The 72,089-nt window shown below is 39.2% G+C and overlaps 3 protein-coding genes across 4 annotated transcripts in view; 2 read left to right on the top strand and 1 right to left on the bottom strand.

Moving 5' to 3' along the window:
• The first annotated feature begins 22,260 nt into the window (after positions 1–22,260).
• Positions 22,261–26,833, top strand: LOC121375989 (carbohydrate sulfotransferase 11-like). Of its 2 annotated transcripts, XM_041503739.1 has the most exons (3): positions 22,261–22,396; positions 24,427–24,470; positions 25,974–26,833. In XM_041503739.1, the coding sequence occupies exons 1-3, from the start codon at positions 22,276–22,278 to the stop codon at positions 26,814–26,816; spliced, it is 1,008 nt and encodes a 335-aa protein (XP_041359673.1). In that variant the 5' UTR covers positions 22,261–22,275; the 3' UTR covers positions 26,817–26,833. The 2 variants fall into 2 exon arrangements, with proteins under 2 accessions (XP_041359673.1, XP_041359674.1); XM_041503740.1 differs by lacking the exon at positions 24,427–24,470 and having other exon boundaries at positions 22,356–22,396.
• A 1,048-nt stretch (positions 26,834–27,881) lies between these two features.
• On the bottom strand, positions 27,882–57,197 carry LOC121374667 (probable glycosyltransferase STELLO1). The gene is made up of 5 exons (XM_041501777.1): positions 57,181–57,197; positions 35,229–35,290; positions 34,152–34,341; positions 30,560–32,485; positions 27,882–28,065 (listed from the first exon to the last, which is right to left on the bottom strand). Exons 1-5 carry the CDS (start codon positions 57,195–57,197, stop codon positions 27,882–27,884), a joined length of 2,379 nt encoding a protein of 792 aa, XP_041357711.1.
• A 6,639-nt stretch (positions 57,198–63,836) lies between these two features.
• The window catches only part of LOC121374666 (sushi domain-containing protein 2-like), a 50,887-nt gene continuing 42,634 nt past the window's right edge, over positions 63,837–72,089 (top strand). Inside the window, exon 1 of the mRNA XM_041501776.1 lies at positions 63,837–63,975. Within this exon, the coding sequence (XP_041357710.1) occupies positions 63,837–63,975 (139 nt within the window). The remainder of the gene's footprint in view (positions 63,976–72,089) is intronic.

The following is a 72,089-nucleotide window of genomic DNA, read 5'->3' as shown; positions in this document are numbered from 1 at the left end:
CGTCTCGGAACAGCCATTGGCAAAATTGGATGTGGGCTCCATCACCTTGAAAGATAACTTGACGGAATCCACAGGTCTGCTCACATGGTGTTTTCACGTATTGCTTTTTCTTGTCCCGTTGGCTACAAGAGGGACATCTTGACCCACAACCACTGCATTTGGTTTCTTCTGTGACTGACAAGTGTTTACACATTTCACAGGCTGTCTGTGCCACCAGGTAGTTCGGGACGTGTTGTTGTTTCCCACACCATGATTGTTGACAATGTTGACAGCGAGATCGATGACGACAGTTGTCTCCTGGGCAGATAGGACAGACTCCACAGGGCAGGTAACCGTCCAACGTAGCTGTTGCAACAAGGACATTTCCATTCCCCACAAGTGTGGAGTTTATGATCCCTCTCACTTCTGTCAAGCATTGTTTTGCAAGTCGTACACTTCCAGAAACTCTTTTTTGTTGCTTGTGTCGCCAAAAGCAATCCAGCGATCGACAGGTCACGTGACAGTGAAGACAAGACATCTGCACGTCGGTTTCGGGGCAGTTTTGGTTGTGGCACACGATGCAGGTTAATGCGCAGGAATGATGTTTCTTGTCGTTGTACGGTTTCAAGCAATGCTGACAGAAATAAGAAGCCGTAAAGAAGCCTGTGATTCTGACAATGGCGTGGAAATGCGGTTGGTGGTATTATACAAAGTACAGGAACAGTCTGGGTACCTGTGGCGTCTTATCGCCCACTCGCAAAAATTTGTTGCCTGATTCTGCACTGATTACAAGAATCTGACAGTTTAGTATCTTCTCAAAGGCAGGGATGTCGTTTAAAGAAACATCAAGACACCCCAATAGAAAAAGAAAACGTGCCAATCTATCTGACTCGGAAGAGACGAGGGGTAAGCATTCATCGTTCACTTATTTAACGTGCTACATTCAATTGTTTGCTGCCGATACCATTTCAAATATCTTTATGGATGTAAAAAATTACAAGTACGTGAAAAAACTATTAAATTGGAGTGGTTTTGTCATTTAGTTTGCTTGTACACTGATTATTTTATTAACACCATCTAGTATCAGCCAAAGTTTACAAGAGATTAATATTGAAAAGGGGTCTTGATTTTAAAGTAACTTTTTTCATGTTTTTCCTAGAAATAATCATATTTTAAATTTATTTTACAGGAAGAAACGAAATCAACACAGGAGTCACCACTGCTAAAAAAACAGCACTCCTTGGAGATCATTTGTAAGTATTCTATCAATTATAGCATTAAAAAATAATTAAAAAAATAAAAATAATAATCACACTTCTTTTAACTGGACTATTTTTTTTTTACTCAATAAATTGTTTACTTAATAATATTGTAAATGTACTTTCTTTTTTATGCAATAAAATATATGCATGATATTATATTTTGAAAAAACCCCGATAATGTCAACAATTTTCTTTTTTCTCTCTACAGAAATGAACGAATGGTCTTCCAGCCAGTCACAACTGTGACTGGTATATCATTAAAAACTGAACTAAAGAGAGTTAAAAAAAGACTGTGAAGAGTTAAGGGATCGGTTAAACGAAATCATAAAAAATATTCCATGTTAAAATAAAATTAAAAAAAAACAAAAAAAACTCTCATATTTGTATGATGTTCAGCAATATTAATACACTGAACACATTCAGATGTGATAGTTTTTTCATACTTCGCCTAGACACTGTCATCAAAAGAACTCAAGTATGAAAACAAACATATTAGGTAAGTATAACTTATTCAATTTATATAGCATATCTTTATTGACAGCCCTACTGAACTGTTTTTTAATTTTCATCTGTATTTTAATATGCTCAACCGCACAGCGCCTACGTACGGTTCACTTCTTTTTTCTTTAAACGGACGACTTTTCCCTCCAGTATGTTCAAATAAACATTCTGTCGAGCGGAGAAGTAAGGTTTTGCCGCCAAAATGCTTTACGATCTTCTTGTATAATACGGTCTACGATTAAACGTGCCACGTGGCTTAATCAAAACACTACTCCTGAAATTCTGGTGGCTAACTGTGTCACGTAAGGGACGGTCCATAAATGTCAATGGTTTTCATAATCCTAACAATGTTAGGATTGGGTTTGACCCCCTCCCCCCCTCCCCTAATCCTAACATACAAACGTTGATATAATGTGTACGAAACATTGACCTTCGATGGACCGATGTTTTATCTGAAAAGCAATCCGAACATGGCTTTTACCCACTCCCCCCCTTCCGAACATTGTTCGGATTGTGAAGCACATCGATATTTATGGACCGTCTCTAATGATCTACTTGCATAAAGTAATTGATTCTTGTTCCGCGTTTTTGACAACGAAGCATTTTCCAACGCACTGAGCAACAGCTGTTATAAATTCTTCGAAATCTTTTTCCGCCTGTACTTGTGCTTGATGACCAGAACCGTTGGAGTTAGCACGCGTAAACTTATATTTTATGAACTCCTGTGTCTTGGATTCCACCGAGTATTCCACCGAAATTTGAATACTAAAAAAAGTATAACAACTTACTGTTTTCTTGACGAAGACTTGGTTTCTAAGGGGTATGTTGACACATTGTTTCCTCCACAGTAATTTCTTTCCCTGGGGAAGTCTTGGGTTGTTGAGTAACGTTTTTTTCCCCACAGTGAAACAGAATGTAGATCTCGTTTGTATACTTATATTTGACGAGCAAATGAAGATACTAAAACAATACTCTATTTATACTCTAAATTAGCAGTCCAAGTTCAGTCCAAGGACGTCAGAACCTGACCAAGGCCAGCCCCAAGGACGTCAGTAATGGCCCAAGTATGCCAAAGCTAAAATATGAGTCACAGCTGCTTACCTGCATCAGGTATGCCAGTCACTGCCCTCTAGATAGGTCCAGGCTAGGTGATGAGTCACACACCAAGTACGTCAAGGCTATGACTTACACCAAGGCCAGACACCTGACAAGTGTGCCAAGGTTGGTCTATGACACACACCTCTCAAGTATGCCAAGGCCAGACTATGACTCACGTCAAGGCCAGACACCTACTAAGTCCACCAAGGTCAAGGTCACGGAAAGTAGGTCATGACGCTGTACAGGCCCCCATACTACTGTCATCGTCATTAATTTCTAGACCGTCATGACTCATATTGGGATTGTGACATGTCCCTTTTCTCATACACTTACAGTATGATGTACAAGAGACACCATTTGTTTTACAGCTGCATGCATTTCTAGAACAGGTCTTGTCAGAAGAACATACACATGCAACAACTTTGAGATGTTCCATTGATTCCATTACTGATAATGATTCGCTATCCATAGTCTGTTATATCAAGGTCAGGTGGACCTTTCTCCTTAGCATACTTCCACAAACAACACTGGTAATGAGCACGTAGGATATGTTGTGCTACAACTGGATTAATTGGGGGAAGTGTTTTCATCTTTGGGCTATCCATTTTCTTTATAAATATTAATATTGGTGTCGAAGGTCATTAGGAGTAACGTCACCCTTAGTGGATCCATATAAGACACTTAGCAAATGTCTGCCAGCATTGGTGACTTGCTCTTTGTCTGCCTCGGGGTTTCCAATGCATTCTAAATTTAGACCATCCTATAAAGCATCGTCTTTATAACAGATATGGTGCTCTTTCCAAAGTTGTAACTTGTTGAATCGCAACCCGTGAGTGCATAAGCCGCAAGAAGATCATTGCACTTGTCACCTAGTATTTTGGCAGAAGCACTAATATCGACCACAATATCATTTGACTTTTTCATAGAAATATATACATTTGAAAATGACCATTTCCAAGTGAAATACACCAGCAAGGAAAATATGTCGTTGTCATCAGCACAAACCTGGATGTGTTGGGCTATTTCTCGTTCCATCAAGTGCTCCACAACTGGTGTAACAAATGCCATGGTATATGCGATTCTGTCTCTTTCTGTAAATGACCACTACTAATAAAGCTCTGTTGATAAAACTATGCCTTGGAGTATGGTTACACGACAATTTGTCCTTCTCATATATATTTAGTAGTTCTGGAAATCTCTCCGATTTCAACCTGAACTTTTGTTGAAATTGTCAACAGATGCGGTATTTTATACCAAACAAATCAACTTACTTACCTGAATTATATGTTAGTACAACTATTTACACCGTTTTAAATTAACTTTAGATTTTTTATATTAATATAATTTGTTTTGTTTTTTTTTTTCTTTTTTTTCTTCTCCATATACACACCTTTAACACCCAATAGCCGATCTGTATTATTTTTGTATTAGGGTTTTGTTAAACATTCCCCTCTACAGTCTTTATTTCGACTGCATGCAAAAAATTATGACACTGTAAAACATAACTACCTGCAACCAGAAGGGTGCTTATTTCCTCCTACTACCACTATGTTCCATCCATGTAGTGGACTAAAAGGTGTGACGTCACAACTTGAAGAATGTGGAGGAATAAACACAACAATCCAACGTCCTATAAAGGGTTGTCTGAAAAACAAAGGTAACAACTTTACCAAAGAGTCTATGAAAGAATCAGTACTTAAAGATTGGCTAAGTGCATATTTTAAATAACATCAAACAAGCGCTTTACCACTGGGCTACGTCCCGCCCATGAGGACACAATTAATTTAATATTTATTTTATGCATGACAAACATGACAAACGAACTCAACACATTTTAATTAAGGTTATATGGTTATCGGAGAGAGAGAGAGAGAGAGAGAGAGAGAGAGAGAGAGAGAGAGAGAGAGAGAGAGAGAGAGAGAGAGAGAGAGAGAGAGAGAGAGAGAGAGAGAGAATTAGAGATTATACTCATTAGCGCCACTCAGTGGGCTAATCTTTTCGATTAGCATCAAGGGATTCTTTATATGCACTATTCCAGTGACAGGACAGTACACACCACAACATTTGTTACACCAGTGGTGGAACTCTGGCTTGAACAAAAAATAGCACAACACCGACGGGGATTGATTCTAGACCGCGCTTCAGTCCCCCCCCCCTCCCCCCACTTCAATAAGAAGCATTTTCAGAACTGGTCAAATGCCGTGGTATTTGCTATCCTGTCTGTGGGAAAGTGCATTGTTTAATACCTCTAGAGCACATTGATGAATTAATCATCAGCTATTGGATGTCAAACATTTGGCAATTCTGACACGCAGTCATCAGTGGAGACCCGCTATATTTTTCCAAATGGAGCAGGGGATCTTTTATATGCACTTTCCCCACTGACAGGAAAGCACACACCACGGCCTTTGACCAGTTGTGGTGCACTGGTTGGAACGAGAAAACCCCAATCAGTTGAATGGATCCACCGATGTGGTTCGATCCTGCGACGCAAGCACCCCAAGCGAGCACTCAACCGACTGAGCAAAATCCTGCCCCTAGTTTAAATAAAGTTTATTTTGTGGCTGTGTTGCCTACCTTCACCCCTTTGACATCAATTTAACTGATTTTGAAAATGTATTTAATAATAAATAAATTTATCCTCCTTCACCCCACCCCCTCCCCCCCCCCGAAAAAAAAGAAAGAAAAAAAAAAGAAAGAAAAAGAAAGACGACTAATATAATGACATTTTATATTCACGATAGCTATTATTTAAAATATTATTTTCCTACATCTTGCACCTATCCAACTTTCAAGCTGTTGGTCGTATTGTTTAATATCAATTCATTAATAAAATTGTCCTCAGTCTGGACCCAGGGCTGCTAACTAATACCACGTGTCGTAGCGTGGGTTGCCAGCGCTCGGGACAAGACAAGTATTGCGCCCACTAACCAGTGGACCGTTAACACTCCCCGAGTCCCTTCCACCAGTCCAGAATTTTGCGCCCAGGGAAACTGCCACAGTGGCCCCGCCCACGATACACCACTGCTAATAACTACTTTGACGCCGATATACCGCAATCAGTAATTCGTCATCACAACTACAAGTGCTCTCAAATAACTTGTTTGCAACACAAAATGAGCTTTTTAAGAACTGTTATTGCAAAGGACGTCTGTTATTGACCATGCAGGTATTTGTGTGAATGCAATATCTTCTTGAACAAGGTGAGGATGCACGTTTCTATTCCTATCTTAGCATTTTCAAAAGACATTGTTAAAATGTTTAATATAGAATTTGTTTAAAAAAATCATAACTATAATATTACCGGTATAGATTCGTAAGTTTAGCATCAGTCCACGTGCAAAAGTACATTCCGTTATTATTGACTGAAGTTAACGGATCATCATTATAAATATAATTAACCTAAATGCACAAAAGAAACTGAATACAGTAGTCATCGTGAAAATATAGCGTTACAAATTATTTCTTTTTTAATTCTACAAATGTAACATATCTACCAGCTACATAATTGTTTTGTTGTGGTGGTAGTGTTTTTATTTTAATTTTTATTACTTACTACTACTACTACTACTACTACTACTACTACTACTACTACTACTACTACTACTACTACTACCACTACTACTTTGGCATTATATACATCTACAAAATTCATCTGATATTTACTTCAGTAATATGACACAATATTATTGTGTTCTGTTCTTAAAACCACTGACCCGAGTTAGCAAACAGCGTAAAATATGTTCAGCTATTTTCAGCTTTGTGTTTACGGTTAACATACCTTAATTATCATGTCTTGCTTAAAAATTCTTGTCCTGGTGTTTACAATATTTTAAATGTATTTTATGCCAAACATAGAAGGTAGGTACCTTGGGAATTAGTGTCGGTGATTTTAAATCACGTATTTTAGAATAAAATGGAATTCATTCTATATTGTTCACTATTAGAGCCGTTTATGATATAACTGAAATCAAACACTACTTAGATTTTATTTTTTAGATTATCCATTTCCGTACAAAAGAAATGTTTCTGGTTTTTAATACAACAAAATGCATTTTTCATATTTTTAAAAACGCACGTACTATTGGTCATCGGTGTCCACTTGCACACCGTTTATCTGTTTTTAAAACTCTAAAAGTTTGTTAAAGTTTGTTTTGTTTAACGACACTGTTATATTCCCGTTCCAACCTATACTATGGTTGTGGCAAATCGTCATACCCAGAACGCAGAAGTAACCTACCATGAACAATAAAGCACACACTAATGACAATTCACACAAACAAATAACAAGTGATAAATTTAGATATCTTTAATAAAAAATTATTAATTATATAAATTTCCCATGTATGAAATTACAATTTAACTAAATGGCATTTATGTGTATATTAATATTAATATTTACCAAATGACTGTCCAAAACATAACGAATTCCCAAATCCGGATACGATGACGTCAATATTCATGGCACTAGAACAGTTCATCTTGCCCGTTCATTCCTGTTGTTGTTGACCACCTGGCTTGCCTCCGACCTGTCACCGTATTCTAAACCACAGGTCAGGTCAGGTCATAGGGTTTTACATGCACATTCAGAACAAGCTGTTGTAGCGCACGCCTGTCGTGGGTACAAGAGCCGGCCTTGGCCATGACAGGAAAGGTGGGGGGGGGGGGGAGGGGAGATGAGGGACCGCCTGCACTGGCAGGTGCAAGGGAGCACCAGCAGCCCGATCAAATCGTTAGCAGGCGGGTGGGGGTGGTGGTGGTGCTATGGAATTTTGAATGGAGCAGTTAATGCCAAGAGAAAAGGGTGCGCAATTTTGATTGAGGAAATTTGGCGCAATTTTGAACGGTCGGTCGAAAGGTAAATGGCTGAGCTAATATAGGTTTTTGTATTATTGAATCGAGAGTAGCTCGTTAATTATAGACCTCTACGATGCTGTGGTGTCTCCCTAGGTTGCCCATAGGGCCCTTATAAAGGGCCTGACCGCTTCTGGTCGTGGCATGACAACCCAGTGTCACCAAGTACAAGTTATCACCAGCAGCAAGTATTGGGGGTTTGAGTGGGGGAGGCCGATATTCTTTTGTTCAGCTTCCCCCGAGTGCATTGCAATTGTGTACTCGGAACCGGTATTCTTTTGTCCGGTTTCTTATTAGAGCACGTGCTGGGCCATTAAATGGGGGCGGGTGCATTGTTATCATTAGTCAATGCACCCTGTGTAGTCTCTGTGTGAATCCTAGTTTTGTGTTAAGGTTGTGCCTATTGTCTTAAGTCCCTATTCTAGTGAGTTCAACGGTCATTCATGACCACCCATCCCCCTCCGTCTTTGTATAGCATTGCATACAATGACGGAGGGGGAGTTAAACTAGCCTAGCTATCTAATTTGAAGGGTTAAACCCTTATAGTGTAGGTAATGGTTTAAAAAGCCTCGTGCTTGGCATACTTAACTTTATTACTAATGCAGTGAAGTGAAATTAGTAGTGGCAAGTAGCAATTGTATACCTATACGCACCAAATAGATACTTAGTTTGAAGAATTTTGATTCCCGCCCCCTAAATATAATATATTAGTAGGCTTACTTGGTTTGTCTTCAGGCTATCTGGTTTTCCTGCTTGTCTTTTCTTCTGGAACCCTAGTTGACTTACCTTAGTCAGCTAGGATTAATGCATCAGTAATAAAGAACATGGTGCGAGTGCAAAGACAAATTCGTGCAATTTATTTACGGTTAGGTTCTTGATCCGTGATTGACTGGATTGGACCAATGAGAGTGCTGCAAAAAATAGGCGATAATTAGTGCTGTCCTATGTTGGTTGATTGTCTAACGATGTTGACTGGCTGATTAATTAACCAATTGGGTTACTGCAATTTCGATCCTGTCTTAGTAAAAACAAAAAAACAAACAAAAAAGAAACAACAAAAACAAAACAAAAAACAACAACAACAACAACAAAAAACAAAACAGAAAACAAACTAATGTGTCGCTAACGGAGGTGGTGTATACCAACTGCCAATCACGACTTTCAGAACATGAATATATATTTACAGTAAAATAATACAGTTATCGTGGTTGGGTCTGGTTGGCATTGGCATATCTGGCGGTTATTAATCATTCGCTACCATCCCGCCGTTGATCCCTAGGTTGGAGTGCTTGTTTGGTCGAGTGCTTAAGGTCGCTCTTCCATCCAAGGGATGTACAGGCGGGTGGTTTTGAGTAATTGTTAATTTATATTGCTAATTTATGCCAGCTAATTTGATTGAGTATATGCTTTTACTTTTGTCATTTTACCGTTCTCCCCCCGGGTTGGAATACGTGGTCTGTTCGAGTGCGTAAGGTCGATGTTCCACCAAGGGGGTCACAGGTGTCACGATTCAAGCATTGTCATATCTAGCGGTTATTAAATCATTCGCTACCGTCCCGCTGTTGATCCCCGGGTTGGAGTGCTTGCTTGGTCGAGTGCTTAAGGTCGCTCTTCCATCCAAGGGATGTACAGGTGGGTGGTTTTGAGTAATTGCTAATTTATATTGTTAAATTTATGCCTATTTAACGGTTATTAAATCATTCGCTACCGTCCCGCCGTTGATCCCCCGGTTGGAGTGCTTTTTTGGTCGAGTGCTTAAGGTCGCTCTTCCATCCAAGAGATGTACAGGCGGGTGGTTTTGAGTAATTGTTAATTTATTGCTAAATTTGTGCCAGCTAATTTGGCTAGGCATATGCTTTTACTTTTGTCGTTTCACCGTTCTCTCCCCGGGTTGGAATACGTGGTCTGTTCGAGTGCGTAAGGTCGATGTTCCACCAAAGGGGTCACAGGTGTCACGAGTTAAGCAGCATATTGATTATTTATCTTAATTATAGATCGCCACCTTCCCTCCGTTGGTCCCCCGGATTGGAGTGCATGTCGGTCGAGTGCATAAGGTCGCTCTTCCCTCCGGGAGACGTACAGGCGGATGGTTTGTGATCATTTTCTAGTTTTAGTTTTTAAATTTATGACTGTCAGGAGCCCAGTGGGTGTGCTACGGTTTCCCATCCTGCCTGCGATTAGTCGGGTTGGGGGTCCGCATCGACTGAACGCTGGCAAGGCGGGCAGTACGTGACACTTATAGTTTTGGTTTGGTGGACTGGACGAATTGATATACTGCTTTGAAGGTTTTATGTTTTAGATATTTATCAGGATTGAGTAGAAAGTTAGGTGTAATTGGTTTGTTGTGGTTGGCTTCGGTTATTGATTCTATCATTAGTTTTGTCTGACTGTTGTGTAGCGTGCAATCCAGGAGATAGTGTTTCATGTCTTCCCGGGTGCAACACTCACAGTCAGGGTTTGTTTTGGTGAAAGAGCAGCTGTTGAGCTGTGAAGATTTACCTATGCGCAATTTAGTAATTATTTTATCCACATAAGTGTTTAGGTGTTTAGGTCGGATAGAGTTGACTAGTGGTTTGATGTTATAGTGCCATGTATTGGCTGTTAGGTCCCAGTTGGCCTGCCATTGATTAATGTAGTGTTTTCTTGCTTTTGACATGAGTTCTGAAATTCCTAAAGGTAGTCTTGTAATTTTACTAGTGATTGAAAATGCAGTTTTGGCTCCATAGTCAGCTATTTCATTGCCAATTATCCCTACGTGAGCTGGGACCCATTCGAATACTACTGTTAAATTGAGATGGTTTAATTCATGAAGTTTATTGTGGATAACTGCGAGTATGTCTGGTCTGGTAGATTTATTAGTTTGAAGTGATTGGATAGAGCTAAGACTGTCTGAGAAAAGAACGCTTTTTGAGTATTTTTGGGTTTTGATCCAGATTAGAGCTTCATGGATGGCTGTCAGTTCTGCTGTATAGACTGATAGATTATCTGACAGCCTGGAGTATTTAACTAATTTAGAGTGTTTGGATATTTTTTCTTCAACTACTGTGAAGCCAACCCTACCGTTACCTGGATTTTTTTAGCCATCCATGTAGATATGGATGAGCTCAGGGTAATTTTCGTTGGCTTTCGGCTTCGAACAGGATTTTCTTAAATGGTGGAAATGGAGTTGAATCCGTAGCTTGTTTAATTAGATATGGTGTGTGGCACTCGACTGGCTGATTGATATGGTATAGTGCCACTGGCGTGTTATCTATACCTACTTCTATTTCTATTTTACTAGCTTTAGTGGCGAAAGAATCATTAAGATTTTGATTGGTTTTGAATACTAGTCCTGGTTTAGCTATGATTGAGTGAGTTCCTGAACTGGGTGATCTAGTTTAAGAGAGTGGATTTTTAGATGATAATTAAGATGTTGAAGATTACGACGATATTTCAGTGGCATAATGTTAAACTCAACTTCTAAGCTCTGTCCGCTGGTATTTGATGGAACTTTAGCTATGATTCTAAGAGCTTGGTTTTGAATAACATCTAATATATGTCACAGTTTGGGGGCGGCACAACTGTAGGCTTGGGCTCCATAATCTATTCTGTAGAGTATGCATGCTTTGTAAACCATAAGCATTGCCTCTGTTTGCGCTCCCCAACTGGTACCTGAGATGGCTCTTAACAAGTTTAGAGTATTTTTTGAGTTCCTGACTAAGTCATTGATATGGTCACTAAAGGTTAGTTTTGAGTCAAAAGTTACACCTTGAAATTTAAATTTTTTGACTCTTGGAATTATTTTATCACCTGATTTAAGTTGGTGATTATCTGATTTATTGACTTTATTAAAAAGCATATAGACAGTTTTAGTTTCTGATAGTTTAATGCCCCAGTCCAAGGCCCATTTGTTAAGTCTATTCATATCAGCTTGCATTAGGTGAAATAAATTAGTGGTTGTGTTGCCTGTGCGCCAGATGGCGCAATCATCGGCAAATAGTGCTGTGTTTAATGGCGTGGTCGTTTTTGTTTTTCCTTTAGCATCAAATGCTTTAGTTATGTCATTAATAAAAATGTTGAATAAGGTTGGTGAGAGGACCGAACCTTGTGGTATGCCATTAATTATTTCAGTTCTATCTGAATAGTGACCGTTCACTTTAACTGAGATTGATCTATTATGGATGAAATTGTTGATAAAATTAAACATATTACCTTTAATACCATTACTCTGTAATTTATTTAGTAGACCTTGACGCCATACCATATCAAAAGCTTTTTCAGTATCTATGAATATTGTTAAAACCTTATGAGATTTTCGAAATGCATCATTAATACTATTTTGTAATCTAACTATTTGATCTATTGTTGAATGTTTAGTTCTAAATCGGCTCTGTACATTAGTTATTAGGTTATTTTCGAGTAGGTAATTGTTGAGTCGTTTATTAATAATAGTTTCTAAGGTTTTGCACATGTGGGACGTGAGTGTTATCGGTCTATAACTCCCTGGGAGGGAATGGTCTTTTCCCACTTTAGGGAGACTAAAGCATTCTGCATGTTTCCATTTGACCCTCCCTCCAAAATTCGGTTAAAGAGCGATAACACTACCTTTAGGGCTACGTCCGGCATGTGCTTGAGTAATGTGTAACTTATTTGATCAGGCCCGGTGGTAGTCCTTTCTTTTTTAGCTTTAAGAGCTGTTTTTAATTCTAACATTGTTATCGGTTTATTAAATTCTAAATTATCAGTAGTTGGGTGATTTGCTGTTTTAGTATCATTAGTTGCTAGAGAGCTATCTTTCTTAAGTTTCTCAAAAAATTGTTTAGGAAACTTTTCGTTGCTACTGTTTTTACTGAAAGTTTTACTAGTAGTTGCTGTTTTATGTTTTTGAAGGACTGTGGAATTAGCGCGTTGTCCTTGAATAGTCTTAATTTTTTTCCACATTTCTCTAATAGATGTTCTATTGTTAATTTCACCGCAAAATTTATGCCAGCTGGCTTGTTTAGCATTGATGATAAGCTTACCTACTTCGTTTTTGGCTATTTTATATTTAGTGTGATAGTCTTGTTTCCCTGGGTTTTTTTTTTATAAAGTTTAGCATCCTGTTCCTAAAGCCGCATTTGGATTTAATTTCGTCCGTCCACCAGTTAACTGGTCTATTTTTATTGAAGGGTTTAGTTTTAGGAATGTTCTTTTCAGCTATTTCTATTATTTTATTAGTAAGTTTATTAGTGGCGTCGTCAATGTTTACGCTATTTTCTAACTTAATTTTGCTACAGTCACTTGTAAAGCCAGCCCAGTTAGCTTTATTAAATTTAAATTTAGGTATAAATTTTTCTTCTTCTGTATAAGTAGTATTACATTTATAGCTGGTTAGAATAGGGAGGTGGTCGCTATTGAGAGCTTCTAACACCTCCCATTGGGCGTTTGCACCTATATTGTTAGAGGTGATGGTTAGGTCGATGACGGATGTGCCCAGATAATCGTGGATAAAAGTAGTACTGCCATCGTTGAGACATACTAGATTGTGTGTATTGATGAATTCCTCTAGTATGTCTCCCTGTGCATCGGAGTGCAGACCTCCCCACAGTGTGCTATGACAATTATAATCTCCTACAAGAATTAAGTTATTGTTTGAGTTTATGAGTTTATTGTAATCTCTTAATGTTAGTTGATTATGGGCTGTTCCCGGTGGGCTATAAACATTGATGACGTCAATAGGCATTTTATCGTTTTGTATAGTAAGTCCTAGGACTTCTAAGTTTGTATTAATAGAATCGTATTTAATTTCAGTATGAGGTATGGTATTTTTAATTAATGTGGCTATTCCACCTCTGGTGCTGTTGTCTCTAGTTTTATAATAACTTGTATATCCTGGAATTTTAAATACTTTAGTGTTTTTTTTTAGGGTTTTTTAGTGCCGATTCCTAGCCATGTTTCTTGTAGGCAAATTATATCTGGCTTGATATTACTAGTGCTAATGAGTTGAATGAGTTCAGCACCATGTCCCATTGAATGGAGGCCTTTAGCGTTCCATTGGAGAACGCTAAGGCCCTTATTTCCTGTGTTTGAATTAATAGCGGGGGCTTATGGAGACTTGTCTCCCATAGCGCGGTCCCGTAATTAATTTTAGTTTGACTGAAGTTTGTTTAATTTTTAGAAAGTCCTAGATTATTTTTAATATGTGAGATTTCTTGAACTAATGTTTCAATGAGCGATTTGAGTTCCTTAACTTGGTTTTGTTCTGTAGATCTGAGTTTATCTGCATAGGTTATGTTTGGAGTGACCGTGGTTGGATTGTAGTTTGTTTGATTAGGTTTGTTAATTTGATTTTCCTGATTTTTTTATTATTTAGTTGCCGAAGCGCTTTTTGGTAGTAATGGCATCTGGTGTCATGTGCCATATGTTTGCTCAAGCAGTTTGGGCATTGGATTGGTTTTGTACATGGAGAGTTGCGAGAACTTCTCGCGTGCTTTTGGCCGCAACGATGGCATGTGGGCGGGTCTCTATGATTACGGCATTTGGCAGCACCGTGCCCCCACTGTTGGCAGTGGTGGCACTTACTGGGCTTCCGTTCAAATAGAAGTAGGGGGTACCGGCGACCTTGTATGATGATGTGGTCGTCGTTGATATTGGTACTAACACATAGCCGTTAGACCAGGTGGTGACGTCTTTAAGTATCAGTCGGGGGTTGTTGGCTTTTAGTGTGGCCAGTGAAGTGGCTTGAGCTGGGAGGGGATGTAGTTTTGCCAGCCATTTGTTGGTAGGGGGGAGGGGAACAGTGCGTGTCCTTGGTTGAAGAGGTAGTGGAGGGGTTAGGTGGTGTTTGGCTATGGATTTGTGGCTGTTTGTTCAGGCAGCTAGCGATTTTGGCGGGTACTTCAATATAGAATGGTCCCGGGGTTTTGGGGGTGGGTGTAGCAGAGGGAACAGTGTTAGGAGTAGAATTGATGGTAGTGAGAGTAGAGGGGGTAGTGAGAGAAGAGTGGGTAGCAGTGGTGAGTGGGAGGGTAAAGGTAGATGAAGGAGCAGAAGTAGGGGTGTAGGTAGCGGAGGTACGGGTGTGCGAAGTGACAGTGGGAGCAGGAGGGAGGTGGGTGGGTGAAGCGATGAGGGGAAGATCAGTGGAGGCTGAAGGAATGGCGGTAGGAATGGGGGAGGTGACAGCGGTAGCGGGGGGGGGGGGGTGCTGGTGGAAGAGAGCTTGAAAGTAGAAGAAGAAGTACTGGCAGTGGTATTGGAACGTTTCAGTATATTGGGTGTTTCAGCAGATTTTTTGTCTGGTTTAGCTTTCTTAGTTGGCTGTGCTATCTTTTTTGTTTTATTCTTGATAAAGGTTGCTGCTGTTGGATATTTGATAGTTTTGGTGGAGCTCCAGACGTTCCTTTTATTTGCACGTTTGTTAACTACTGCTTTAAAGGGGGTTATGGCGGCTGTCTTGTTGATAGTATCAGTGCGGGGTCCTAGACTAAGTTTGTTACCTGGCTTGTTAAGACTTTTTGCACTTATCAAGTTAACCATATTTGGTGTTTGGCTGTCAGATTTGACAGTCGGCTTTGCGGCGGACGTCGTGGCTTTGATGGGATCCTCCACGGTCATCTGATTATGAATCTTGACAGATGACATCGCAGCGGACGTCGTGCCTTCAGTTGGATCCGCCGAAATCAGCTGTTCGCTAACATTGACAGGTGTCTTTGTACCGGGCGTCGTGCCTTAAGTTAGGTCCGCCTGTTTTCCTGTGTTTACTGGTGCATTGTTATCCGTTTGTACGGCCTGATCTGAGAATGCAAGCTGTTTTTGATAGGGCCTTACTGGAGTTACTGCTGGTAGTTTGGCTTTAATGGCGGTATGGAGAAGTTTACTGTCATCCGTAGTTTGTTTGAATGTGCTGGCATTGGGTGCAACCTTAGCCGGGGTGACGTTTAGTTCTGCCAGCACTTTCAACACTCCTGGGTGTATCGTGACCGGTAAGACCTGTACTATGGATGGCTGATTAGAGTTTGGGTCGGCGTTGAGTTGAAACAACCTATCTAAAGATTTGAGAGTTTCTTCCTGGCCTTTGATGAAGGTCTCGCCGTTGGCGAGCCGGGTATGAAAAATTACCTCAGTGACCCGTTTGTTGTTTTCTTGTTTAGAATGTTGGCTATAACATGCTGCCAGTAAATATACTGGTAGAATGTTGGATTTTCCCCGTCAAACGTAACCTGTTGGAGACCTGTGATGTTAGTCGACTTGGGCATTTGGGATTTAGCTTTTTTGTGGGCTCTACCAGGTGTGGTTAGGACGTGGAATTTATTACTAAGTTCCACTGCTGAACCACATTCGTGTCCCGTTTATATACTATCCCGGTGCGTGACATTTAACCTTGAATCTCTCCATAATCAATCACGAGATTTGATCTATACACCAATCAAATCATTTCCAATATATAATTCACACTAAACTGGAGCTTTTTACAAATCAGCGGAAACCACCAACACAGAAATACCTAAGAGTTATTTCCAGTGTCCGAGTACTCCACGTTGTCGGTTCCTCGTGCACGGGGTCGGCCATATTGCTTATTCAGATAAGTATTATCAGTTTAGGTAAGTCACTTGTTATAATTCGTATATTTTTAAACATCCTTTCTTCATTTCTAAACCCCTGCAAGTACTGTAACCTCATCGTGGTGCAGGGGTGTAACATTCTCTATGAGAATGGCTAATACAGTACAACTCGCCTTTTGGGGCACCTTGTTGGCCGTGAGGTGCATCTCGTAATGCTGGATGAAGGGATCCTGGTGGTTGAGTTGCGAACATATCTACGGATATGTTTTCTGGCAACACATCACTTTGGCCTGGAGTTCAGCCAGACGGGTGGTCAGGGAGGCCCCACCTGATCAATCGGCTGGTCATGCCAAGCTCCAGAGCAAACAACCGTTGTTTCATTAATTTTGTCAAGAACAAACATTGTGTATATATCATTTGTATTTGTTGCTCTTGGGGGCGGTGGCTAGGGTCAATTGGGTGATTTATTGTTTGTTTATTGCCCAAGCATATCAATCATGTATCCCTGGCATGGGTGTCTGCTGGTTATCCGCAGCACCATATTCCCTTGTTGGACTCCGTGGTGGGTGGGGGCATGGTTGATGAATTGCTATGACTTTAATATGGGTAAACACAAATCCAAAAATGTTGATGGCACCCTGAAAAGGGTGCACACCGAGGTTTCGGACTCTTCGTCATCAGACGAAGAGCCCAAGTCTATTCATATTTTAAAAAAAACAAAGGTAAATGTATTGCAGACATGGCCAAGGTTCCTTGTCATTGGATCGTCTGATGATGAGGCCTTGCACAGACTGTCTCCATTTGCCATACAAAAGGGGCTGGAAGGCTTGGCTGGAGAGCCCAAAAATGTTAAGAAGATGCGGAATGGGTCTTTATTAGTAGAATGTGCTACTCAAAGTCATTCCAGAAACCTTCTAAAATCTACAGTTTTGTGTAACATTCCAATACATATCATACCACACACTTCACTTAACTCGTCTAAGGGAGTCATACGATCAAAGGACCTGGAGGGAGTACCTGAGGATGAGATTTGAGAAAATCTCTCCTCACAAGGTGTCGTTTCCGTCAAGAGAATAAAGGTTCGTCGAAATTTTGAACTTGTTTCCACGAATACTTTGATTCTTACATTTAATGACCCTTTGCTCCCTTCATCAGTTAAGGCGGGTTATTTGAATATATCTGTTATGCCGTACATTCCCTTGCGGTGTTTCAAATGTCAGAAGTTTGGACACGGACAAAATGCATGTCGTGGCAGGCTGACCTGTGCCCGTTGTGGTCAATTTGACCATGACAGCAAGGCATGTCAGAATGACACAATATGTACCAATTGTAATGGAAAACACTTTGCGTACTCGCGAGAGTGCCCAAGGTGGAAGTTTGAAAAGCAAGTTCAGCAGATAAAAGTTGACAAGCATCTGTCTTTTACTGAGGCCAGACAAGTTGTAGAGAAACTGACTCCTATGGCAGTAGGTAAATCCTATGCCTCTGCCGTAAAAGTCTCTACAAACAATGTTTCAGTCCAGACAGATCTGACATGGCCAAATTGTGAAGAAAAATTTAAGAAGGTTTCTGACATTGAAAAGGCTCAACGTCAAGCAACAAAAACTTCTCACCAACAACAAATGACTCAAACAACCCAGGTGTCTTTGGGTTCAAAGAACCCGCCAAGAGTTATCAATGCTGGGAATCCAGGTCCTAGCAAAACTCAGCCAGTAAAAGACACAACATTTCTTAATAAGGACCGCTCTTCTGGGCACTTAAAGAAAGATTCAGCAATGCTCAGTCTGAGTAAACAATCCATTTGATCATCTGTATGTGGATGCTATGAATATGGATGATTATACTCAAACCAGTATATCTTCACCAAAATCCAAACCACATCCAAAGAAAAAGTTAAAAAGAACTCCTGTACTTCCCCCTGATGACTAATTCAGTCATTCAGTGGAACTGCCGTGGGCTTAGGCCCAATTTTGATGAATTAAGTCTTTTAATTCAAAAACATAATCCTCTTGCAGTGTGTCTTCAGGAAACTTTCTTGAAGGACACTGATTATATTACCATGAGAGGATTTAACCTCTATCATAAATTTCAAGAAACTGAAAATAGAGCATCTGGGGGTGTTTCCATTCTTGTTAATGAAAACATTCCTCAGAGTTCAGTAACATTAAATACCAATTTACAAGCTGTGGCTGTCAAAGTCACGGCTCATAAAACTGTTACTCTGTGCTCAGTTTACTTGCCACCTCGTAATCATTTTAATTTTAATCATAGGGATCTTCAAGATCTTATTGATCAGCTCCCTACTCCCTTTATTATTATGGGAGATTTTAATGGTCACCACACTTTGTGTGGATGCGAGGATATCAATATTAGAGGTAAACAATTGGAAGACTTAATTCTCAAAAACGACTTACTTTTATTTAATGATAAAAGTCGTACATATTTTCATTCTGCAAGTGGATCTTTCACTTCCATAGATTTAACTCTTTGTAGTCCATCACTTTTTCTTGATTTCTCATGGAAAGTTGGTTCAGACCTTTGTGGTAGTGACCACTTTCCCATTATTTTGGAGAATGATGGACCACCATCACTTGAAAGGGTTCAAAGGTGGAAGTTGGTGAAGGCAAATTGGGGTCAGTTTCAGCATCTGTGCAGTACTCGTATGCAACAATTTGCCATTACTGATGCTGATGATCCCATGTCTTTGTTCACTTCCATCTTGAAGGACATTGCAGATGAAACTATTCCTAAGACTTCGGCAGTGCCAAAGCGTTTCAATAAACCATGGTTTAATGATACGTGCAAAGATGCATTCAAAGAGCGAAACAGGTTGCTTGAGCGGTTCAAACGTGAACCTACAGCAGACAACCTGGATGCATTTCGTATTGCTAGGGCTAAGGCTCGCAGAGAGATTAGACAGAGTAAGAAAACATCTTGGAGAACTTTTGTCTCCAAGTTGAATTCACAAACATCAGTGAAATCTGTCTGGAATAGGATCCGTAAAATCAAAGGTAAAGAATCCAGTAATACAGTTCATCATTTGTCTGTCAATGACACGGATGTCACGTCTCATCGTGACATTGGCAATGCATTGGCAGACAACTTTTCTCATAACTCATCTTCTGCTTTCAGTACAGATGCCTTTACATCTGTCCGAACTAAAGCTGAAAAGCAGTCCATTAATTTTTCATCTGAAAATGCTGAAGTGTACAACAGGCGTTTCTCTATGGAGGAATTGCAGGATGCTCTTCGTAGAGCCCATGATACTTCAGTAGGACCAGATGAAATTCATTATCAGTTATTAAAACATTTACCTGAATCATCTTTAATGGTTCTTTTGAATATTTTTAATAACATCTGGATTTCTGGAAACTTTCCTTCTGATTGGAGGAAAGCTATTATCATTCTTATTCCCAAGCCTGGTAAGGATCCAACTCATCCTACTAGCTATCGCCCTATCGCTTTGACAAGTTGCATTTGTAAAACCATGGAACGAATGATCAATCGTAGACTTGTCTGGTATCTTGAATCCCACAAATTGCTTACTAACGTGCAATGTGGGTTCAGATCTAGACGTAGCACGGTTGATCATCTTGTTAGATTTGAAATGTTTTGTAGGGAAGCTTTCATCCATAATCAGCACTTGGTTTCAGTGTTTTTTTATTTGGAGAAAGCTTATGATACCACATGGAAGTATGGGATTTTAAAAGACCTCCATGGCATGGGACTTAGAGGTCGACTTCCTATTTTTATTTCTCAATTTTTAAAAGATAGATCTTTTAAAGTTCGGGTGGGGTCGACTTCGTCCGACATTCACCCACAGGAGATGGGTGTGCCTCAAGGTAGTATCCTGTCTGTAACTTTATTTTCTGTGAAAATTAACAGCATCACCCAGTGTTTAACACCTGGTGTGGATTGCTCGTTATATGTCGATGATTTTCAGATTTGCTATAGATCGTCCAATATGAGTATCATTGAACGTAAGTTGCAGCTTTGTTTGAATAAACTTCATCAATGGGCAACTGACAATGGCTTTCGATTCTCAAAGGCAAAAACGGTTTGTATGCATATCTGCCAGAAAAGAGGTCTCCACTTAGATCCACAGTTGTTTTTTGGACAAAAATCCAATTCCAGTTGTGGAGGAGACTAAATATCTAGGGGTTATATTTGACAGGAAGCTATCTTTTGTGCCCCATCTCAAATATGTTAAAAAGAAGGGCTTGAAAGCTCTCAATATTTAAAAAGTCATTGGTAATACAGAATGGGGAGCAGACCGAAAGGTTATGCTCCGTCTGTATAGATCTCTTGTGAGGTCTAAACTAGATTATGGATGCATTGTGTATGGGTCGGCACGCAAGTCTTACTTGCAGATGCTAGATCTTATACACAACCAGGGACTTAGGCTATGTCTTGGTGCATTTAGAACATCTCCTGTGGAGAGCTTGTATGTTGATGCACACGAACCTTGTTTGGGTGCTAGACGTGGAAAGCTTTCTCTGCAGTATGCTACCAAGATTAACTCTTTACCACAACATCCTACACATGATGCGGTGTTTGACAACAAATATATGAAGTTGTTTGATGCAAGGCTAAATGCTATTCATACATTTGGTCTTCGCATTAAGCGCCTTTTGTCACTTTCCAACATTGATTTAACTGACACTTTGGAAACTCCTTCATATTTTGTTTTACCACCCTGGTGTATTACACCACCTACAATTGTGTTTGATCTGGCGCATCTGAAGAAAGATCGCACAGATGCTGTTGTGTATAAACAGTTTTTCATGGAAATTCAGGACAAGTACAGTGATTACATTCCTGTGTATACAGATGGATAACGGGATGGGAATTCTGTGGCTTGTGCTACAGTTTTTCCATCAGACACTATCATTTCCATGAGACTGCCTGACTCGGCTTCAATTTTTAGGATAACACATACCACGGACTTTGATATATCAGTTGTGGTGCACTGGCTGGAGCGAGAAATAACCCAATGGGCCCACCGACGTCCAGCCCATGGGGACACAATTAAATGTGGTTTTTTATGCATTACAAACAATGTGTTGGACTGCGTTAAAAAAGAAAGAATTGTTTTATTTATCGACGAACTCAACACATTTTAATTAAGGTTATATGGTTATCAGAGAGAGAGAGAGAGAGAGAGAGAGAGAGAGAGAGAGAGAGAGAGAGAGAGAGAGAGAGAGAGAGAGAGAGAGAGAGAGAGAGAACTTGATGGCTTCACTCAATGGGCTACTCTTTTCGATTAGTATCAAGGGATTCTTTATGTGCACTATTCCAGTGACAGGACAGTACACACCACAGCATTTGTTACATCAGTGGTGGATCTCTGGCTCGAACGAAAAATAGCACAACACCGACTGGGATTGATTCTAGACCGCGCTTCAGGTGAGGACTTCATCACGTAGCTCCGTCCCATCCCCCTTCAATAAGAAGAATATTCAGGTCATAAAGATATTTTGTACGGTTAAAATGCCGTCTTGTACGGCGTAGGGATTTTACGGCCGATTGTACGGGTACCATCACTGCAAAAATACGGGTTTTTAATATATATATATATATATATATATATATATATATATATATATATATATATATATATATATATATATATATATATAACGTATTTTAATGTGCAAATTATGGTCAAATAAAGCTTTCGTTCATATACTTTCTCATTCTTGTATTTTTTTCATTGCCATTGCTTAAACATCCCCTCTGTTCAAAATCGCCTTGCAACTTGCTGTACATCAAGTGACATCTGCTGATAGTACAAAGTACGCAAAGCAGTCTACTGAAAAATCATTTATTTTCGCCCCATGAAAAATTAATCCATCAAGACTGTTCAGTGTTCCTTATCAGTGCTACATGTTGCAAGTGTACCGTATCCTGTATGGGGGACAGTGTAGATTACAACGCGTGTGCTTATCCTGTGTGGTAAAGTGTGTATTAAAAACCCATGTATATCGTATTCTGTCTGTGGCAAGGTATCTTTTTAGCTCTTATCACCTGGAAGCGACAATACGTACTCGTGTTCAGCGATGAAAAAGATATCTGTTCTAGTGTTGATGTTTACAGCAGTGGCGTTGTTTACATTCACAGCACACTACAACTGGATGGACGTAAACATTGTAACACCAAAAACGGATCTTTTCACAAATGGTAAAAAAACCCCCACCCAAAACACACACGCAAACACGCATGCACACACACACACACACACACACACACACACACACACACACACACACGCGCACACACACACACACACACACACACACACACACACAACTACGTTTATTTTATAAGACCCATATTACCTTTATCCGTGATTTGTATGTGTATACATAATCGTTCGCATTAATGTGTTTTAGATTCCATATACACGTACTATACACAAAGAAAAAAGTTAAGCACCCCTAGATATAATTAGTACTGAAATAGCCCCATTGGTAAAAACTGCAAATTACGTGACGAATATGTCAAGAATGGTGTTACATCGAAATAATAGGAGAGTACAATGACAACTGTGAGTCCCACAACAGAACGACGTGCACGTGCATCATGCCACCCATGCTTTGCTCAAAATGCAGTATCAATACACTGCAATTGTTGACATTAAACATCACTGTCTTGCATTGTTAAAGTTTAATCGTTGAATATGGCACGTCGACGGTTATCAGAGGCCCAAAGATGGCGTATTATTGGTATGCATGCGACCGGCATAACCTTCAAAAGTATAGGACGTCAACTGGGGTATCATTACACCGTAATCAGCAGACTGATACGAAAACACGGGCATACCAATGCTGTAAAGGATCTCCTACGATCAGGGAGACCGCGCATGACGTCACAGCGCGAGGACAGAGCCCTGCTTCGGCTTGTACGTTGTCAACCCTTTGCTACGTCTCCTGTTCTTATGAGCCAATGGTTACCCAAAAAGACGGATGTCAGCCATAGAAGCCATTGAGTCGTTAAAACTCTGGATGGGAGTCAATACCCTTATCTACCAGCCTTATGTCTGATGGCTTAACCACGACACCACTGAAGACACCACTTATGCACTACCAGCTAATAACCGACCATTTAAGGAATGCATTCTTGCTTAAGGACATCCCAGCACAAAAACTCACATCGGTTGTTGGGTGTCATGATCATAGAGCTTGGTGCATGTACAGATATTTCCTTTCGGTTTCCATGCTAATGCTGATGCGTAGCTTCTGTACTCTGACTTCAGTGGACTTGGTATGAGTTTAGAGTTTTCCTTCTCCTAGGAGAGTTTCCTCATTAGGATTCTGAGCCTCTCCAGCCCAGTTTTGATTTTGGAGTTTGCTTCTCCTAGACAGTTGTCTTTCTTGACTCACGTCCTCTGTCTGTCCAGTCCATATTAGTCTAGGTCTCTACCCTTTGACCAGTCCAGCTTGGGTGACCCTACCAGGAGCTGATGCTCCAGGTGGCATAGCTCTCCGAGTCATTGAGGCATTCAGGCTACCTCACCACGTCAAGGAATGGACCATGAGATAGATTGGGTGTGAAATAAAGGTAAGTATATGAATACGATTCACCATTTAAAGCGACCTATCACTCTGACTCACCATCATTCCCATGACCCATATTTATAAAAGCGTTTTAACAGTAAAAAGTATTTCAAAAGAATAAAACTATGTTCTAAGAATTTTTTTTTATATAAACCTGTTTTAACTTTAAAACGCTGATACTAAAACGCATTTGTACAATCATATTTATAAACGCGTTTTAATGCTAAAACTTGTTTTAACATACCATAAAACGTGTTTAAAAAAACAACAAATAAAAACCCCAAAACAAAACAACCACGAAAGGGCATGTCTAATTTTTTGTTGTTGCAATTTTAGACACTTGAGATGGAGGTTCTGCAACAGCTACAACATCTTCAACGTGATAAAGATGCTAACTATGCTGTTCCCTGGCTGTATCCCCCAAACTTAGCTCCAAAGCAAAAATAGTAACCCGAAAACAAAACGGTTACACCACTCGGTTTTAAACGCTAAATAATTACTCAAACTTCACGGTTATAATGTGTACAGCGCGTCTGGGAAAGTCTGACACTATCAATGAAATGTTGAAAGAATGTGAAGTTAACGTAAATGAAATTATTTTCCATAAGTTTATTTTCTGTATCTTTATTTCTCTTTAATTTTGATTATTTATAGATCACCACACCGAGAAAATACAACGGGCCTTTGACGAAACACAGGTAACCGTAATATATATATATATTTTTCCTCAATGCATAAATTGCACTGCCCCGTGCTTCTCTTGAAGGTGTTCACTTTCCTTATTACGCGCCACGTTATTGTGTACTCGGCGTTATTTCTTTTTAGTTCCCAAATGTATTTCGACAGCTCTGTTTCCTTTTCGTACTTGCTGTGCATGAAGGACTTCTTATGGTTGGCATACCTTTCTTTGAAGGATCCTCCTGTGAGGCATATGTATGTCTTGCTTGGTGTGTTAGTGGTATGCACTGCAGCTTCATATATAACTGATTTAGTGAGGCAGTTTCCCTCAAGTGGGCAATCGTCCTTATTTCTGCAGTTGCATTTGTTCTCTGTTTGCTTGTTGCTGTCTTCAGCGATGATTTTTGCGTTGTGGTGTTGTATGATCGTTTTCATGTTCTTCATACAGCTGTAGCTTACTTTGACGTTGTTTTTGTTGAAGAGTTTGTGGTACTTGCTGCCGGTCGGGAAGTGCTTCTTTATTAGCTGTAGGAATGTTTTCCCCACTTTTGACCTTACGTTCCTACTGTATGGCGGGTTGAACCATGTTGTGTTCCTAGATCTATTTTTCCTTTTGGTGCTTGCTCCTGTTTTTATGTCTGATTGATGGAATACTCTCTTCTCTGTATAGTTGCTTGCTTCTAATGCTTTGTTGTAAGCGGGGGCGGCTTTGGCAAAAATGTCTTCGGTTGATGAGAGGAGAGAGATTCTCTTGCTGACAGTTCGTGGGATTTGCTTTGTGATTGCAGGTGGATGATTGGAGTTCCTGTCGATGTACATCGTTTGGTCGTTCGGTTTTCTGTAGGGTTTGTATGTACCGTTGTTCAGGTTCAATGTTGTATCCAGATAGTTGGTGGTTTTCAAATTGGTCTTCACTGTTATTTTGAGGCCGAGTCCTTGGAAAATCTTTACGAGGCCTTTTCTAATTCACTCCAATTCGCACCCCGAATGTCTGTTCAATACTGCTAGTCCATCATCCCTGTATAGCCCCAGGTTGCTGATGTTTGACTCATTCCGTATAGTTTGCAAGATAAGGAGCCCAACAAGCTCACATATCTCGGCGCCGTCATATCCGCCCATGGTTACATCAAATGCGTTTGGAGGGGCGATTTTCTAGAGTGCATGATGGTTCTGTATTCAACATCTGTGACAATAGTGTGTTGATTTTCCCACTTTAGCGCGTATATACACACTCTCACACAGTAGAATCTCGTTGTGTCGAACTCGGAAAGGTCGTGTGTGTGTGTGTGTGTGTGTGTGTGTGTGTGTGTGATTTAAACAATTTAAATTATTATTTTTAAAAGCAATATGGGATATCGTCTTTTTCATATGACGACTGCAATAACAACAGTGTTCAAACAATACAACAAACATTATATCGCCAGAGTAAAGACAAATTCAATGATTTTGTTTAGCTTCTTTTTTTCAAACCAAACAAGATACAAATTATGTGAATTAGCATAATTTCTTTAATTCCTTTTCAGTGTGATACAGAAATCAAATCCAAGCTTTACCAGACCTCAAGAGAATATTGTCAGTCTCCATGTGCTACAAATACCCTCAAAAATATTAAGAAGTATAATAATCTGGTGTATAACGATAAATACAAGTTCATCTTCTGTCTCTTGCCCAAGGTTGGTTCATCCAACTGGAGACGCATTATGCTGGTGCTGTCGGACAAGGTGAACACGTCAGACCCTTTGTCTTTGAGCATAAAAAGCGTCTACGCCAAGTACCTCGGAAGCTTGCCTTATCTGGCGAGTCTTCCACAGGAGGAGATATCCTACAGACTCAAACACTATTACAAGTTCATCTTCGTGAGAGATCCGTTAGAGAGACTTCTGTCTACGTACCTGAACAAGTTCTGCGGCAAGAATCGTTTTGCTTGGAAGAAGGTTGGCACACGTATAATAAGAGCATACAGAAGCGAACCAACCGAGGCGGCAGTGGCGTCTGGTTTGGGTGTGAGGTTTTCAGAGTTCGTTGCCTACGTCGTGGACAGTCCGGTCTATTCGTACGACATACACTGGCAGCTGATTTCCATCCTGTCATCGCCGTGTGAGATCAAGTACGACTTCGTCGGCCACTTGAATAACGCGGACGCGGATGCCAAAACAGTTCTGGACCATCTTGGGGTTTCTCATTTAGTACAGTATCCTGAACGAGATTATGACCACAAGTACGCCAACACTACGTCGAAGCTGAAAGAGTACTACAACAAAATACCACTGTCGCACCTCGTTAAACTGGTACCTATATATAATCTAGACTACTTGATGTTTAACTTGACGATTCCACCCATTTTGCAGAATATGTTAAATAAATAAAATTAAAATGAAAAAAAGTTTGTTTTGTTTAACGACACCACTAAAGCACATTGATTTATTAATCATCGGCTATTGAATGTCAAACATTTGGTAATTTTGACATATAGTCTCAGAGAGCAAACCCGCTACATTTTTCCATTAGTAGCAAGGGATCTTCTATATGCACCATCCCATAGACAGGATAGCACATACTACGACCTTTGGTGTGTCAGTTGTGATGCACTGATTGGGACGAGAAATAGTCCAGTGCGCCCCCAGACCGACCGTGCATCAAGCGAGCGATATGTCCCGCCCCGCGAATTAAAGCTAAGGAATACTCAGTAGATTAGACAGTTGTATTTTGACAATTCACCTGCTACAAGGTGTTTAATATCTTTGGTAAATTGATCAATAATCTCCTCTTCCCCGTCCCTATCCCTGTCTCTCTCTTTTTAAATACAAAAACGGTAAATATGCATGTAAAATGTATGATAATTAACCATGGAGTTGTTGTGCTTCTCAAAGGTAATTTATTCATGTCATCTCGATAAATACCTTGTAGACAGATAATATATATATTTTTTCAACATTCTAGTTTAAACCCCGTAGGCACAGATAAATACTTCTAGGCGGCCCCCCCCCCCCCCCCCCCCCCCCCCCCCCCCCCCCAAATAGAGTTCAGGTAATGCTTAATTAATTTCCAGGTGTATTAGTCGGGCAGTCAATCAAGTGAACGTTGAAATGGGATATAACAAGCTATTTTTTCATAGATTTGTTTAAAATAATGTTCTGAATGAAATTCTGTAAGGCGCCACTTTTTCATCTGTGGGCATATTTTTTAAAACGTAAAAAAACCCCATGGCCGCCGACATGCCTTCATAAAATAATAGACCGATTTGAATTATTTAAAGATATATTTATGTTTTCTGACATAAAAAAATGGATTGAAGCAAGAACTGTAAGCTTCAGTAATGTTGTACAAAATACACAAATTATTGAAGTATGCTGGTTAAATTTAAGTGTTTATAAAGTTACCATTCCAATGAATAGTTTTCTTCATTCAATAAATCCCTGTCAGTGTGCAAATTATAGCAGTTCTGTTTCATCATCAACACGTACATCATTATCCCCATCATTACAGTCATCATCGTCGTCATCGTCATCATCATCATTAATTTCTAGACCGTCATGACTCGTATTGGGATTGTGACATGTCTCTTGTCTCATACACTTACAGTATGATGTACAAGAGACACCATTTGTTTTACAGCTGCATGCATTTTGAGAACAGGTCTTGTCAGAAGAACATCCACATGCAACAACTTTGAGATGTTCCATTAATTCCATTACTGATAATGATTCGCTATCCATAGTCTGTTATATCAAGGTCAGGTGGACCTTTCTCCTTAGCATACTTCCAAAAACAACACTGGTAATGAGCACGTAGGATATGTTGTGCTTCAACTGGATTAGTTGGGGGCAATACTTTAATCTTTGGGCTATCCATTTTCTTGATACATATTAATTTTGGTGTCAGAGGTCATTAAGAGTAACGTCGCTCTTTGTAGATCCATATAAGACACTTAGCAAATGTCTGCCAGCATTGACGACTTACTCGTTGACTGCCTAGGCGTTCCCAATGCATTCTAAATTTAGATCATGCTATAAAGCATAATCTTTATAGCAGATATTTTGCTCTTTCCAAAGGGGTGGCTTGTTGAATTGCAACCTGTGAGTGCATGAACCGCAAGCAGATCTTTGCACTTGTCACCTAGTATTTTGGCAGAAGCACTAATATCGACAACAATATCATTTGAAAATGACCATTTCCAAGTGAAATACAGCAGCAAGGAAAACATGTCGTTGTCATCAGCACAAACCGGATGTGTTTCGCGTTTTCATTCATAATGACATGCAGATAACTTACAATGTTTACATCAGCTTCTTCATGACTGAACACGTTTTAGTTTCGATAAGCTACTGATACCACACAACAACGTGATCGACTGTTTTTTGTTACTAGTTTTTGTTTCCATGGCTGCATCTCTTGGAGGCAAAGGGGCTGGACGTAGCCCAGAGGTAAAACGCTCGCTTGAAGCGTGGTCGGTTTAGGATCGATCCCCGTCGGTGGCTCCACTGGGCTATTTGTCGTTCCATCAAGTGCTCCACAATTGGTGTAACAAAGGCGGTGATATGTACTTTCCTGTCTGTGGGATTGTGCATATAAAATATCCCGTGTTGCTAATCGAAAAGAGTAGCCCATGAAGGGGCGACAGCGGGTTTCCTCTCTCAATATCTGTGTGGTCCTTAACAATATGCCTGACGCCATATAACCGTAAAATAAAACGTGTTGAGCGCGTCGTTAAATAAAACATTTTCTTCCTTATATTTATTGTTTGAAGCCAAAACGATTGTACCACAATGTCGTGTCGTCGGTGGCCCCAGTCAGGTTATCGGTTAAGAAAACCCCCCAAAAACAATAAAACTATCACTTAACCACCAAACTGTACCAATTTTAATAACTGGACTTGGTTTTGCAATTTAATCTGCAAGTGAATTGCAAATAAGACTTATACCCGACTAGGGTCAAAGATTCGCTATCGACCATTGACGTTTCAGCCCCCAGGTATTCAAGTAAACGTCATCGAAAGTCCCAGTACACAAGACAATGCGATAGATCACAACGCAACGACTTTGAAAAAACAAAACAAGTCTTTATTTGAAGAATACATGTATAAAGTACAAAATAAGGTTTCCATATTTGGAATGTGTATATAATAAAAATAGACTGAAATGACTGAAAACGTTTTCTCTACTGCAGCTTTTACGTCATTGAAATCTATAATGCAATCAGAAATCTAACAAACAAAAGGAAACAACATCTTATTAAATGTCCATAAAAAATATTATCAAAAGACAATATGTTAATAATCGTTTTTATTTAAAAAAATATTAACACACACAATATGTTAATAACCGTTTTTGTTTTTAAAAATATTAACACACACAATATGTTAATAACCGTTTTTGTTTTTAAAAATATTAACACACACAATATGTTAATAACCGTTTTGGTTTTCAAAAATATTAACACACACAATATGTTAATAACCGTTTTGGTTTTTAAAAATATTAACACACACAATATGTTAATAACCGTTTTGGTTTTTAAAAATATCAACACACACAATATGTTAATAACACACACAATATGTTAATAATCGTTTTGGTTTTTAAAAATATTAACACACAATATGTTAATAACCGTTTTGGTTTTTAAAAATATTAACACACACAATATGTTAATAACCGTTTTGGTTTTTAAAGGGACAGTCCCTAGTTTCAGCCCATGAAAATGCACACTAAGTTTAGTTAATCTACAAACCTTAACACATTTGGATGAAGTTACAATTGAGTGAAACATGAGTCTGTCACTTTGAAATGGTGAAATACTCTCTAAAAATAGACTAAAACTCGACTGCATAACTGTTACATTTCAGACGCACGTGCGTTTTTAAAAATATAAGAAATGCATTTTGTGATATTAAAAACACCAGGATGACCAAAAACACTTCGAATATATGGAAATGGATATAATATAAACAATACACTCTAAGTAAAGTATGATTTCAATGCTCAAAAAGGGCTCTAAAGGTCACAAATATGCAGTAGTGTTTAAAAACTAGGGTATGTTCCTTTAAAAACATACTTTTTAACGTAAAATTTAATGTTTAACATGGATTTTGGTTCGATGTGCGGTTAACCTCTGTTGTGATGTTTTCAGATACTGATCACAATAGAAACGTTGTCCAGGTTCTTCCTTCAGATCTTTGCCGGCCTTGAACGGGTGCAGATAATGATGGGATGTGTTGAAATGTGTCCACACCGACTCCCGTTTGTCCTTCCACAAGCTCTTCCCGAGTAGGTTGATCACGTGATCAAGCCGTTCCAATCCTGCGTGTATGCAAGTGACGGCCAAGGCCAACAGGACATCGTGTTTCCGGAATATTTTAGCCAGATACACGAAATCTTTACCAAACCGACTTGGGAGGTAAAATATATCGACTGATCGATGGATAACATTCTGCAGTCCGACATTAACGTCATACATTGCAATAAATTTCTTAGCGATTTCGTCATCAGGGTTTGTTTTGGCGATGTGTTGAATTTCATCCAGGGCGCGATTGACCGCAGTGCGACCTTGAGGTTTATTCCAGTAATACCACCATTTGTGTTTTGCCTGCTGACGGTCTATCTTGGTGAACGGGTGCTGCATCCATACGTGGTCGCGTGGTAAGTCAAGTATGTTCCACGAATTGAGCAGAATGTCATCTCCAACGTGTAGATAACCTTTCACGTTGATACTCATGGTGGCTGCGTGCGTCATGCAAGTGTACAGATAGAACCACTGGTCGGCGTCCAACCCTTCCACGAATATAAAATGTTCGACTTTAAATTTCTTCACAATCTCTTCAAAAGAGGCTATTTTAGGTCCACAATACAGAATATGTCGAAAATATCTCCTGTGTGTAAACTCAATATAAGGAATATTCTGAAAGAGAAAATCGTAATTGAAAATCACTAATAACATTATGTCCTGGATGGGTGGAGATAACCATTGCTTTACACTAATATGTTGTCCTGGACACAGCTTTCCCATCGGTTCAATAAGATACGATGTCACAGCGTCTGTTTTGTCTCTCTTACCAAGGTGAACACTGGAAATCAAAGATTTAGGTGACGAGTAAATGACGGGCGGGTTCCAGTACGAGCTAGCATCAACTGAAGGACGACGTTTGTGATCTGGCTCAGTGTATCCTAGACTCTTCAAATCTGCAATCCACAGATCGAAAAGCTTCACATCATTTGCACTCACGTACTGTTTTTCCAACAGTCTGTTATACAGCATCCGCGCACACTGGAATACAGGGACTTCTAACGAGCAGGTCCACTGACGTATTAACTCAACAAGCTGTTCTGTTAACGCGCTGGAAGAAACTCGTTTGACGACAAACCCTTTACTGACAGTCTGCTCTCGTAAAGAATATGCCGTGGACGACAGGAAACCGGTGGTGCCACCTACTTCCTGAACCAGTCGCTGTGCCCAGTAACCTCGCACTGTATCACAGTTCGCGTATTTACAATCGGTTGGAAGAGCAAGGAGCCAGAGAGCCTTGTACGAAAACAATGTATTGAGAGCGTTGATTGGAGCAAATGTGTCACCTGACAGAAATACAGGAGGAGAGGACCTATCAAAAGAAACGTTCTGTGAACCCGACAGATGCAGTGACGTCAAGTCGTATTTCCGGAGAACAAAGTTGACCTGTGCCTGCTGAATGAGAGGTGGCGACATCTCCGCAATATAATACTTGTTATGAGTCCTGCTGTTCACCATATTGGGGGGATATCCACGCGGAAATAACATCGGATAGCCAAAATGACGATATGGGTTGAACACACGACTGCCAGTAAAGACTAGTCCTGCGGTGTGTGCGGAGAAAATAAAATCTATTTTGTTGAATTTGGGAATTATATCACAGTCCGTTTCAAATATGAATCCCGCTCTGTTTGAAATGGCGTAGAGATAGCCAATCATCTTCCTGCTCTCAGAATTTCGCGGGATTGCACTCGTCACCGAAAATCCTAACTCATGCTGTTTTTCATAGGTCAGAAATGTACAGTCTTTCGATCTGAATAAAGAAGCCAGTCATGTATAAAATATTAAAAATCACATCAATAATGAAATAATCTATTACATAGTTATGTTATATCTGTTCTATTGTACGATCCTACACTGAATGGTATGTTTCAGTCTTTAATCTGTCAGAATTAATTTTAAGGAGACATTGGTAACACTTGTAATAACAGCCCTTTTTATTATTATTTATTAAAAGTACATTCCCCTTTTCCATAATAAAATGTATATACGACTTACACTTACGTATACGTGTGTGTGTGTGTACACGTGTGTGTACATGTGAGTGTGTATGTGTGTGTACATGTGAGTGTGTATGTGTGTGTATACATTTTGAGCAGTGCTCCACAACTGGTATATTAAAGGCGTGGTATATGCGTTTCTATCTCTTTCTGTAAATGACCACTACTAATAAAGCTCTGTTGATAAAACTATGCCTTGGAGTATGGTTACGCGACAATTTCTTTCCTTCTCATATATATTTAATAGTTCTGGAAATCTCTTCGATTTCAACCTGAACTTTTGTTGAAATTGTCAAGAGATGCGGTATTTTATACCAAACAAATCAACTTACCTCGATTATATTTTAGTACAGCTATTTACACTGTTTTAAATTAATTAACTTTTGAATTTTTATATTGATATAATTCGTTCTTTTTTTCTTCTTTTTTTTCATATACACACCTTTAACTCCCAATACACGATCTGTTTTTTTTGTGTTAGAATTTTGTTAAACATTCATTCATTTCCCTCTACAGTCTTTATTTCGACAGCATGCAAACAATTATGACACTGTACATGGGCGTACATAGGATTTTGAAAAGGGGGGTTCCAATACATATGATTTTGAAAAGGGGGGTTCCAAAATAGATTGCAGAGATATTGGGCATATATTTCTATGTTGAGTAAATATAATAATGTCAGATATATTAAATTATAAAAAAGCGATTTCGGGGGGGGGGGGGGGTTCGGTCGAACCCATCGAACCCCCCCTATGTACGCCCATGCTGTAAAACATAACTACCTGCAACCAGAAGGGTGCTTATTTCCTCCTACTACCACTATGTTCCATCCATGAAGTCGACTAAAAGGTGTGACGTCACAACTTGAAGAATGTAGAGGAATAAACACAACAATCCAACGTCCTGTAAAGGGTTGTCTGAAAAACAAAGGTAACGACTTTACCAAAGAGTCTATGAAAGAATAAGTACTTGAAGATTGGCTAACAAGTCCACATATTAAATAACATTTTATACACGTCAAGACAACGCAGAGAGAGAGAGAGAGAGAGAGAGAGAGAGAGAGAGAGAGAGAGAGAGAGAGAGAGAGAGAGAGAGAGAGAGAGAGAGAGAGAGAGAGAGAGAGAGAGAGAGGGATGGACACGGAGAGTTAAAGAGAAATAAAAGAGTCGGAGAAAGATACAAGATAGAAAGAGAGCGAAAGAGAAAGAGAGAGAGACACACACACACACACAGAGAGAGAGAGAGAGAGAGAGAGAGAGAGAGAGAGAGAGAGAGAGAGAGAGAGAGAGAGAGAGAGAGAGAGAGAAGACTCGTAGAGAAGGCAATGGGGAGGACATCATTTGAATAACTTTTAGAAATTTAAAAAGCATGTTTATTGGTGTTAATTTGATAAACGATAAAGCTATCATGGAGACATACTTCTTTAAGGTATTGAGAGTTTTCTTAGCAGTACGTGACACGGTCTTCAAATCCAGTATTTGTATGTTTTCGGTATTTCTCGAGGTTTCTTCTCCATTACCAGTTAGACCTCCCGTAAGACAAAACCAGTTCTGAGCTATGTAGAGTGAGGCTGTACTGACGATCAATACCATCCAGATGGTCTTCAACACTACAAATAATAATATACCAATACAAAAATACACGATCTTTTAGGGAGAGGGTGCAAGTTAAAAAGAAGCACCTACACTAGTCCAAGATAAACTAAACACGCAGTACTAGTATAATATAACAGGGTATGTTGATATTATGCGATAACCAATGTCAGAATAACATTTATCAAACGTAGGGGGCGAGACATAGCCCAGTGGTAAAGCGTTCGCTTGATGCGCGGTCAGTCCAGGATCGATCCCCGTCGGTGGACCCATTGGGCTATTTCTCGTTCCAGCCAGTGCTCCACAACTGGTGTAACAAAGGCCGTGGTATGTACTATTCTGTCTGTGGGATGGTGCATATAAAAGATCCCTTGCTGCTAATCGAAAAGAGTAGGCTATGAAATGGCGACAGCGGGTTTCCTCTCTCAATATCTGTGTGGTCCATAACCATATGTCTGACGCCATATAGCCGTAAATAAAAGGTGTTGAGTGCGTCGTTAAATAAAACTTGTTTAAATTTTTTTTATCAAACTTACCTCAGTGAAGGACAAAAATTATCGAGAGCTAGCGGTGGCTTTTTTAAATTATTATTATTATTATTATTATTATTATTATTTTAAAAAAATGTTTTAAGCCATTAGTCCAACGGGTTACTGGTTTTGCATTTCTCACTAGCCCAGGGCGACGGGCTAGCGGATTTGTCGAACTCTGATTATAAGCAGTTTTCCCAACAAATACCCAGACCACGAAGATTTTACAGCCCCCCCCCCCCCCCCCCCCCCCCCCCCCATACACACAAAAAGGAAGAAGAAGAAATAAATCCATTGTAGTCATCCGTTAAGCATTGAATTTTCGGCGACTTCCCTTTGAGTGTCCCACATAGTAGTTTGCAAGCATATCATACAGCTGGCCTGGTATCCGTAACCCTCGCCCACAATTTCCTGTTGTGGCTTTCCAGTTGAACGTCTATGATTTAAGAACAAAAACATACTTTTTCGTCGCATGATAAAACGTCGTCTTCTGATCGGCGTTCAGTGTCCCCGGCCGAAGATGACGCCCAGATGGTTTCGTATGCTCCCTGCACAGTCCAAGCGGCCGTCTTTCAGGAATTTCAGGACGACTCCATAAGGTATGACTGGCCGAGCGAGACCTTCGTGTATTGTATTACAGTGCTGACCGTTACCGTGGTACTAGAGCGACATTTTTTTTTTTTTTTTTTTTTCGATATTCTGGCTCCAGCTGCAATAAATTATGAAATGGCGGATATTATCAAATGATCTATAGATATTATCCAGCAAACACAACTTTCTCATATTAAAATATGAATGCCAGAACTTTGTCAGGGATCGTACCTCTTTTAATCACAGCCCCCACCCCCCACCCCCTTCAGTTGCTTCCCTTTTATTAAGTCCGGGTGTTAATCAGATCACACTGTTTAGTTTTTCGTCTTCACAAACTTAAACCACTACCATGCTACAAATGCCCGGCGCAGCCGAGCGTTTTTTAACGCATGCGTCTGCGTTAAAAAAACGCAAACTCAACGCAAACGGATGCGTCTCGTGTGCGCCTACCTGCGATGCGTTCCTGCGATCCACTGACGATTTCTTTTATTAATTTATTTATACTTTACTCTAGGAAAAATAACAAAGATTAAATGTAATTTATTAATACATTTTAAAACATAATAAACTTTATTTAAAACATTATGTACAATATACTATTACGATATAAATCTTTCTTATTTCACAATTGTTTCTTTTAATTATTATTAAACATAGTACAATGAATGCAAAAATTTATATTTTTTAATTTCATCTATTTAGAAATGTCATTAATTACACATGCCTAGTCTTTGTTTCAAAGATGAGCAGTTGGAAATTATTTGTGTTTAAACATTTACATGTTAGTCATTTTTAATGGTCGGGTCTGTTTTCACAGTTCTATTCATCACTGAAACCAATAATTGTTAATTTCATTATATACAGATATATAGACAGATGATTGGTCAATATAAAAATGTGAACGCAACGCAGACGCAAGTAGGCGCACACGTGCGTTTTTAGACGGATGCGGCAGGAGACAGATGCGTTTGTGCGTCTAAAATCAAACATGTTTGATATTTGAAAAATCCACGCAGCGCTAAAAAACGCAACGCAGAGGGGGTCGCACACGATGCATTTTTACTGCGTTCGTACGGATGCGTTTTTTTAACGCAAGACGCATGCGTTAAAAAATGCTCGTCTGCGCCGGGCAAAAGATAAGTGATATATTTGGAAAGCTTTAATAATTATTATAATGCAAGATGGTGTGATCTAAAAGTCAAACCGACATAACCTGTGATCAAAATCGTATCTCTGCATAAGTAAGAGTTCAGTAATTGATCCAGCTACATGTGACATAAGTAAGAGTCCAGTAATTGATCCAGCTACATGTGACATAAGTAACAGTCCAATAATGATCCAGTTACATATGTCATAAGTAAGAGTCCAATAATTATCCAGCTACATATGACATAAGTAAGAGTCCAATAATGATCCAGCTACATAGACATAAGTAAGAGTCCAATAATGATCCAGCTACATATGACATAAGTAAGAGTCCAATAATGATCCAGCTACATATGACATACGTAAGAGTCAAATAATGATCCAGCTACATATGACATAAGTAAGAGTCAATAATGATCCAGCTACATATGAAATAAGTAAGAGTCCAATAATGATCCAGCTACATATGACATATCTAAGAGACCAATAATTGATCCAGCTACATATGACATAAGTAAGGGCCCAATAATGATCCAGCTACATATGACATAACTAAGAGTCGAATAATGATCCAGCTACATATGACATAAGTAAGAGTCCAATAATGATCCAGCTACATATGACATAAGTAAGATTCAATAATGATCCAGCTACATATGACATATCTAAGAGACCAATAATTGATCCAGCTACATATGACATAAGTAAGAGCCCAATAATGATCCAGCTACATATGACATAACTAAGAGTCGAATAATGATCCAGCTACATATGACATAAGTAAGGGTCCAATAATGATCCAGCTACATATGACATAAGTAAGATTCAATAATGATCCAGCTACATATGACATAAGTAACAGTCCAATAATGATCCAGCTACATATGACATAAGTAAGATTCAATAATTGATCCAGCTACATATGACATAAGTAACAGTCCAATAATGATCCAGCTACATATGACATAAGTAAGAGTCGAATAATGATCCAGCTACATATGAAATAAGTAAGAGTCCAATAATGATCCAGCTACATATGACATAAGTAAGATTCAATAATGATCCAGCTACATATGACATATCTAAGAGACCAATAATTGATCCAGCTACATATGACATAAGTAAGAGCCCAATAATGATCCAGCTACATATGACATAACTAAGAGTCGAATAATGATCCAGCTACATATGACATAAGTAACAGTCCAATAATGATCCAGCTACATATGACATAAGTAAGATTCAATAATGATCCAGCTACATATGACATAAGTAACAGTCCAATAATGATCCAGCTACATATGACATAAGTAAGATTCAATAATTGATCCAACTACATATGACATAAGTAACAGTCCAATAATGATCCAGCTACATATACATAAGTAAGAGTCCAATAATGATCCAGCTACATATACATAAGTAAGAGTCCAATAATTGATCCAGCTACATATACATAAGTAAGAGTCCAATAATGATCCAGCTACATATTATACATAAGTAAGAGTTCAATAATTGATCCAGCTACATATACATAAGTAAGAGTCGAATAATGATCCAGCTACATATGACATAAGTAAGAGTCGAATAATGATCCAGCTACATATGACATAAGTAAGAGTCCAATAATGATCCAGCTACATATGACATAAGTAAGAGTCCAATAATGATCCAGCTACATATGAAATAAGTAACAGTCCAATAATGATCCAGCTACATATGACATAAGTAAGATTCAATAATTGATCCAGCTACATATGACATAAGTAACAGTCCAATAATGATCCAGCTACATATGACATAAGTAACAGTCCAATAATGATCCAGCTACATATGACATAAGTAACAGTCCAATAATGATCCAGCTACATATGACATAAATAACAGTCCAATAATGATCCAGCTACATATGACATTAGTAAGATTCAATAATTGATCCAGCTACATGACATAAGTAAGAGTCCAATAATGATCCAGCTACATATGACATAAGTAAGAGTCCAATAATGATCCAGCTACATATGACATAAACAGGAGTCCAATTATGATCCAGCACTTGGGCTTTTTGTATTCCCACGTACGAGTCTACACATGACATAAATAAGTCGAATAATGATCCAGCTTTTCTACTGTCTCTCTTCGTTCTTACATACATGGCATACAGGGCCGTACCCTCCGGGGGGGCAGGTGGGGGGGCAGCTGCCCCCCCCTGAGAATCTTGTCCTTTTTTCTTTTTTTTTATATATCTCCAGTAATAGCATAGAAATGTTTAATCTTTATAGTATGTTAAAAATTATTTATAAAATTTAGTGCCCCCCCATGGATTTTGGTCAGGGTACGGCCCTGGCATACTAAAAACTGTTATCATGATGCAAACCGTATCACTGCATACGTACGAGTCCAGTAATGTATGAATGACCCAATGACAATTGATTGGAATTTTGGATTATTATTATGACATTTTCATAAAGTGATAATTTAAGCGCCATAGCTAAGAGTGTTGCATATATTTTGTAAAATAATTACGACAAACAGCATAGAAACAAGAAATAGAATCATACTGTGTGTGTGTGTAGGTAGGTAGGCGTGTATGTATGTGTGTATAGGTGTGTGTGTATGTAGGTAGATAGGTGCGTATGTGTTTGTAGGTAGGTGTGTCTAGGTGTATGTGTATAGGTAGGTGTGTGTGTGTGCGTGTGTGTGTGTGTGTGTGTGTCTGTCTGTCTGTCTGTCTGTCTGTGTGTGTTATTTATTTGTTTTAAATATGACAATAAAAAATAAATACATTACTGATAAACTACAAAGTGAGCGGGAGCCTGACAAACTCAAATGACTGAACTACAGTAGGTCTATATATACTAACGGAATAAAGTAACTCTGCATCATTAACAGTGGTTTTTTGTTTTTTAGTTTAGAAAATAACAACATGATGTTTAGTAATCCGTATTATAAACCGGCCTCGGTGGCTTAGTGGTTAGGCCATCGGTCTACAGGCTGGTAGGTACTGGGTTCGGATCCCAGTCGAGGCATGAGATTTGTAATCCAGATACCGACTCCGAACCCTGAGTGAGTGCTCCGCAAGGCTCAATGGGTAGGTGTAAACCACTTGCACCGACCAGTGATCCATAACTGGTTAAAAAAAGGCCATGGTTTGTGCTATCCTGCCTGTGGGAAGCGCAAATAAAAGATTCCTTGTTATGCTATAGATTACTGGTCGGTGCAAGTGGTTTACACCTACCCATTGAGCCTTGCGGAACTCTTACTCAGGGTTTGGAGTCGGTATCTGGATTAAAAATCCCATGCCTCGACTGGGATCCGAACCCAGTACCTACCAGCCTGTATCTGGTTATTATCGTCTCAATAATGAGATTACCGTGTTTCGTTTTACGCCATGCCTGTTTGCAGCATACCCACGGCGCGAAGACGTTGGTTTTTGGAAAGCCGTTGCATGACATAACCTTCGTATTGTGTTTTTCTGAGTAGTAAATGCTTAAACAACCATTTTGTGTGTTTGTCACGGGGATCCTATAATACCCGTAACTGAATAAAACATGATTTTCCAAATATCTCTCCTAACTGTATATCTTTTAGATCTCTCTGTATCGGGCAGTATAATACCCGAGTGGCTCGGCTCTAGGTATAATCAGAGATAAGATCTTATATATATATATATATATATATATATATATATATATCACGTTTAGTTCACTAGAAGACACAACAAAACACAATGCACTTTGGAATCTGTATAAACACTACGCTGACAAATGTACTTGCCGCAGTAGTTAATTAACAACAACAAATAATAACAACCCAGAGCTAATCACTTAATTAGTTAATCACTAGGTGTCTAGTTTACACAATATTCTAATCACTTCACCGTGATACAACACTCACACGTGTGATAATTGAGAAACGCTGCCAGGGGAACTTAATTAATAAAGGAATTACAACTCTATTCCTAACTGGTTAATTTTTAATTAACCCTTAAATACTCATTCAGTAACCTTGTAATACAGAATTAATACTGGTACATATCACAATAAAGACAATAACCTACAGTTTACCTAGGTCCTCTAGGATGACTGGCTACGCTTTAATATTTTAGAACAGTGAAGCCTACAATTTACTTCGTCAGATTACCGGAGACACTGTCTAAATAATATTGGTATAATACAGTATTAAAATATTTAAAGTCACATCAATCACATCAAGGTTATACAACAGAGCAGAAAAATATATTTACCAGTCCAGTCGGACTACGTTCCCCGGGAGCCTTCCAATGTTTCTCCTCGATATATCTAAAATCCTATCTATTTATTCAAAAATCTCAGAGACAGCGAATATCGCCTGGGGGCACAACGCGGTACCTCACCTATCGTGTGATAGTTCCACAACTCACAGGGACGGTATTTTCTTCTTAGATGGCCAGACTTACTATTATTACGTAACTACTGGCCACATGGCCTCCACAACTGGTCTAAGTGCATATTGGAACGCGGCTCTACCACCGTCGCGCGGGGGTATTACGTAACCAAGCTGCACACGGCCCTGTAAAACAATTAACATCGCCACAGGCGAAAAGATAAGAGCATGTCCCGTCACAGTGTTTCACTTTCAAATACGTGTGTGAGTATCATGCGGCCCAAAGATAACACAAAAATGTGCACCCTGCACGAAATACACGTGCGACGGGTGAATCATGACCAACTCATGAAAGAGAATGTCTTCATAAATATGTATTGATTTTTTTCTTCTGTAATTTCAGAAAATGTGTAATTTTTATGACACTTTATATAATGCACAGTTACTTTTTTCCGTTAGAATATTATCTTAATAGCTTCCTTGAATATATTAGATGACTTGTCATGGTGTGGTATACTATTACTATTCTTAATATGTTGGTTACGACACACAATCAAGTTTACAAGTCCCAAAATTATTACTATAAAATCTTCTACCAGTTAAATAGATATACCCTTTTATTTACCTGTTTATTATTAAACAAATCATTATCAACATTATTTAACACGAAATTGTCTTGAAAGCGTCTCTTTGACTTTGTTTTTGTATTTTGTTTGTTTAACGGTACCACTAGAGCACATTGATTTATTAAGCACCGGCTATTGGATGTTAACTATTTGGTAATTTTGACATATAGAAATTTTTTCAGGCGTAGCAAAGGATCTTTTTATGCACCATCCTACAGACAGGATAACACATACCATGGGCTTTGGTATTAAATAAAGGTGTAAAATTAATTTCTGTAGCGTTTATATTGATCACCAATCCTGTATGAGTGAACTAAACGAATGAGTGTGAGCGAGTGCGCGTGCGCAAAGTAATAACACCTAATACTTATGGCTCAAGATCTCATGAAATCGTGTTTTAGGCAAACGAAATATTCTCCTCATACCAATAAAGAATTATGTGTGCTGCTTTTTTCTGCTTATTAATCATCCACCCCTACCCCTACTCCCACCCAACTAGAATAAAATGTGATATGGAAGAATAGAAGAAAAAAAACACACCTTAAATTTCTCTAGAACATAAAGTTTGTGTTGTTTAACGACACCATTTGAGCACATTGATTTATTAATAATTAGCTATTAGCTGTCAAACATTTGGTAATTTTGACATAGTCATAGAGAAGAAACCCGCTACATTTTTTATTAGTAGCAGGGGATCTATTATATACATCATCCTACAGACAGGATATGACTTTGATATGCCAGTCGTGGTACACTGGCTGGAATGAGAAATAACCCAATGGGCCCACCGACGGGGATCGATCCCAAACCGACCGCGCATGAAGCGAGCGCCTTACCACTGGGCTACGTCTCGCCCTTCTCTAGAACATAAACATTTAAACCCTAGAATACTCGTGACCTTTGGCCGTCCAACTATACACTGTGCCGCCCCTAGTAGAACATAACAATCTATCACAGTTAAGTTTATAATACTGAAACGTGTCTTCACTGACATCTGATCCACACAGGCATCTGTCCGTTCGTCTTGACAATAAAAACGTTAGAAGCAAATCTCGGCCAAACGATAGAGCACTCGCCTGCGGTGATTCATTTCAACTTATTTTCGTACTTATATCCAATTAAGGTTCAAGCACGCTGTCCTGGGCACACATATCTGCTATCTGGGCTGTCTGTCATGGACAGAGGGTTAGTTGTTAGTGGTTAGTAAGAGAGAACAGGGTGTAGTGGTCTTACACCTACCGACTGATTCGTTAAAACTCCCTCTGGGTGGGAGCCGGTACCGGGCTGCGAACCCTGTACCTTTCAGCAAAATGTCAGACGGCTTAACCACGATACCACCGAGGCCGGTATGCAGTGACTGAGTCGTGGGTAGCAACCTCAGTGAACCTATTCTGTGATTGGGTTTTCTTTTCTGTCCCAACCAGTGAACCACAACTAGTATACCAAAGGCTGTGGTATGTGCTGTTCTGTCTGAGGGAAAGAGTATATAAAAATGTAGTGGAAAAATGTAGGCCTAGCAGGTTTCCTCTAAAACTAAGTCGAAATTTACGTACTTTAGAGGTGTCATTAAACAAACGAACTTTAATGTGACAAAAACTTAACTTCGTATCACATAATTATTTAGTTACCACTAAACTATGATAATCTAATAAAGTTAATGTTTGTATTAAATAAAATAGATCTTTTAGCGCCAGTTACGTTTTCATACGAAACCATGCGTTAACCACGTTTTCATACGAAACACCATGCGTTATTTTTGGTTACACATGGTTGTTTACACACGTACGTGTGTTAACAATTTCAAGACATAAGACTGGCTGCTCCTAGGTGATGACCAGGTCGCCAATGCCATACATCCAATGAAAAACTACACGATGAAACTCGATTAGACTGTGAAGTATAGTTAACCTGACATTCATGTGTCTGTGACGCGTACATTAGCTACAAGCGCAACGGCTGTAAATAACTTTTAGTCGAAAAAGATATTAAAATTAGCTTAAAACCTGGGTTTTTTTTTTACAATATGTAAGAAATAGAATAATACATTCGTGTCTGTTAGATAGCATTTATCTCACAACTCTGAATGTGCTCTAGTGGCGTCGTTAAATAAAACAAACTTTATCTCACAACTCGTTGTTTAAAAAACGTATCAAACTCGCTTTCGCTCGTTAGATACATTTTAAAACAACTCGCTGTGAAATAACGGCCACTCATATATTATTATCTATTTATACCATTTTAATCTGGAAAACTAAATTACCAAGCGGAATGTAATGTTTCGGCATATTTTCCAGCTACAACTTATCACCAACAATTAATCTGTTACGGCTGGCCTATTCCAGATGGTGTGTGGTTAGTGCTGAGACCACGATCAAATTGCAATTGTTGTGGCACCAGGTGGACTGTGTAATATGGCTTAGGGTAACTGATAAAAACTTTGCAGCAGAACGGTCAGACGTCACTGGTGCACACTTCATCTGCCGGTGGCAAACGTGTTTTCAGTGGGGTCGAGTGACACTGATGAGTCCAGGTTTACTCCATAAAAACTTTGCAGCAGATAATAGCAGTGCCCAATTTAGCGAGTGTTGTTAGAGTTAACCTGTGGCAGACAACGCGTGTACAGATTCAGAAAGATTGTACAAAGAATGGTGTACTGTTCTACAACACAAAGAACTTAAAAACACCACTTTATTGCATCGTCGGGCTGTTGCGTTGTACCAAACCAGAACGTTCTGTGTTAAATTTGCCAAACTTCAAGTTCAGAGTAGTGCATGTGTAATATAACATTGTAGTACATATGTAATATGAAATATTGATTATGTGTGCAATATTTACGGAGTAGTACAAGCGTAATACAACATGGTAATACATAAGTAATACAACATGGTAGTACATATGTAATATAACATGGTAGTACATATGTAATATGAAATATTAATTATGTGTGCAATATTTACGGAGTAGCGCATCCAGGGTGTGTGTGTGTGTGTGTGTGTGTGTGTGTGTGTGTGTGTGTGTGTGTGTGTGGAAGTAGTGGTAATACATCTGTGTGTGTTCCAGGGTACCAAGTGGACGGACCCCCTTTTTGAAAACTGATTATAACCTTTAAGGGGAAACGTGATTATATTAACTGTTCTGTGTAAAAGGAGAGATTAGTCATCACATTTAGATCCCCACTTCAGAAATCCTGCATCCGCGCCTGTAGTGAATGTATAATATAACATGGTAGTACAGATGTAGTATAACATGGTTGTAGATAATATGTAATATGACACATTGATTGTGTGTGCAATATTTAAGGAGTAGTGCATGTATAATATAACATGGCAGTACATATGTAGTATATAGAGAATAATACATGAGTGACTCGTTGTTTAAAAACGTATCAAACTCGCTTTTGCTCGTTAGATAAATTTTAAAACAACTCGTTGTGAGATAAATGGTATCTAACGGACACGAATGCATTGTTTTATGTCTTACATAACATCAAAAACCAGGTTTTAAGCAAATTTTAACACCTTTGATCTTTTTTCTTTTTTTTTCTTTAAAAAAAAAAAAAATCTTTTATCTTATTTAGAGCCGTTGCACTTGTAGCTAACTTGGGGCGGGACGTAACCCAGTGGTACAACACTCGCTCTATGCGCGGTCGGCCTAGGATCAATCCCCGTCGGTGGGTCCATTGTGCTATTTCTCGTTCCAGCCAGTGCACCACGACTGGTATATCAAAGGCCGTGGTATGTACTACCCTGTCTGTGGGATGGTGCATATAAACGAACATTTGCTGCTAATCGAAAAGAGTAGCCCATGAAGTGGCGACAGCGGGTTTCCTCTCTCCATATCTGCGTGGTCCTTAACCATATGTCTGACGCCATATAACCGAAAATAAAATGTGTTGAGTGCGCCGTTAAAGAAAAAAGAAAGAAATGTTTTATTTAACGACGCACTCAACACATTTTATTTACGGTTATATGGCGTCAGACATATGGTTAAGGACCACACAGATTTTGAGAGGAAACACGTTGTCGCCACTACATGGGCTACTCTTTCCGATTAGCAGCAAGGGATCTTTTATTTGCGCTTCCCACAGGCAGGATAGCACAAACCATGGCCTTTGTTGAACCAGTTATGGATCACTGGTCGGTGCAAATGGTTTACACCTACCCATTGAGCCTTGCGGAGCACTCACTGAGGGTTTGGAGTCGATATCTGGATTAAAAATCCCATGCCTCGACTGGGATCCGAACCCAGTACCTACCAGCCTGTAAACCACGACGCCACCGAGGCCGGTCGAGTGCGCCGTTAAATAAAACATTTCCTTCCTTGTAGCTAACTTACGCGTCACAGACACATGATTGTCAGGTTAACTATACGTCACAATATAATTGATTTCCATCATGTAGTTTTTCATTGGGTGTATGGCATTGGTGACCTGGTCGTCACCTAGGATCAGCCAGTCGTATGTCTTGAAATTATTAACATGTGTAAACAACCATGTGTTATCAAACATAACGTATGGTGTTCTCACCAACTGGTGTGTAAGAAAACACTGTAGTACATACTATGTAATATGACACATTAATTATGTGCGCGATATTTACGGAGTAGTGCATGTGTAATATAACATGTTAGTACTTATGTAATATGAAATATTGATTATGTATGCAATATTTACGAAGTAAAAATGAAGTAGTTTGTTTTGTTTAACGACATCAGTAAAACACATTGATTTATTTATCATCGGCTATTGGAAGTCAAACATTTGGTAAATTTTACATATAGTCGTAGAGAGGAAACCCGCTACATTTTTCCATTAGTAGCAAGGGATCTTTTATATGCACCATCCCACAAACAGGATAACACATACCACGGCCTTTGATATAACAGTTGTGGTGCACTGGTGGAACGATATTTACGGAGTAGTGCATGTGTAATATAACATGGGAATACATATGTAATATAACAAGGTAATACATATGTAATATAACAAGGTAATACATATGTAATATAACATGGTGATACATATGTAATATAACAAGGTAATACATATGCAATATAACAAGGTAGTACATAATACAATATTGATTATGTGTGCAATATATATGGAGTAGTGCATGCGTAATATAACATGGTAATACATATGTATGTACAATGTAATATACTATGGCATTACATATGTAATATGAAACATTGATTTTGCGCGCAAATATTGTCAATACATTTATACACTGTTATTTAGTATGCAATTGTTATGCAGTATTCCATTAGTAGCAAGGGATCTTTTCTATGCACCATCCCACAGACAGGATAACACATACCACGGTCTTTGATATATCAGTCGAGGTGCACTGGACGGAGCGAGAAATAGCGCAATGGGCCCATTGACGGGGATCGATCCCAGACCAACCGCGCATCAAGCGAGTGTTTCAGTTTTATTAGAACATGCTAACGTTAATGACAATGTGAATTGATGCACGGTCCAACAGACCCTTCTGGCACAGCAGGAGCCTCGCTACATGTCATAAGCAATGGCGCACCCGCCATCTGTTAAGACTAATTTCCAATGCGCCCGTCATCCACTGGCAGCGATAGTAATATCCGCCATCCGTTTATTTAGGCCGCCATCCAAAATCACAGGTCATGCCATCGTCTTGAACTACCAGAGTAATCAGATTCATCGTCGTTTACAAGACATTTTCGAAGTTCTTGTACCCTGCAAATCTTAGGTACCATCCCTTCCTATAAGTGGAACCAGCTCTACCGATTCCCTCTATCCCTTTCCTGAATACTGGAGAGACCATTGCACAGGTAATATTATATCAAGAAACAATATTTCTGTTTGGATATTAGTGACACTATAATGTAATCTGAGATTCATGAAGTATTAAGTAGGCATTATCATTTTCATTTCATTTCAACCTATTTTCGTGCTTATATCCAATTAAGATTCAAGCACGCTGTCCTGGGCACACACCTCAGCTATCTGGGATGTCTGTCCAGGACAGTGGGTTAGTTGTTAGTAGTTAGTGAGAGAGAAGAGGGTGTAGTGGCCTTACACCTACCTATTGAGTCGTTAAAACTCGCTATGGGTGGGAGCCGGTACCGGGATGCGAACCCTGTACCTACCAGCCTTAAGTCCGATGGCTTAACAACACCACCGAGACCGGTGGCGTTATCTAAACTAACTGTGCATATTCAGCCGGTGCAGCCACCAGTCTATATATCATTTTTGGATGTTGGCTCTTGAGAGGTGATAACAACATAGTAATACCAGTGTAAACACAGCAATACGAGTATAAACACAGGTGTCACTTTGAACATCACAAACAGGTAATCAGGGTCTGTGTAACGTGGTAGTTTGACCCCGGTCACGTTTCTACGAGTCAGTTTTGTACAGCAGAAAATGACTCACTGCTGAAAAACCCACACGTTGCAAACTGAACCCCGTAGAATAATGGAAGGAAGGAAATGTTTTATTTAACGACACACTCAACACATTTTATATACGGTTATATGGCGTCGGACATATGGTTAAGGACCACACAACTATTGAGGGAGGAAGCACGCTGTCGCTAATTCGTGGGCTACTCTTTTTGATTAGCAGCAAGGGATCTTTTATATGCACCATCCCATAGACAGAATAACACATACCACGGTCGCTGGAGCGAGATATAGCCGAATGGGCCCACTGACGGGGATCGATCCCCAACCGACTAGAATAATAGCGCCGTCTTAAAACCACAGAAAACCTTCCCATTGGGATTTAGGTTTCTGTTTAAGGTATTCGGCTTAATCAGGTCAGGTCAGGTCATAGGGTTTTACGTGCACATTCAGAACAAGCTGTTGTAGCGCACGCCTGTCGTGGGCACAAGAGCCGGCCTTGGCCGGCTCCTCCGTCCATGACAGGAAAGGTGGGGGGAGGGGAGAGGGGGGACCGCCTGCACTGGCAGGTGCAAGGGAGCACCAGCAGCCCTATCAAATCGGTAGCAGGCGGGTGGGGGTGGTGGTGGTGCTATGGAATTTGAATGGAGCAGTTAATGCCAAAGAGAAAAGGGTGCGCAATTTTGAATGAGGGAATTTGGCGCAATTTTGAACGGTCGGTCGAAAGGTAAATGGCCGAGCTAATATAGGTTTTGATGTTAGTGAATCGAGAGTAGCTCGTTAATATTAGACCTCTACGATGCTGTGGTGTCTTCCTAGGTTGCCCATAGGGCCCTTATAAAGGGCCTGACCGCTTCGGCTTAGTTTACGGTCAATTGTCTTTATAGCAGCTATCCGTTGGACCTTAAAGGTGGTCTCTATAAGCAAGTGACTATATACAGTTCAAAATAGATGTAAATATAATACATAAAGGGACATGCCTGATCTGATTATTATAGGCAAAAGGTTGTTAGATGAGGCTCCAAAAATGTATCCACCCCCTTTTTTGTTTTGCCAATACGGGTGTCCAACATGCGAGTTAGAAATTGACTGCAGGTCTTGATTAGGGAGATACATAAAATACCTACTTACAAAATCTTTGATTTGTTGACACCACCACCCCCTCCCATGTACTTTTGATCACTGCGCTCTTCAACCATGCATGGACATACATCGTTCCTCCATGCTGAAAAGTACTTTAGATACAACTAGGAGCTCAGATTGGTTATAATTTTACACCCATTATGTATTTTGAGACATTCACGAAATAACAAGATTTTTATTTATTTTTTATTTTATTTTAAATTTTTTTGGGGGGGGGGGGGGGTACGGGACGTAGCCCAGTGGTAAAGCGCTAGCTTGATGCGCGGCCGGTTTGGGATCGATCCCTATCGGTGAGCCCATTGGGCTATTTCTCGTTCCAGCCAGTACACCACGACTGGTATATCAAAGGCTGTGGTATGTGCTATCTTGTCTGTGGGATGGTGCATATAAAATCAATCTAATTAAAATTAGCTCCACTATTACATGTGGATCTAACAGCAGCCAGTTGGAGCCCATGTCCACTAATAATCAAAACCTTACTTGCAGAATCATAACAGTGATTTGAAAATAATTTGAAAATATTCCGAATTATCCTGAGGGTATACGATATGTTTCATGTGAATTACGAATGCCTTATTTAGACCAGTAGAACTAATTTTAATCAGATTGCTAACAACACTGCGTAGTCTCCAATGTCCAGGTAACATTTCGTCTGTAAATAATAATTTAAATATTGACCAATCACACTTTGCCTTTTATAACGTTATTTGGGAGCATACAAATTCTAAAAATATCGGGCGAGTCTATTTTAGTGGCCGCAGTACAGCGAACCATACCAATACGTACGGGATAGGTTATCAGTCTTCAATTTTACATTAAAAATGATTTATTTATTTATATATATATATATAAAAAAAGAACTAAATCAGTCTTCAGTTTTACATTACAAATTATTTATTTTATAAAATAAAACATGTTTTAAGGCATTCGTAATTCACACGAAACATGTCGTATACCCTCAGGATAATTCGGAATGTTTTAAAATTATTTTTAAATCACTGGCATGATTCTGCAAGTAAGGTTTTGATTGGTGGACATGAGCTACAACTGGCTGCTGTTAGATCCACATGTAATAGTGGAGCTAATTTTAATTAGATTGATATAAAATATCCCTTGCTACTAATGGAAAAAATGTAACGGGTTTCCTCTCTATGACTGTGTCAAAATGACCATATGTTTGACATCCAACAGCGAATGATTAATAAATCAGTCTTCTAATGGTGTCGTTAAACAAAACAGACTATTTTTTGTTTTGTTTAACGACACCAATAGAGCACATTGACTTATTAATCATTGGCTATTGGATGTCAAACATTTGGTAATTCGGACAGTCTTAGAGAGGAAACCCGTTACATTTCCATTAGTTTCAAGGGATCTTTTAGATGCACTATCCCACCAACAAGATAGCAGATACCACCTCATTTGGTATTCCAGTCGTGATGAACTAGCTAGAGCGAGAAATAATCCAAATGGGCCCGTCGATGAAGATCGATCCCAGACTGACCGTGCATCAAGCGAGCGCTTTGCCACTTGGCTTAGTCCCGCCCAAAGTTGTTTTGTTTGTTTTTAAACTTGACATTTGATAGATATTTAAAAGCCTACCTCTTTGCGTTTTATATGGTGAGCATCTAAAGTTTAAATTTGGGCGATATTATGAAAAGTTGGCCTAAAGCAGGACATTTCGCACGGTTGTACTTTAGGACGATACAATTGTTTTAAGAGAGGGCTACCCAATTTTAGAGGTCACGATCAAAGGTCAAATTTAGATAATATTTAGAAAATTGCAATTTCTCACTTAAGCCAACAAGTGACTGGACTTTAATGGTGGTACATTTCATTTATAATAAGTTCTTGTTAACCAGAACATAGAACCATCATTTGAATCCAAGTTAGCCACCAAAACGTTCGCGCTCCCCCCCCCCCAAACCCCCCCACCCCACCCCCCAAAAAAACCCCCCAAAAAACAAAACAAAACCCAAACAAACAACTAAATTGTATTTGCGGCAGGTCACTGAACCTTGCAGTTCTGTACCTACAATAATTCTTTGTAGTTTTTATATCTTCGGAAGGTGCTGATTGAGGACCCGAGAAGTGCAAGCATTTTGGAACAGTCAAGATGGCTGCCAAAACACAGAACTGACAGTATCGCTGATACTTGTAATCACCTATGACAGAACTGATTTCTGTGACTGGGTTTTAGGGTAAAAAAAGAACTGTGAACTACTCCCAGCTAATGAAGATATTGCAACATCATTTAAATCAAAGATGGCCGCCACTAAAGCAGCAGTTGTTCTATAAAGAAATTGCAATTAGTCACATTGTACATCAACTAAGCAAAGACCATCCCCATTGACCAACAGCAGAGTGCTAAGAACCCGATGGGGAACACACAACAGGGTGTCCACGTCCACTGTGAGGAGGAGGCTGCATACTGCTGGGATGAGAGCTCGAAGACCAATCAGACGTCCGCTACTCACTCCACATCACAGACAGGAGCATAGGAGGTGGTGCGGCGCAAGAGCCTAAGACCTGGAGAAGGGTACACTGGTCAGATCAAAGTCGGTTCCCACTCCACACAACGAACAGTCGAACTCGAGTATGGAGATCTAGAGGAAGGGCCTATGACTAGCGGAACATTCTGGAAGAAGTTCCCTTAGACGGAGGTTCAGTTATGGTCTGAGGGTACATCTCCTTTGAGTGTAAACTGGATCTGGTGACTGTACCCGGAACACTCAATGGGCAGAGATACCAGAATATCATCGTGGATAGAGTTGTCTTTCCTTATTTTGACAATCATACACGTGCAAGCCGACTTTCTACAGCTGTGTGCAAGGAGCCCTGGCCTGAACCATATAGAGCATATCTTGAATGTTTTGGGACGCATGGTAAGGGAGAGGGATCCTACACAGTTGTGCGCGCGCGCACACACACACACACACACACACACACACACACACACACATATATATATAGGCGCACACACACACACACACACACACACACAGATATAAATTATATATATATATATATATATATATATATATATATATATATATATATATATATATATATTAATAGAATCTATCACCGTTGTTCGGTATAGATAAGGCTATTCCAACCCGAGGGACAACATTTTTACCGAGGTTTACCGAGGCCCTTACAAAAACATTTTGTCCCGAGGGTTGGAATTGCCGTATCTATATCTCACAACGGTTATTGATTCTTTTTATTGCCGATTTAATTACAGTAAAAAAACATTAATTTTGTAAACTACGGTCTGTTTATTGTGGAACGATTCGTATACATTTCACCAGCAAATTCATTTAATCATACGCGGAAAAATATAGTCCACCTTATGCAACGACATAAATATGTAATGTTCAACTTTGTTTAAATATTTTTGAAACAATGATACAACGTGAAATGACAAACAGAATTTTAAAAACCATGAGTTATGACTGAATCGTCGTGAAACATGAGTTATGACGTCATGCGTATGTAGAAATCGTCTAGCCATCGGGTCGGACATATTTAACTAGCCCTAGGGTCAGAGAGATTTTTCTAGCACCATGCAAAAGCTTGATAACCCTGTCAAGTGGGCAAGAAAAATATATATATATATATATATATATATATATATATATATATATATATATATATATATATATATACATACATACATACATACATACATACATACATACATACATATAAGAAAGCTCAATTCAGTATCTTAATTGTGACCGATTGGCACACGCCACAATTATGATGATATTGGATTTCTATAAATACATTTTAGAAATACCGTCATGGTGTATAGTTTAAGAATACCTTGCTAACATAAACATGTATTCGTCTCAGATAGGATTTCACAATGTTAAATTATGGGATACTGAACCAAAATGCAGATAATTATTATACACTCAGAAATAAATCTAACATGGCCAGAAATGAAAAGTTTACTTTTTCAAACAAGAAACTAAATTTAAAACAAACTCTACACTAATACCTATAACAAAAGAAGCGATTATAACTTTTAAAAGTATAGACTACAGGAGTGTTTAACCATTTGGTGTAACAGTACCTTAATCATACAAAGTATTAACCTTAAAAATATAGCCACGTTAAGAACAAGATATAGGAAAATTACCCCCAAGGCGGTTACTATTCTAGGTAAAAGTATGTTCTTTACTGCAAAAAAAGTCAGTATTCTACTTAGAAAATTGACCGGGGGGTCAGTATTCTACGAGGGTCAAAATACCACGTTACTGTAGTGACGTGGTATTTTGACACCCTGTCACAATTCTACGGTAAAAGTCACTTTAAATTTCTACGGCAAAGGAGTCAGTATTCTATGTAGAAAAGTGACCGGGGGTATATGTATTCTGCGGGGGTCAAAATACCACGTAACAGTGTAACGCATACGAGTCCAGTACCTACCAGCCACAAGTCGTCTGAATAACCACTAAAAGTATTATACCTTGAAAGTTATTAATTACATCCGAATTAGATCGCAGGTGTTCTGTGGTTTCAAGGACCTTGATTGGACAACCAACTAGTCCGTGTATATCTTCCATCAAACTGAATTTAACACTGACGCCAGATACCTCGACCTAGGACAACCATTGTGCCGCCAGCCTTAATTAAAGTAAACTAAGAACGCCTATCTCATCATATCTAGCAAGCTTAGACATGCAATTTATATTAATTATAGTCACGAAAGTCATTGTTTAGTAAAAGAGAATATACTAGTATGAAGAAGTTTTAAAAACTTACTTTTCCAGCACATGCCGAGTGGATAGGCCTGGACCAGTGGGCAGATGAAAAGCTATACATGCTGTTCAGACAAACACAGTGAAACCAGAGACGTGTACACACACACTCAACGTGTCTGTCGGATTGCTTTGTTATTTTCACGTGTCGGTACGCGAACCGGCCAACTTTTTCGTTACAGTTTTCAATTGTAGTTGTCATGCAGACTACGATCCAGTATATTTGTTCTCTCTGTATTTTCACAGACACTGTGAACTGTTTTCCGTGTCACTCAGTTCTTAAATAATAAACAGAACAAAAATCCTGGTTTAAGCAAAGACAATAAAAACAAAGACAGTTGTAACTACAATGCATTTGTGAATCTAGTCTTTTATAAGTAGTTGTTCCTTTTGTAAGATATATGGTACCCAACGGCAAGTCATGTAATATTCTTTGTATGTACAAATGTGTCGGGTATTTCAAAACCCAAAATTTTCTGAAGAAGATCGCGAGACAGGTAAATGTTTATGGTCCAGACACGAGTGAATGTTTGTGATCTGGAGACGAGTAAAATTATGCTTGTGGTATGGAGACAAGTAAATGCTTATGATATAGAGACGAGTATATGCTTATGATCGGCAGATAAGTAAATGCTTATGGTTGGCAGACGAGTAAGGAAGGAAGGAAATATTTTATGTAACGACACACTCAACACATTTTATTTACGCCATAAAACCGAAAATAAAATATGTTGAGTGCGTCGTTGAATAAAACATGTCTTTCTTTCTTAGTATGATAAACAATTTGTCGCGCTTCAGGCGGCCACATCAAGGCATTGTCTTGAGAGACTAGACATCAAGACAACCAGCAACACGCTGGACGCACACATACAATCGCGCGCGCGTGCGCGCACACACACACACACACACATACAATAATATTTTAGGCTTAAAGACTGGACGTTTTGACAGACAGATAGACAGACATACATATAGGCGTACGGGCTCCCAACAAGCTGATGTTTGCCCGAATTAAACAAAAATGCCCGAATCTGGATAACAACAATTATTCATATTAGCATTACTACCAAACAGCGATATAGGATTGTACTTGAATCACTAAGCATTTTTAATTATGCGTGGAGAATGATGGACATACATGTTGAAAAGATCAACACATCTTGCTCGAATATCTCTATCGTTTTTGCCCGAATTTGAGGATTTTCTCCCTAGATCCAATCTCGTACGCTTATAAACAGACAGACGGACAGACAAATTGTTTATTAAAGTCTCTCCTCAGTTAAAGCATAAAACATTATTAAACACCATAAAATCTAAAATAGCACTGAGTCACGCCATATGGAGTTATGAGAGAATAAAATATTCATAATCGACACAGTTAGTTTTTTTTTTTAACGACACCTCTAGAGCATATTCGGCTATTGGATATCAAACATTTGGTACTTCTGACACGTAGTCATCAGAGGAAGCCCGCTATATTTCCCTAATGCAGCAAGGGATCTTTATAGGCACCATCCCACAGACAAGAGAGCACATACCACGACCTTTGATATACCAGCCGTGGTGCACTGGCTGGAACGAGAAATAGCCCAATGGGTCCTCCGACGGGAATCGATCCCAAACCGAACGCGCATCAATCGAGCGCTTTAGTTACCACTTGGCTACGTCCCGCTCCTAATCGACAGAGATATATAGCATACAAAGTTGTCAGAGGTTTAGAGGACTATGTACCTTGAAACACATAATGCAATTCATAGCGCACAGCAGAAACGTGATATGTGGTTCTTAGTTACACTAACAGTTTCCGTCTGTCCACACATCTCTACCGGAAGTGTGTACAAGCAGCAGAGGTGGAGTATTATTAACGGAAGCTGAAATAATAAAATGATAATAGAAATGCACAAAATGAAATGTCATATTGGAGGACCGTAAGTTGGTTGTTTTGATTATTTAAATATGTTGGTACATCTTAGGCAAAACGTTGTCTATTGAAAAACAGTTTGGAAAAGAAAAACAAGAAAGACAAGAAAGTTGGAAAGAAATGTTTTATTTAACGACGCACGCAGCATACTATTTTTTTTAACGATTATATGACGTCGGACACAGGGTTAAGGACCACTCATGTAATGAGAGAAGAAACCCACTGCCATCACTCCATGGGCTACTCTTTCAACTACTCTGTCTTTATTCTACCGGTTGTGGAACACTGGCTGAACTGAGAAATAACCTAGTGGACCCACTGACGGGGATCGATCCTAGAGCGACTGCGCGGCAGACGAATGCTTTATTACTGGGCTACATCCCATTCTCAGTTTTGACTGCACCGTATGAAATGAAAGAAAGAAATGTTTTATTGAACGACGCACTCAACACATTTTATTTACGGTTATATGGCGTCAAACATATGGTTAAGTACCATACAGATTTTTGAGAGGAAACCCGCTGTCGCCACTACATGGGCTACTCTTCCGATTAGCAGCAAGGGATCTTTTATTTGCGCTTCCCACAGGCAGGATAGCACAAATCATGGCCTTTGTTGAACCAGTTATGGATCACTGGTCGGTGCAAGTGGTTTACACCTACCCACTGAGCCTTGCGGAACACTCACTCAGGGTTTGGAGTCGGTATCTGGATTAAAAATCCCATGCCTCGACTGGGATCCGAACCCAGTACCTACCGGCCTGTAGACCGATGGCCTACCACGACGCCACAGAGGCCGGTCGTATGGAATGATGATGGTAAATGCGTGTTAGCGACAATACAACATGTGTGCGATCGTGTAGCTCAGTACTAGATTGCTCGCCTGATATGCAATAGGCCGCAGGGTCGATCGACCTCAGTCGACTCGCATTTACTTCATTCCAGCCAATCATCAGAAACATCAAAAGCTGTGGTATGTCCTGTCTTGCCTACGGGATATAAAAGACTCCGTGTCATAGGCGTCAGTAGATGCAATAACAGTACTGGCGTGGGCAACTATTTTAATTCGCCTTTCATCTGCGGGGAGTAATGCGTTGATGCCTCCCCCACCGCTACCGCCACCCATGCGTATAGTTTTTTTCAGTGTTTTCTCAACCTTTCTCCATCTCCCTCCTCTCTCTGTCTCTCTGTAGCTGTCTCTGTAGTTCTCTCTCTCTCTCTCTCTCTCTCTCTCTCTCTCTCTCTCTCTCTCTCTCTCTCTCTCTCTCTCTCTCTCTCTCTCTCTCTCTCTCTCTCTCTCTCTCTCTAACCCCCTCTCTATTATCTCTGTAACCATAACTTAAAATGTACTGAAGAACCAATAAACAAATAGTCTTTTCCCTTACCTTCTCCACTGTTTCATTTTATATTCTATTTATGTATTGCATGCATACAAACCAAGACTATTTGCTTGTTCCCAACTATAGCGTGTGCCCCACCCCCTTTTCAAATATACAATTCTTCGTTATTTCTTCCAGAAAAAAGCCCCACAATGAAAAGGTTATCGTATAACGATAAACCTCTCTCGTATTACGAGGTCTTGTGTACACAGGTAAGGTTTGCAAACACCGAGTGTCTTAAAACTATATACTGGCTTTAACACAGCAGTGTTTCGGTTGTCCATGGCCACATTGCGTGTTTAGTATGGTCACGTTCGTTTCCTACAAGTTTTATACGCACTTTATTTACAGAAGGTAGCTCTACAGGTTGGACTATACCGATTAAATTCCCATAGGCGACCAAGTTAACGTTTGTGTTTAAAAACACTATGTGCAATATATCAACCAAACTATAACCCATAAATATCAGTACTACAACCCCTACCTCAAAGTATTAATTAACTGCAGAAAATGGTACCTTCCATGGCTCTTTTTCGGTGTAACCAGATGTTTTTACAACACTCCTAGTTTCGCACAAAATTTCAGTACTTTTTTTTTTTTTTACATGTACCCCATACATGTTCCAAGCACAAGGCTACTTGACACAGTGGTACTAGCTGAATTAAAATTGTATACCTTTTTATCCCAGATGAAACAAATTTTTTTTTTATAACCAACACACTCACATTTATAACCAATCACAGGACTTGTGGTGTTAACTTCTCTATCAAAAGTTCGGTGCACCTCAAACTTTGACCGAGCCGGAAATTAATTGGTTTAGTGTAGACGCAGATCAACAATGGGTACGGGACTAACCGTCAGTCGATGGACATTACAATTTCAGTTCAGTATTTTATTAACGTCACATTGGGCGACATTTCATTTTTAAATTATTAAAACATCTCGCTGCGTTTTTTTAAATTTTATAAAAAACAAACAGGTAAATATGTTGAACCATAAATTAACTGATTGTTGTAGGTATATAAATCTTTGTGTTTTTAACCTTAACGAAAGGTATAATGGGAAATCACTCTTGCATCTTCAATGCGAACTTTCATTTATTTTAATGCGGTAAGCTCCCTTACTTAATATAGTTGGGGAGCGTAACCCGATATTTGACCCGAATATACACTCCATCTGGCACATGCCTCGAGCCAGGGACATGAGCGAGCATATGTCCGCACTGTGGACAGTGATGTGGTAGTTCTTGCTATTGCTTTTTTCGATCAGCTTCATCTCTCCAAACTCTGGATTGGATTTGGAACTGGGAAGAACTACCGAGATATACCAGTTCATGACATACACGCAAGGCTGGGTGCATCCAAGTCTCGAGCTCTTCCACTATTTCATGCCCTTAGTGGATGTGACACGACGTCTCAGCTCCTCGGGTGTGGGAAAAAGACAGCTTGGTCTGCATGGGAGAGCATGCCTGAGATGACGCAGACGTTCCTGGAACTTACTGACGACCCGAACTCGTTCACAATGGACTCCATCCATATGCAGCGGCCTGAGCGATTCCACGTAGTCATGTACAGCAAGAGTTGCAGTGCCGCAACAGTGAACCAAGGAAGACAACAACTATTCTCACATGGCTTACGCTCCCTTGAAGCTATACCTTCATCCCAGGCTGCGTTGTTTGAACATTTGAAGAGGTCAATTCTATAGGCATCTTTCATTTAGAGGCAGGCTGCAAAGTGTCACCAGGAGATCCCTAACTAACGTGGGGATGGGAGCTCGACGAGAGATCAAAGCAGTGGGTGCCGTTCTGGACAGCATTACATGATGCAAGTAAAGCGTGTGCTCTTCTTCTCCAGTGTGGTTGTCAGAAATCGGCGTGCGATGCACGTCTCTGTGCAAGTGTGAAGGAGGCTGTGTCAATAATGACAATGCAGATTAATGATTAATTGCAAGTGACTGTTCTGAGTTCTAAGTTGACCAATTTGTTAAACATATCATAGATTGAATTTTATTTTTGTTCTCGTAATATCTACCAGTTTGCTAAACATGGCATAGATTGAATTTTATTTTTGTTCTCGTAATATCTACCAGTTTGCTAAACGTGTCATAGATTGATTTTTTCCCTGTTGCTATATGTACTACTTTGTTATACATGGCAAAGATTGCATTTTATTTTGGTTTTTCTTGTTATATCTGCCAGTTTGTTATACATTCCATAGATTGCATTTTATTTTTGTTCAAATAAATGTTTTCCACATTAAAGCAGTGTATATTAGGCAACATTTTGTTTTCTTTTTTGACGGATTCTCCGACCTGTTTTTCGAGTTTTGGAAAAAAATAAAAAGTATAAATTTAACTGTTTTATATTTTTTATATTTATATTGCCACTCTGACTTCAATAATTCATAAACAATTTTAACAAATTCAATAAAACTACATTTTTACGATGTTTTGTGGACAATATTGCTCATTAAGCAAAAAATTTATGCTATTGGTGATTTGACCTTGACATTAACCTTGAATCGTAAAAATAATGTCATAATCGAGTTCCTCGTCCTTGAAAACCCCAAAGTGGATGTATTACTCATTAATCTATGATGTTTAGTTTAACAGTTAAGGAATTCAGTCTTCCGGGTGGCGGCCATCTTGGATTTTCCCAAAATGGCCGCCAGGGGCATTATTGAGCTTGTTTGCCGGCAGATTATGAAATGTCTAGGTTATATCCAGCTATGATCAAAAGCTCAAAGATTTGCAATAAAGTGAACGATTTTTCAGCTAAGCCCCCCTACTATTAAAGGTACCTAACCCTCTAAAATCAATTTATTATACTTCTGGTTGAAATGTATGGGGTGTGGTTTTGCTTAGAATATACTATGTCGATAGAAGTTAAAGAAAGAGTTGTGATGTGACTGTTTGGCGCGCATCAGTCTTTTGATGATACTGGATGTTTTTGTTGTTTTTAAGTACTTTGTAGATACACATCCGATACTGGTGTTTGTTTGTGTGTTTATATTTTTTGGTAAGTACCTTGGTTTTATGTAAGTACAACCCCCATACTGGCAGTTTTAAAAGTACCTTGTAGATATACTGTATTTAAAGGTATTTAAAGGGACATTCCTGAGTTTTCTGCAATTTTTAAGATATTATCGACTAACAGAGACTTTTTAACAATTGTAATTACATATCAAATATATTTTTCTGTTTAAAATATCAGCGTCTGTATATTAAACGTGTTTCTGATCGTTCTAATATTTGTATTAGGTTAAATTTCATTTTTTATTTCCTAAAATATGTTTTTTTCGTACGTACGAAATTATTTGAAGACAAAATCCAGTTTGGGCTTCTTACAAATATTAAGACGACCAAAAACACATTGAATATACAGACACTGATATTCTAAACAAGAAAATATATTTAATATGTAAGTTTAATCGTAGAAATATTTTATTAGTAGGAAGCATCTTACAATGCAGCAAACTTGGGAATGTCCCTTTAAATCATATACGTAATCGCCTGTACGACTTTGTTTTCGGAGAAGTTGGAATTAGACTGTGCAACATCACGCGGCCTATTATGTAAGATACTGCAAAACATCGTACAAACATCGCTAACTACAGAGATACCTCTGTAATTACCGGGGTGGTATTAATCTCATTTTGCTAAGAACAGGTGTTAAGAAGTTAGACATCCCCGGCCTCGGTGGCGTCGTGGTTAATCCATCGGACATATTATAAAGCTGGTAGGTACAGGGTTCGCAGCCCAGTATCGGCTCCCACCCAGAGCGAATGTTAACGACTCATTGGGTAGGTGTAAGGCCATTACACCCTCTTCTCTCACTCTAACCACTAACAATTAACAACTAACCCACTGTTCTGGACAGACAGCCCAGATAGCTGAGGTATGTGCTCAGGACAGCGAGCTTGAACCTTAATTGGATACAAGCACGAAAATAAATTGAAATGAAATGAAATAAATAAATAAAAAGTTACATATCACCGGTAGTGTAGTGGTTATGTCACTGGACTTGAGGCATGTAGGTGTGTCTCACGAGTGTATGTCCCCGCATGGAGGAATGATTATCATTACCCAGCATACACCGCAGGTTCCGTGTACCCCGGGACCAGGTGATAACGAGATCGCTCAACTGACAGCAAGCGTGGAGCACGGCAATGTCAAGTAGTCCCATACCGAAATGGAAACACTGCGGCTTCTCTATTCATCTCACTATCACCCATGTTTGTACTGTCAAAAAACCCAAAAAAAACGTGGTATGTGCTATCCTGTCTGTGGGATGGTGCATATAAAATATACCTTGCTACTAATGGGAAAATGTAGCGGGTTTCCTCTCTAAAACTATATGTCAAAATGACCAAATGTTTGACATCCAATAGCCGATGATTAATAAATCAATGTGCTCTAGTGGTGTCGTTAAACAAAACAAATTATTTAAATCTTCATTTAAAATAAGAGCTGGACCCCTTGCTTTGTTATAGTTAAAGCTTGAAATAGTCATTTCAGTTGCCTTTATAAATAAAGATTTATTTAATTCATTAAATGTTTTATCTTTATTGGAACTGACGTATTCATCCATATGTGAAGAAAAATCACTGCCTAGAGAGTTGGTTTCTTTTTCATAAGTTGAGTAAAATGAGAGAACCCATTCATCGATATGAATAGGGTTTAAAGTACCAGTACTTGTTAATGTTGAATTGTTTAGTTGTATGTATTTTGTCTATTATCAGTCAAATATATATTGTTGATCGTCTTCTTTTGCCTGTGAAAATCCCATTCTTGGTACTTAGTTAATCGGGGGAGAAAACCAACCACCACCAACAAAAGACCCATCTGTATGATTAAATTCTGAACAAATGTATACTCATTTAGCAAAGCCGCAAATAATTAAACGTGTATTACATTACTTATATATACATATCATATACCACATACACCCGGTTCTTAAATTTGGCACCGTCAGTTGATAGGCATATCAGTAATCATTGTCAACGGTCAAGGTTGAGGTCCCATCACGATATCTGGTACTCCCACGCATACTCAATGCCCTACATTGTATTGAATAAATTCACCGGACAAGAATGTTACATATTCGACGTAGGAATATTGGAAGGAAGGAAATGGTTTATTTAATGACGCACTCTAGGAATATTGTGTCTCGGATACAATATGAAGTGAAATATTAGGCTTGGTTCGCACGAAATGAACTCGAGGGTAGAACAAAAATCGCCAAAATGTCATCATACGGTTTATGGCAATACTCTTATTGAGATAACATTATTGTCACAGACGTAAAATTAAGCTTCTTTCACAGTGTCAAAAACGGTTTAGATAATATATAGCTAGGTTATATTTACGACAGCCTATCTCTCGAGGTAACCGGAAAGAATCAGCTCGCCCATGGTCGGGAGATAACGCAACTTTATTCTTAACATAACTGTGATTAGATTACCAGCCGTGAAGAAGGGACTGATATGGGTGGAGTAACGTTCGAAGTATTCACTGAATTGTATGACAATCTGTTGCAGATTATGGAGCACCAATATGGGGTACAAACGAATACTAAATGTCATTCAGAACCGGGGCATGTCAGGTTTACATCCCCAAAGCAGCAGTACGTGTACCAGGTGATATGGGGGTATTTCCAGCAGTACGTGTACACGGTCATATAGGGTATATTCCACCAGTACGCGTACAAGGTGATATGAGTATATTCCAGCAGTGCATGTACAAGGTGATATGGGTATATTCCAGCAGTACGTGTACAAGGTGATATGGGGTGTATTCCAGCAGTACGTGTACAAGGTGATATGGGTATATTCCAGCAGTGCGTGTACAAGGTGATATGGGGTATATTCCAGCAGTACATGTACACGGTAATATGGGGTATATTCCAGCAGTACATGCACAAGGTAAAATGGGGTATATTCCAGCAGTACGTGTACAAGGTGATATGGGGTATATTCCAGCAGTACGTGTACAAGATGATATCTGGTATATTTCAGCAGTACGTGTACACGGTAATATGGGGTATATTCCAGCAGTACGTGTACAAGATGATATTTGGTATATCCCAGCAGTACGTGTACAAGATATTTGGTATATTCCAGCAGTACGTGTACAAGGTGATATCTGGTATATTTCAGCAGTACCTGTACACGGTAATATGGGGTATATTCCAGCAGTACGTGTACAAGATGATATTTGGTATATCCCAGCAGTACGTGTACAAGATATTTGGTATATTCCAGCAGTACGTGTACAAGGTGATATCTGGTATATTTCAGCAGTACGTGTACAAGGTGATATGGGGTATATTCCAGCAGTACGTGTACAAGGTGATATTTGGTATATTCCAGCGGTACGTGTACAAGGTGATATTTGGTATATTCCAGCAGTACATGTACAAGGTGATATGGGGTATATTCTAACAGTACATGTACAAGGTGATATGGGGTATATTCTAGCAGTACATGTACAAGGTGATATTTGGTATATTCCAGCAGTACATGTACAAGGTGATATGGGATATATTTCAGCAGTACATGTACAAGGTGATATGGGGTATATTCTAGCAGTACGTGTACAAGGTGATATTTGGTATATTCTAGCAGTACGTGTACACGGTGATATGGGGTATATTCTAACAGTACATGTACAAGGTGATATCTGGTATATTCCAGCAGTACGTGTACACGGTGATATGGGGTATATTCCAGCAGTACGTGTACAAGGTGATATTTGGTATATTCCAGCAGTACATGTACAAGGTGATATGGATATATTCCAGGAGTACGTGTACAAGGTGATATGGGGTATATTCTAGCAGTACGTGTACACGGTGATATGGGGTATATTCTAACAGTACGTGTACAAGGTGATATGGATATATTCCATCAGTACATGTACAAGGTGATATCTGGTATATTCCAGCAGTGCGTGTACAAGGTGATATGGATATATTCCATCAGTACATGTACAAGGTGATATCTGGTATATTCCAGCAGTACGCGTACAAGGTGATATGGATATATTCCATCAGTACATGTACAAGGTGATATCTGGTATATTCTAGCAGTGCGTGTACAAGGTGATATGGATATATTCCATCAGTACATGTACAAGGTGATGTCGGGTATATTCCAGCAGTACGTGTACAAGGTGATATGGGGTATATTCTAACAGTACGTGTACAAGGTGATATCTGGTATATTCCAGCAGTACGTGTACAAGGTGATATGGATATATTCCATCAGTACATGTACAAGGTGATGTCGGGTATATTCCAGCAGTACGTGTACTTGGTGATATGGGGTATATTCTAGCAGTACGTGTACAAGGTGATATGGGGTATATTCTAACAGTACGTGTACAAGGTGATATCTGGTATATTCCAGCAGTACGTGTACAAGGTGATATGGATATATTCCATCAGTACATGTACAAGGTGATGTCGGGTATATTCCAGCAGTACGTGTACTTGGTGATATGGGGTATATTCTAGCAGTACGTGTACAAGGTGATATCTGGTATATTCCAGCAGTACGTGTACATGGTGATATGAGTATATTCCAGCAGTACGTGTACAAGGTGATATGGGTATTTTCCAGCAGTACGTGTACAAGGTGATATGAGTATATTCCAGCAGTACGTGTACATGGTGATATGAGTATATTCCACCAGTACGTGTACAGGCTGATATCTGGTATATTCCAGCAGTACGTGTACAAGGTGATATGAGTATATTCCAGCAGTACGTGTACAAGGTGATATGGGTATATTCCATCAGTGCGTGTACAAGGTGATATGAGTATATACCACCAGCACGTGTACTGGGTGATATCTGGTATATTCCACCAGTACGTGTACAAGGTGATATGCATTGTAGTATTCCGATTCATAATGAATTCAAGACTCCTAACACATTTAACCAGTTACTGAGTGAGGCGTGTTGGAGAATTATCGTCGGTCTCATGCGCAGTTTGTATTTTCGTACAACCAGTCGAGCAAGTCACGTGACATTTCGTACACCCAGGCAAATTCTGTATTTTCCCGCAAATCCTGTATTTTCCCGGAAATGACTCGATGTACTTGTGGTATGCATTGGCTATTGACCAGTCAAAACGCATGAAATTTATCTAAAAGGTAATAAAAGGTCCTGCTATTTTAATTTTCCGCAAACCAGCTACAATATTAAGGGTTGTTCAAAAATGTATCAAAATTAGGAAGCATTTTGTTGTATAGGCCTACAGGCACGGCGGAAGCAAGTAGACATTGGGGAGGGGGGGGGGGGGGGAGCGGGCTGACTGAGATCGACCTCACGAAGGAAATTTTCTAAGGGGTTCGGGGGTATGCTGGACCACCCACCCTGCTCCGCCGTGCCTGGTATATACAACACCCAAAAATATAATTTTCTTTGAACCAAGTATCCATGGAGAAAACAATTGTAGCAGACTTCAGAAGTTCTACCGGACATTAAGTAAATATGGTGCATCCTCTCTCCCCCGTGTGATAAATTTTGAAAGCGTCGTAATCTTCCGTAACCACCCCCACTATCGTGAAGGGCAGTTACGCAGGGATATATACCCGGTGTGCTCGCTATGTGAGTGGCATACCTAGGTAACGTTGATACGTTATCACAAGTGACCCTGACTCTGTTGGGGACGCCAGCATTAAGAGTGCCACAAGTCGCACACCAACAGCGTCAGACGATGGCGTGGCTATTACTTGTAATACTGCTGGTTCAAGGTAAGCATACATTCTGCTTAATAGTCAGGTCCCATTTTAAAAAACAGTGCTTATTTAAGGAAGTACGAGCATTTCTTTAGGATTATATCAAACATTCTTTTTTTTAAACCCTGTTCATGCTGAGTCCCCCCCCCCCCAAAAAAAAAAAAATCAAAAAAAAATCCCAAAACAAATATATGTTGGGCAATTGAGATATTGCGTTCTGGGGGTCAACATCACAGGTACCCCCAAACAGAAACTCCTAGTACATATACTATAGTTACATATATATTATATAACGTAAGTATAACACATCAGACGTTATTGTTTCGGGATACATGTGGTCAAAATGACAAAAAGAAAATGGTAGTTTACGAAATTAGGATTGTGTTGAAAATACATTGTATCTAAGTATATAAGTGACACAGGCCATGCTACATCAGAAACATAATACATTGTTTTGTATATAATTACATGTGTATATTATTTTTGTTGAATAGTCGTACTCGATATAATAATCATGAGAAACGAAATTTCGGTTCCGTGATTTTACCGACACGGTACCGACACGGTCCGGAAACGAACGTTACCGTGAAAAATCCAAAGACCTGTATATTATAACGTTAAAGCTTGGGATGTCAAACATTTGGTCATTTTCACATATAGTCTTAGAGTTTGTTTGTTTTGTTTAACGACACCACTAGAGCATATTGATTTATTAATCATCGGCTATTGGATGTCAAACATATGGTCATTTTGACAATGTTAGATAGGAAACCAGCTAAATTTTTCCATTAGTAGTAAAGTATCTTTTTTATGCACAATCCCACAGACATAATAGCACATACCACGACCTTTAATATATCAGTCGTGGTGCACTGGTTAGAACGAGGAATAGCCCAATGGGCCCACCGACGGGGATCGACCCTAGACCGACCGTGTTGCAGGCGAGCACTGTACCACTGGGCTACATCCCGCCCTTTTAGTCTTAGAAAGCAAACCCGCTACAGTTTTTTTAATATAGTAGAAACGGATCTTTAAATGCACCATCCAACAGGCAGGATAGAACATACCACGGCCTTTGATATACCAGTCGTGCTGGAACGAGAAATAGCCCAATGGGCCCACCGACGGAGTTAGGTATATACGGCTGTGGAGTGGGGATGGTGTCGTGCTCACTGTGACATAGTCCACCCTACCCCAAGCTACGCCAGTGATTCCACACAATATATCGATTTATTTAGCTCCAGAAAATTTTTAGGGGAGATGTGTTTAAATATCACAACATTACGAGCCTCCTATTTAAAAGTTCTAGATTCGCTTTTGTTGACCCCCGCCCCCCACCCCTCCACTGAAATCTCCCTGGATATAATTCAATATCTTTTAATCGTATGTAGGTAAATACATTGTACATAGCTTATATTACCGTACTTGCTCATGTTTATACATCATTTATGTTTGTTCAGGTCATACATTATTTTATTTTGACAGGTGAGTGTTCTGACATGTTTATTCAAGGTTAAAGAGTGGATATGCTGGAGAGGGCGGGGCCAGGAAGGGTGGGGAGGGGGTGGGGGTGATTTAATAATTCAATTAACGCTGTAGATACTATATATGCGTCTAACATTTTCGCCGTGATTTATATAATGCTGCAATAATACGTGCAATAATAGATCAATTGTCTTTTTATCAACATTGTAATAAGAGGTTTTTTTTTTCTTCTGTTATTATCTATCGATATGATATGTGCAAATGGTCATAATCTGAACATTTAGGACCCTTCCTAGATGGGTGACAAGAGATGCAGCTACAGAAGAGTGGCTTTTTGCTTTACAAAAAGCCCCTTTTACCATAAAAGACACTAGATTGGATTAAAAGTGTTCCGTGCCAATGAAATCGCATAATCCACCCACCAGACATCTTACTACGGACTCTATTGAAGCCCGACCTCATGTAAACTGCACTTTCTTTTCACTATTACCCTAATTATATTAGCGTAGGTACAGATTCCGTAAATTATATAATTTCTAAACTAAAATTAAATTATTTGCCAAAAAAGTATAATGTACTGACATGGCGTTATTACATGTTTTCATTTACCATAGTTTGAAACCCAATAGCCGATGTATTTTACGTGCTGGGATGTCGTTAAACATTCATTCATTCATTCATTCATTCATTTTCATTCATTCATTCATTCATTCATTCATTATTACAAATTTTGGTTATATGTTTCAAGAAAATATTACACAAAGGTGGAATGTATTTCACTTGTCATACAGACAAAACGTACGCGACCTTGATTTGATGACAAAAAGCTATAATGACCTTTACACTACCAGAACATAATCTTTTGATATGCAAATAGCTTTATGTATTGACAGGTCAAAAGAACACAGAGAGATTTATTTCATCTTGAAATAATTAAACTTCGTATCGTTTTGATGAAGGATTATATATGAAATTTGTTGTGGTTTGGCTTTGTATTCATGAGTATGTAAAGAAAAATGTAAAAGCAAAGAACTTAGGCTTTAAATAATTGAACAGGACAATATACACGGTATAAATATAGACTTGAAAACTATTCCGCTGAGCTTTATCGATTGAAAAACGTTCCTCGGAGCATAGATTAATTAACCCGAACACACAAAATTAGGTTATGAAAATAAACACTACATATGGAATACAAAATATAAAGCCATATTGTGACCTTCACTGAATATTCATAGCATCCAACGCTTTGTACACTTGGACCCATAATTGAAAATAGCAATGTTTCATCTAAAATCAAAAAAAGAAAAAAAGAAAAAAAAAAGAAAGAAAGAAATGTTTTATTTAATGACGCACTCAACACATTTTATTTACGGTTATATGGCGTCAGACATATGGTTAAGGACCACACAGATTTTGAGACGAAACCCGCTGTCGCCACTTCATGGGCTACTCTTTCCGATTAGCAGCAAGGGATCGTTTATTTGCGCTTCCCACAGGTAGCACAAACCATGACCTTTGTTGAACCAGTTATGGATCACTGGTCGGTGCAAGTGGTTTACACCTACCCATTGAGCCTTGCGGAGCACTCACTCAGGGTTTGGAGTCGGTATCTGGATTAAAAATCCCATGCCTCGACTGGGATCCGAACCCAGCACCTACCAGCCTGTTGACCGATGGCCTAACCACGACGCCACCGAGGCCGGTCAGCTAAAATCAAGTCCGTTTATATGACACGAGAATTGAAGAAAACGGCTTGAACTATACAAGTTAAAAGTTAAAGTTTGTTTTGTTTAATGATACCACATTGATTTATTAATCATTAGCTATTGCATGTCAAACATTTTGGTAATTTCCATTAGTAGCAAGGGATCTTTTATATGCACCATCCCATAGACATGACAGATCATACCACGGTCTTTGATATACCAGTTGTGGTGCACTGACTGTAAAGAGAAATAGCCCTATGGGCCCACCGACGGCAATCGATCTCAAACCGACCGCGCATCAAGCGATACCACTGCACTGCATCCTGCCCCTTCAGCTGCAGTGAACTCCGTTTATATAAGACCCATGAGAGATGAATAAAACGGCTTGAACTTCGCGAGAAAATGGTCTCTATATCAAGGTAAAATGCATTGTGAACAGAGATGCCCTTTGTAGACACTTAAAAAGAAGAAAGAAAAAAAGTCAATAGATATGATTAAAATTACAGTCTGTTACAAGTCACGACAAGAGTGTTAAACGTGGATAACGTGTCCAAGCATTTTGTATATATACTGTTCAAAATAAGTAGGGATATTTCATTTCAAATAGGAATAATTAAATTTCCGTTACATTCATTACAATATAATACAATTTTCTTTGCGTCTATACACTTTACGGCAATTTGATTGGTCCAGAGGTGCTGAACAAATTAAGCCACGCCTACTACCCCCTTGTTCCGATTGAAACACAAAACCTCAATTATTGTGAAATTTCGTAAATTTACAACAATGCGACGTCTTCAACGTCAAAGACGTCTTCATCTCAGATACGTCGTCACGTCAGAGACGTCTTCATCTCAACGTCAGGGACGTTTCAGGGCTGTCGGTATACTGCACGATGGCACCAACCAGCGAAATATGGCCCGTATATTTAATGTGTCACAGTCAGTCATTAGTCGATTGTGGGCCCGATATCGGCACACCCGAAATGTGGATGTCCGTCCGCGTTTAGGACGGCCAAGGCCCACGATTCCGGTTCAAGATCGCGTAATAATGGCTGGAACGAGAAATAGTCTAATGGGCCCACCGACGTGGATCGATCCTAGACCGACCACACATCAGGCATAGCATTACATGTCCTTTACTGGACAATATATCATGTCCCACATACGTTTGTTGTATTCTTTAAATGGCTAGAATAAGCCAGTGTTTGACTTTGAAAGTCACTAGTCCTCACAGAAGCTTTGGCTAGTGCACTATATATTATACAGACACGGCGAAAGCAAGTAGACATGGGGGGGGGGGGGGGGGGGCGCTGATTGAGATTGGAGGGCTGATTGAGACCGATGGCGCATGGCAAAGTGTCTAGAGGATTCGGGAGTATGATCCCCCGTAAAATTTTGAAAACTAGATGTCCTGAAATGCAATTCCTTGCATCCTACAAGTAAAAGTCACCTCTGCCTTAAGATTTACTACCAATAATATTTTAATGGAGGGGCTAGAACCGTGCCTGTTATAGTAATACAGTTGATAATTCTCATTAGACCAGACCACAAATGTACTAGCTGGAACCAATTCACTTTCAGTTCAATTTATTGCATAATACCAAACAATTATCTACGGAAGCCAGTTAGTGCCACTTGAAAGTCAAATTTTTATCTCGTAATTACGAGGTGCTATCTCGTAATTACGAGATAACTAACTTCACACTAACCTTTAAATATACTCTTTAAAAAAGTAGGGGAACTCTAATAAGAATTTACAATTGTCAAAATTGTAAGGATAATTAACTGTGGGGAATGGTTATATGATAATAGTGAATTAATTGGGCAAACATTACAACCGGTGTAGCATTTAATTTGCACTCCTCTAGAATATGCACTCCCCAGTCATTATTATACGTTTAATTTGTATTCCCCCAGTTATTATTATACATATAATATACACTCCCCTTCAATTATTTGCACTCGCCTGGTTATTATTACAAATATAATATGCATTCTTCACTACTATGTTTAAATATTGAATACATTAATTGTTCCTTAAAAGAACTTGGTATTGATAATTTAAGTGCTATTCAATGAATATAATCTACATTCATTATTAGACCATATCGGTCCAACCGGAGGGGGTTGTAGGTTTCATCTTCGTATTTCTGTCTTTCCGTCTGTCCCACATAAAGGTTTCTGGATGGGTTTTTTTTTTCCACAATTCCTCGAGATATTGAGCTAAAATTTTGTATATAATTTTATCATATACCATTACATATCAAGTTTGACTTTCATGACGATTTACCCATTTTGACTGAATTGTGATCCTTGAACTTAGTATACGGAAATTTGTTTTCCAGACTCCTCCCCCACCCTACCAATGCCTCAGTGTACTTAGTTGAAATTTTGCGTATAGCTTTATAGTGTACCATTACAGATCAAGTTTGACGTTTTTGGTGATTTACCTATTTTTGACAGAGATACGGCCCTTGAAATTAGGAGATACGACAATTCGTTTTACAATGTCTCAATATATTGAGCTGAAGTTTTGTATATAGCTTTATCATATACTATTATGACTTTCATAATGATTTACCCATTCTTATAGAGTTATTGCCCCTGAAATGAGGAGATATGACAAAGAAATTCGATTTTTGTGTGTGTGCAATACCTCAACATATTCAGCTGAACTTTTGTGTGTAGCTTTAAAGCTCGTTTGACTTTCATGACGATTTACCCATTTTTAGCAATGCCTCAATATATTGAGCTGAAATTTGGTTTATATCTTTATCATGTATTATTAAAGATCAAGTTTGACTGTTGTGACAATTTACCCATTTTACAGTTTTTTTAGCCCTTGAACTTAGGAGATACAAACACTTGTTGGGCCCTGTAGGGTCATGCATTGCTTAGTAGTACTCTCAGAATGATTGTTATACATATAATCTACACTCCATATTCATTACTATTCACCATTAATATGCATTCCGCA

This window comes from Gigantopelta aegis, chromosome 6 (genome assembly GCF_016097555.1).
Source record: "Gigantopelta aegis isolate Gae_Host chromosome 6, Gae_host_genome, whole genome shotgun sequence".
NCBI lineage: Eukaryota > Metazoa > Mollusca > Gastropoda > Neomphalida > Peltospiridae > Gigantopelta > Gigantopelta aegis.
The sequence above is the reverse complement of the archived record's forward strand: the minus strand, read 5'-3'. Positions and strand labels throughout refer to the sequence as shown.

What these genes read in the sequence shown, in the direction of transcription:
- LOC121375989 (XM_041503739.1), top strand. Translation starts at nt 22,276, where the DNA reads ATGAAAAAGATATCTGTTCTAGTGTTGATGTTTACAGCAGTGGCGTTG. An exon ending in AACGGATCTTTTCACAAATG is followed by an intron (nt 22,397 to 24,426) that starts GTAAAAAAACCC and finishes GATTATTTATAG; the next exon opens with ATCACCACACCGAGAAAATA. An exon ending in GGGCCTTTGACGAAACACAG is followed by an intron (nt 24,471 to 25,973) that starts GTAACCGTAATA and finishes ATTCCTTTTCAG; the next exon opens with TGTGATACAGAAATCAAATC.
- LOC121374667 (XM_041501777.1), bottom strand. An exon ending in TTACGGATACCAGGCCAGCT is followed by an intron (nt 34,342 to 35,228) that starts GTATGATATGCT and finishes TATTATTTGTAG; the next exon opens with TGTTGAAGACCATCTGGATG. An exon ending in ACTCTCAATACCTTAAAGAA is followed by an intron (nt 32,486 to 34,151) that starts GTATGTCTCCAT and finishes TTCTTTATTCAG; the next exon opens with ATCGAAAGACTGTACATTTC.